The 65,977-nt window shown below is 31.6% G+C and overlaps 6 protein-coding genes, 3 long non-coding RNA genes and 1 pseudogene across 26 annotated transcripts; 6 read left to right on the top strand and 4 right to left on the bottom strand.

Annotated features, from left to right (window-relative positions):
- The first annotated feature begins 5,561 nt into the window (after positions 1-5,561).
- On the top strand, positions 5,562-9,984 carry LOC146905282 (homeobox-leucine zipper protein ROC8-like). Its single transcript, XM_085728503.1, has 4 exons — positions 5,562-5,686; positions 5,768-5,885; positions 6,700-6,888; positions 9,676-9,984. The coding sequence occupies exons 1-4, from the start codon at positions 5,586-5,588 to the stop codon at positions 9,982-9,984; spliced, it is 717 nt and encodes a 238-aa protein (XP_085584629.1). The 5' UTR covers positions 5,562-5,585.
- Positions 9,985-10,618: 634 nt separating this feature from the next.
- On the bottom strand, positions 10,619-13,409 carry LOC146905281 (large ribosomal subunit protein eL8y). The gene is made up of 6 exons (XM_085728286.1): positions 13,355-13,409; positions 12,998-13,253; positions 11,487-11,656; positions 11,258-11,386; positions 11,082-11,174; positions 10,619-10,978 (listed from the first exon to the last, which is right to left on the bottom strand). Exons 1-6 carry the CDS (start codon positions 13,355-13,357, stop codon positions 10,847-10,849), a joined length of 783 nt encoding a protein of 260 aa, XP_085584412.1. The 5' UTR covers positions 13,358-13,409; the 3' UTR covers positions 10,619-10,846.
- Positions 13,410-17,395: 3,986 nt separating this feature from the next.
- On the top strand, positions 17,396-19,248 carry LOC146905280 (uncharacterized). 2 transcript variants are annotated; one of them, XR_015018495.1, is made up of 2 exons: positions 17,396-18,252; positions 19,017-19,248. It is a non-coding gene; the product is annotated as an uncharacterized LOC146905280 (long non-coding RNA). The 2 variants fall into 2 exon arrangements; XR_015018494.1 differs by having other exon boundaries at positions 17,396-18,904.
- Positions 17,763-20,724, bottom strand: LOC146905279 (uncharacterized). Its single transcript, XR_015018496.1, has 2 exons — positions 19,614-20,724; positions 17,763-19,483 (listed from the first exon to the last, which is right to left on the bottom strand). It is a non-coding gene; the product is annotated as an uncharacterized LOC146905279 (long non-coding RNA).
- A 595-nt stretch (positions 20,725-21,319) lies between these two features.
- Positions 21,320-22,040, bottom strand: LOC146905278 (zinc finger BED domain-containing protein RICESLEEPER 1-like; annotated as a pseudogene).
- Positions 22,041-28,648: 6,608 nt separating this feature from the next.
- On the top strand, positions 28,649-29,333 carry LOC146905277 (uncharacterized). The gene is made up of 2 exons (XM_085728502.1): positions 28,649-28,680; positions 28,712-29,333. The coding sequence occupies exons 1-2, from the start codon at positions 28,649-28,651 to the stop codon at positions 29,331-29,333; spliced, it is 654 nt and encodes a 217-aa protein (XP_085584628.1).
- Positions 29,334-31,400: 2,067 nt separating this feature from the next.
- On the top strand, positions 31,401-40,783 carry LOC146905276 (actin-related protein 2). 2 transcript variants are annotated; one of them, XM_085727732.1, is made up of 15 exons: positions 31,401-31,513; positions 31,746-31,856; positions 34,162-34,296; positions 34,410-34,481; positions 34,563-34,641; positions 34,959-35,008; positions 36,191-36,294; positions 36,399-36,467; positions 36,548-36,611; positions 37,373-37,441; positions 37,660-37,743; positions 38,152-38,210; positions 39,165-39,231; positions 39,807-39,890; positions 40,346-40,783. In XM_085727732.1, exons 1-15 carry the CDS (start codon positions 31,472-31,474, stop codon positions 40,424-40,426), a joined length of 1,170 nt encoding a protein of 389 aa, XP_085583858.1. In that variant the 5' UTR covers positions 31,401-31,471; the 3' UTR covers positions 40,427-40,783. The 2 variants fall into 2 exon arrangements, with proteins under 2 accessions (XP_085583858.1, XP_085583859.1); XM_085727733.1 differs by having other exon boundaries at positions 34,146-34,296.
- A 2,841-nt stretch (positions 40,784-43,624) lies between these two features.
- Positions 43,625-46,249, top strand: LOC146905275 (omega-hydroxypalmitate O-feruloyl transferase-like). Its single transcript, XM_085727731.1, has 3 exons — positions 43,625-43,701; positions 43,835-44,309; positions 45,258-46,249. The coding sequence occupies exons 2-3, from the start codon at positions 43,860-43,862 to the stop codon at positions 46,119-46,121; spliced, it is 1,314 nt and encodes a 437-aa protein (XP_085583857.1). The 5' UTR covers positions 43,625-43,701; positions 43,835-43,859; the 3' UTR covers positions 46,122-46,249.
- An 11,581-nt stretch (positions 46,250-57,830) lies between these two features.
- Positions 57,831-63,158, top strand: LOC146905273 (uncharacterized). Of its 16 annotated transcripts, none has more exons than XR_015019848.1 (9): positions 57,831-58,035; positions 58,136-58,216; positions 58,935-59,005; positions 59,427-59,572; positions 60,688-60,804; positions 60,896-60,998; positions 61,110-61,179; positions 61,905-62,025; positions 62,621-63,158. XR_015019848.1 is itself a non-coding variant. In XM_085727728.1 (6 exons), the coding sequence occupies exons 4-6, from the start codon at positions 60,888-60,890 to the stop codon at positions 62,719-62,721; spliced, it is 294 nt and encodes a 97-aa protein (XP_085583854.1). In that variant the 5' UTR covers positions 57,831-58,035; positions 58,136-58,216; positions 58,935-59,005; positions 59,427-60,887; the 3' UTR covers positions 62,722-63,158. The 16 variants fall into 16 exon arrangements, 7 of the variants coding, with proteins under 7 accessions (XP_085583854.1, XP_085583856.1, XP_085583850.1 ...); XR_015019846.1 differs by having other exon boundaries at positions 58,136-58,226; XR_015019851.1 differs by having other exon boundaries at positions 58,136-58,239.
- Positions 61,904-62,621, bottom strand: LOC146905274 (uncharacterized). The gene is made up of 2 exons (XR_015019854.1): positions 62,461-62,621; positions 61,904-62,068 (listed from the first exon to the last, which is right to left on the bottom strand). It is a non-coding gene; the product is annotated as an uncharacterized LOC146905274 (long non-coding RNA).
- Positions 63,159-65,977: the final 2,819 nt, after the last annotated feature.

Here is a 65,977-nt window from a genome sequence, read left to right as displayed (position 1 = left end):
GCATTCCTAAGACGACACGTGAGGGAGTCAACTCACATCAACAGCTAATCCTGGTTATCTGCACATTACCCACGTCGAAGCAACATTCAAATAGAAGGGGGGAGATTCACATTCAATAATAATAAGCATATTATCCATCAACAGAATTTAACAACATAAACAACAACAATTAACAAGGTTAATGCTTCACATAATTCTTCAATAATAACTCATTAATGATATTGACAACTTGACAACACGGCAACAACATCGACAACTCAACTTCAACGACAAATGCAACGACAACTTCATCAACTTGACAACATAATATGCATGTGGTACCAATCAGGGCATCAAGCCCCCAACTTATAGAGCATAGGCTCTCAACGTGGTATGAATGATTAAACATTCATCAGGGTATCAAGCCCTCAACTTTATGTATTCAACAGGGCATCAAGCCCCCAACTTTATATATGAATGACTATGCATTCAACAGGGCATCAAACCCCCAACTTTATATATGAATGGCTATGCATTCAACAGGGCATAAAGCCCCCAACTTTATATGATTATGCATGGACTCAGCAACAAATGCAACAATAACCAACAACTTCAACGACATCGACAACAACTTACAACTTTAACGACATTGACGACAACAACAACGACTTCGCATCATAATATCATAATTCATCAATTACGAACATCATCATGTAACATCATATTCATCAACATATATAATCATATAATAATTCATCAATCAAAGATATTCACGTCAAACCAAGTCAGATTCAGCACAATTCAATCTTAATCACTCACATAAGCATAAACATAAGCCTCCTATAAACTATCAAGCATTAGTTCAAAGTTCCACTAAGGTTCACTTGAGAAAATCCTAAGTTCGTCTCATAATTACCTAATTCAATATAAAGCAACACAAGAACTCATTAGACCCTTTAAACAAAGTTATTTCTTTCATAAAAAACACCCCTAGATGATTAGGATAAAGTTCCTACACTTAGGAATAGGTTTGGAAACAATTTGGTTGAAGAAAAATGCATTTTAAAAGTTTCTGGTCAAACAAAATCGTAGCCCGATTTTTCCCCATCGTAGTACAATTTTTCCAGTGTCGAAACACCCCAAAACCTGGTCAAAATCGTAGTACGATGCCGAAAATCATAGTACGATGGCTGCCTGGCAGACAACATCAAATTTTCCAATTTTCACATTTTCGCGCGTAAAATCCAAACCGTTAACCCGTCTTCAATGTCGTTTTCGCCTACACGTTCCTGACACTTAGCCCTATCATAATCTACAGAAAAATTCAAGTTTAAACCACCCCAAAATCGTTTTCCAGAACCTCACATAGTCACTTATTTGCAAAAACGCTTAACATCGATATTTAACACGAAAAACCCGAATTTCATCTACCCAAATCCCAAATACTGATTGGAACATTGCACTATGAATAACCTATGATCTGAACACCAACTGTATGCAAATTCAACGGGTTTTCTAATCTATTAACAACCTATTACAATTCTCAAACCCTAATTCACAAATTCACAAATTCACAACAAAACATGTCAAACCCAGTTTCAGAATTATACCACTTAGAATTAGAGAAGGTTAATACCACCCTTACCTTAGATTGATTAATTGCAAGGATCTACAGACTTCTCTTCTCTGACTCTTCTCTTCTCTTGGTTTCTCCCTTTTCTCCCAAAAACACAGGTTGCACGTATTCTAATTTTCTAACTCTGACTCTCCTCTTTATATAATTCCCTAACCTACTTATTTTCCCTTATTTCCAATTCTGCCCCCCAAAGTCTCATAATTCTAATTAATTATATTCTTCCACTAAATAATAAAATAGGGGCTACTAATAAATATCAATACACAACAAAATATCACTCATCAAATAAATCAATTAAATTATAAAAAGACTCTAAACTCAATCAAATAAATAAATATAAAATAGGGCGTTGCATTGGCTGCAATGGCGCGGGTGTTGGCTCAAGCCAACGAGCAGGCTGCGAATGGTCATCACGATCATGGTGAAGGTGAGGAACGGAGGCTAGATCGTTTCATGAGAAAAAATCTACCAACATTCAAAGGGATGTTTACCCCGGATGGAGCCCAAACCTGGATGCAAGGCGCAGAGATGATCTTCCGTGCTATGGTGACCAGCGACGACTAGAAAGTTAGATTGACTACACATATGCTTGCAGAAGAAGCTGAGTACTAGTGGGCAGGTGCTAAGAGGAGGCTTGAGGCTACTGGAGAAGTAGTGTCTTGGGGGAAATTCAAGAGTGAGTTTATGAGGAAGTACTTTCCGGAAGATTTAAGGAACAAGAAAGAGGTGGAGAGAATGTTGAGAATGTTGGAGATGTAGCGTATCAGATTGTGTTACTGTCGTCGTTGTCGAATCTTCACAATGTGTTTCATATATCTCAGTTACGGAAGTATTTGTATGATGCGTCTCACATGATTCAAGTGGAATGTTTGGAATTGGTTTCTAGAAAAACATTCTGGTCACACATGTTCCTTCTATGAGTGGGATCATGAATCCATTTTGTGTTGCCACCGATAGTGTCTTGTGGCGGATTTGTCTATGGGTTGGTTGACTGAGGGCTCTGCTCATAGTCTTCCTCTTGTTCGGCTGTTGTTTAGTGTTCTGTTAGGAGTTTTGTGTTTCTGTTGCGGTTTTAGTCTTTGCTCTTGATTTTCTGGGGAAAGTTTTGTTGGATTTTGTTATCGCTTAACCTTAGTACTTCTTGTACTCAAATTTAAATATATGTTTGGACTCTTGTAAAAAAAATTCTCCTTTATATTCTTAATATATAATATATATTTGTCCTTCGAAAAAAATGCAATATATTCAAGGTTTCAAATCAAAAGTACACCAAAATCATTTCTTAATGGCCACATTAATGGACAAAGAATTAAGGCTAAATACAAATACATCATTAAAGTATAATAATCCAGAAATAAGTTTCATAATTCCATATGATATCTTAAATTTCCATAAATATTAAGAGTTAAGAGTTGTGAAGACAAAAAAAAAATTATATTCTTTTGTATTGTTTTTTGAGTATCTCTTATACTCCAAATTCCAATAATATATTCCTTTGCTTATCTTTTTTCTTTTTGGGGAAATATTCCTCTGCTTATCAAAAACAAAAAAATAAAGGAAATATATAAAAAAAAATTGTGTTGTGCCTATCATTATTCTACTTATATCTTTAAACAATTTTGTTTTTAAGAATGCTATATTTTTTGTTATTGAAAAATAAGAATTTTTATCATTTATTTAAATAAGAATTTTTATTATATTTGTTATATTGTTCAAAAAAGATAAACAAAGTGTTTTTTTTTTGTACTGTAAAGATAAACAAAGTTTATTACTATTTAAAAGTCACAAACATCTATACATATAATTTTTAAATTTTGTAAAAAAAAATATTATAAAAATATTACTTATAATTTTCAAACGTTAGCACATTATATAAAATAAAATAAAAAGCAGACAAACGTGCACTAAAAACTAGAAAACTTATAATGAATACTAACATATTATGAAATTGCAAATATTTACTAAATAGGAAATAATTTGTATTCTTTTTTTTTTACAAAAGAAATAATGTGTTTTCATTCTGCTAGGACAGTTCTACATCAAACATGCCTTTTTTTTGTGGTGGTCGGGGTTTGAACTTCGTACCTTGCATATATTATTAATTGTTCATATCAACTGAGCTAAGTTCACGAGGACATCATACACGCCCTTTAATTACAATAATAATGACGGATTTTAATTTTTTTTATAGTTTATTAAAATAATTTATGTTAATTTGACAAAAAAATAATAATAATTTATCATAGGCTTTTTTTTTAGGGAATTTGTCATAGGCTTAAATACACTTTTGATCCTCCTATTTGAACATGAACCCTAATTTCTTCAATCTCCATCTACTTTTCCTTTCTCATTTTCGTTTGTGTCAAACGAGAATGAAAGCTACTTCACTTATTGTCATGTACTAACATGAACCCTAATTTTGTTTTGTTAATGACATAGAAACTTAATTACACACATTGTCACGTACTAACATCACCGCCACCTCATTAATGACAATCACAAATCACTAAAATTGGTGGGGATCAAAAAAAACCCAAAAAAAGTAAAATATGGGGATTAAAATAGTGGTTTTGAAATTAAGGGGATTATAATTTTGATTAAGTCAAAATAGAGGGATCAAAAGTGCATTTAAACTTTTATATTAATTACACACACATATGATTTTATACTGTTCGTAAAAGATAAACAAAGTTTGTTATTATTTAAAGGGTTAAATATGTTTTTAGTCTTTACATTTTGCGCCACTTTGAAGAATAGTCTCTACATTTCATTAAATGTTTTTAAAATCCTCACATTTTATCCCTGTTATCAAAATTAGTATATGCTGATAATTGTCTAACGGAATGCTGATGTGTCAGTTAGTGGGTCCCAATTATTTTAAGGTTAAATATGATTTTGGTCCCTACATTTTGCATGACTTTGAAAAATCGTCCTTTCATTTTAATAAATGTTTTTAAAATCCCTAAAATAATAAGGACTATTCTTCAAAGTCACGCAAAATGTAGCAACCAAAAACATATTTCCCTAAAATAATTGGGACCCACTAACTGCCACATCAGCATTCCGTTAGAAAATTAACAGCAGAGACCAATTTTGATAACGGAGATAAAATATGAGAATTTTAAAAACATTTAATGAAATGCAAAGACTATTCTTCAAAGGGGCGCAAAATGTAAGAACTAAAAATATATTTAACCCTTATTCAAAACTCACAAACATCTATACATTTATCCCTAAAAAAAAAACAAAACATCTATACATATAATTTAAATCAAATCGAAATTTTGTAAAAAAATAAAAACATTGTCTATAATTTTTATAATAAATACAACATATTATAAATAGGAAATATATAAACTAAACAGGAATTAATTTGTATTCTTTCTTTTTCCTATAAAAGAAATAACGTGTATTCCATTAGGCAGAAACATAAAAATGAGTAGGACTATTTATCAGAGTTCTACATCAGACACACTCTTTTTTTTTTGTCAGGTAGGCTAGTGGCTGGAACTCACACATTTTTAATGTGGAGAAGTGGGGTGTCCGGGTTCGAACCTCAACCCCTGCATATAATATGCATTTGTCCTTACCAACTGAGTTAAGCTCACGGCGACTGACACACCCTTTAATTACAATAATATTGACGGATTTTAAAAACATTTATAGTTTATAAAATAATATATCTTAATTATATATATATGATCTTATTCTTCCATATATAACATGTTAGCAAAAATAGAAGATTTTCCATAACTCACTCACCTCGAAAATCATGCCACTATCTCTTATTGTCCACGTTTATTTATTTATCATTTTGCTTCTAAAAATTAAAATCATAGCCATTTCTACCCCAAAAAATGAAATCGTAACCATTGCCATATAGCTATATATAGTAGCCCTAAGCCCTAATAGCAAAAAAAAAAAAAACAGAACTCGTTGAAGGTGAAAAAGTTTTGATCAAGAGAGACTTATGGAGCATCACAGTGAAGGAAGTGTTTCTTCTAATACAGATTGTATGAGGATCAAACGTTACAACCGTCACACTCCTCGTCAGATTCAAAGGCTTGAAGCGTAAGAGTCTTCAGATCTTTTCTCTTTGCAGCACCCTTTATTAATTTTTGTTTTATATGGTCTTTTTATTTTATTTTTCAGGCTGTTTAAAGATTGTTCACATCCTTGTGAACAACATAGGTTGCAGTTAAGCAGGGAATTAGCCTTGTCTCCTAGACAGATTGATGTTTGGTTTCAGAATAAAAGGGCTCAGATGAAGGTATTTATGTTATAAATTTTAGATGATTTGGATCCTATAACTCAAGTGGGTGTAGACTTTGTGTGTTTCTATGAAACAAGGACACTTCTCGAATTAGGCGTGTCACGCGTGTCCGACACTAACACCACACCACCGGCACATATGATTATTACACTGAATTATATGGTTTTCTTAAATTTTTAGTGGTGTCGGTGTGTCCGTGTAATGTCTGTGTCTGTACCCGTGCTTCATAGGAATTAACGACTATTTTGCAAGATTTTATACAATTTTGTGTCGGTTTTAGATTTCGATTGATCAAAATTCTCGCAAAGTGGTGTAGTGGTTCACCCAAAAAATTTAAATATTTCAATTATATGTCTATTTTGCGAGACTTTGAACAATTTTTCAACGGCTATAGTTTTCCACGGTTTCAAAAGTGACATACGTGATTTTTGTGATGCTAGCGGAGACTTGTAGAACTTCGAATTTGCACGGATTTCAAAATCTCCCGCATATTGTCTCTCAACTGAAAATTCTCTCTCGGTTAATAGTTGTAACGTACTAAAAAAAATCATAAATATGTGCTCTTTTTTTTAAGGAATAATAAATAAGTACATAAATATGTACTTACTTAAGTATCCACTCTAATTTTTAGTCAACCTCCGTCATTTCAACTTCGTACGTAATGTTTATTACAACTTTAATTTGTGTTTATATATTATAATTAATTTTAGTGGCCCATCTGAACTTTTTTTTTCTGGCTCCGCCACTACATGAGATTGTTATATGTGTTATTTTACAACGATTCTTTGTGGTTTTGGTTTGAACAAAGCAGACACGAGAAGAAAGAGGTGATAACTCTAAACTCATAGAAGAGAATGATAAAATAAGATCTGAGAATATAGCTATGAGGGAAGCCCTTAAAAATGTTATCTGCAGCACTTGTGGTGGTCCTCCAATCAATGTTGATTGTGATTTTGATGAACAAAAGTTGATCATTGAAAATGCTCAACTCAAAGAAGAGGTACGTAAATCATTAACCAAATACCCACTTATGCAAAATATTTGTGTTTATTCATTCTTATTTACATGCAGAATTTTAATGGTTAAATATAGTTTTGAATCTTATAATAATATTATGAAGTCTCAATAAAAGCAAAATAAAGACTAAAATTCAACAAAATGTATTTAAGGACTAACTTCAAAGATTGTGAACTAATTTGATAGGTCTAAAAAAAATTAGTTAAAAATTGTGGTTACAATGTAAACCTTTATATCGTGGTAAAATATAGGAAAATGTGATTGATGCTGTTGAAATTGTAGTTGCATTGTTGTTGCGGAGATCTCAACTTAAAATTATTTTATAATGTGATCGATTGTGGTGCAGACCGCAATTTAAAACCATGCTTACATGTTTTGTATTTTGGATTTATGAACTCTATTATGTGGTAAATTGAAATGGTGGTTTTTGAACTTTTGTAGCTTCTTAGAGTGTCTAGCATTGCAGCCAGATTTAGTGGCAGATCAATATCATACCTTCAACCCGTTACTTGGGACGAAACCAGAAAAACCAAACGAAAATTCTATAGTGATGAGACGGCGAGAGCACACCGTGGCGGCATCTAGATGAAGTTTGTGTTTTGTTAATAGTTTGCTTCGGTTCAAAACAGTTCAGGTCAGTTTAAAACGGTTCGGTTATGGTTCAATAACCGTTATTAAATTATTGACTCGGTTCGCGAATTACTTAAATGGTTCGGTTAATTTCAGTTTGGTTCGGTTTTTAGTTCTTTTTGCCCACTGCCCCACCCCTAGCCATAATGCTTTTATTTTAGGAGAATGTTAACCAGTGCCCCTGGGGCATTGGTTAAGCATCTAAAAGAGGTAAGAATTTATTAAAAAGTGATGTAATAATTAGTTAGTCAAAAGTAACAGTTTATATTTTCAAGACATTTTTTCCTTGCTATTTTTTATTCAACTTAATTATTTTTATGCACGTTAACAGTTTATGTATTTTTTTATCTGATGTTACAGCTAGACGATGTAATAGATCGGAACCTTCCAATTTGATCTAACGGTGAAGCTCATAAAGTTGATATCTAATCTGGACCTTTCAATCTCATATGTATGGTTGTGATTGATTGCAGTGTTAAATTGTGTTTTTTAACAGCGCCAAATCGATAGCTAGCATGTTAATATATTAAGAAATGGCCCGATAATAGTTTTTCTTATAAAATAATACAAGTGAGGTGTAACAAAATATTTATTTATACGCAGATTTTGATTAATCAACGTGGGGAAGTTAATTTATCAAAAGGTATAGTAATTAAACGAAGTGCGTTCGGAACAAAAATATTTACATTGTAGTATAAGATTTTATAATATATCCAGGGCCCCCTCAAAAAAAAATATATCAAGGGGGCCAAGCTACTTTCTTTGTATAACCTTTTTTAAACCGGTATCTTCCGCACGTGCAAATTAATTACTCGAACATTGTGAAATTATGTTGATGTTATCATGAATGCTTCGACTTTGGTTGAAATGTTTATGGATCCTGTAAGAACTTCTTATTCTTTTATAGTGTTATTTTAGATTTGAATTCACAAATTAAATTTAGTTAACTTAATTAAGCAAATTTAATGATTGATTTTGTAGAACAAGTGAATGGAGCTATTTCCAACTATTGTGACAATGACAAAGACTATTGAAGTTATATCTTCTCGAACAAAGATGGTCTTAGTGGTTCTTTGCAATTGGTACGATTAATTTTTTCGTCGTTCGACTAGACTAACACTTATTTTATATGTATTTTTGTATGGTGTTTCTATACGATGTCACTTAGATTCTAATTTTTCAACATGCATGCCAATTTCTCTTGCACATTGAATTAATTTTCATTCAATATTTATTTTTTTAGATGTATGAAGAGTTGCACTTAGATTGATTATATCATTCATTCCTTCATGCGTATCAGTAATTTTTCTTCTCCCTTTCTTCGAGGTTGTTGTTCTAGTTTTCATTCCTTCATCTACCTTCCTTATAATTCGTTCCGGTTTCTATATCTCTCTCACCATTCTTATTCTTCTTCTGGATTGCAATCTAATATCTTGAATTTTTGTTTGGGATTTTGTGTTGAAATTTTTTTATGTCAATTTCAATCTAATTTCTTATAATTACTTGACTTTTTTTTGGGATTTAGGGTTTGAAAAAAATTTATATTTCAATATGTTGTGTTCATCTCCAATCAATTAGGATTTGAAAAGGCGCAAATTAAACCAGAACTGGAAAAGTGGGGGGTTTATACTATAATAATGTTTAAATCTAAATAAATATAATCTAGAATTTGAGTGGATATTGCAAATAATGTTGATGGCGTTTATAAGAAAAAATGGAATTCAGTTTCCATATTTTCCTGCCAGGGAGAAGTGGGGGGTTTTGCGTCCAAAAAAATTCAATTGGAGGGCCGAGGTTTCCATTCCGACGACCCTCTTTGTGGGGAGAAGAGTGGGGGCACCAGAAAAGATGGTTAAGGTTAAGGGGTGAGAGGAAGGAGGAACGGTTGTAGCAAGGAGTCGAGAACGATGAAGACTAAAAGGAAAAAACCCAGAAGACAGAACTGGAAATTAAAAGGAGTGAAACAAATGCCACAGCACTCTTTAAGTTAGGTTTTGATCTTAACCATTCCTTTTAATCCCATGGCCACTATTTATTCTTATCATTCTCACATATAACTACAATTCTCATATGACATGCCCTATATGTGTGTGTGTTTGCATGAATTCCGATCATATTTAATTCTCTTGTCTTGATCTAGAACAAGTGTGGTTATCCGACAAAAATAACTAAGTGTGACTATTGGAATTTTTCTTTGAATGAGATTATTGTGAGAAAGAGTACTAGACAGCCTAATGGTGTGGTGATATGCGCAGCTACTACCATTCTGACTCTCAATGTAAAGATTAACGTACATTCTCCCAAGTCTCCAATCATCAAAGAAATGATTTGGCATCCTCCTATCATTAACTGGACGAAAGTTGACACTTCTGGTGTTGTGGTTAAAAATCCTTTAGAGGCAGATTGTGGAGGCTTCTTCAGGAACTCACATGGCTTGCTCAGAATGTGACTACTGATTCAGCTTTTAAAGCAGAAATACATGCTACTGGCTATTCAAATTGCAAAGTAGAGAAATTGGCAAAATGTTTGGCTTGAAACACTGGTGCTTATGATGGCTTTCAAAAACTCATGATTCCTTGGACAATAAGGAACGGATGGTGGATAAATTTTGGCTTACAGGTGACCAAGAGTTTCATAGTAACTCGCATTACCTTATAAGTTACAGGACAAATTGTGCAAATTTGTTTTTAAAATAATGAGCATCACATCACATTACCTTAAAACAAGAGAACAGTTTACAATTGACCCCTCACAACAGAATTACAATTGATAACTTCACATTATCCAAAGTTAACCATATTCATAAACAGTCATTCAACCTTGGACCAAAAACACCTTTAATAACAATAACTACAAAAAAAAGACCGTTACTTTGGTTAAAAAACATACACTGTTCAGAAAAAAGTGTAATGGAAATGTGTTGATGACAACTATGAATATCTACAGACGATAACCTCTTAGTATGTTGATAAAAATCGGAAACATGATTGAAATAAAATAAGGAACGATTTTATACTAAATCAGCAAATGAAGGTTAATTGAAAATGTTAAAACAAACATGTAAGCATGAATAAATCAGTAAATTAGAAAGATGAAAGAGTACTTCATAACGCAAACATGTTCCATTTTTAAGTCTAAAACAACTACTGAAATAAATCAGCAAAAGTGCAGGTATTGAAACCATTGATTGTGAATTACAAGCTAACAGAATAAAAGGAAAATCGCACATTTTACTTGTTTAAAACCTCCACCAAAAATATAGGACAATAACAACCTCAAAGTTCTAAAAATAACCAAAGCAAATGGAATTTCTAGGTCATTCTCTGAGCAGCTTCCTTGGCAATGAGTCTTTCTTTGGCCTTTGTTTTCGCTTGAGATTTGGAACCCATAATACCACCACCCCACTTTTTCCTGTTTTCCTCAAATTTGTCGTTAAAGTTTGCCTGAAAAATAGAAGGTAAAAAACGAACAGAAAAGGTTAATTTTATTGAACTATCGGAGTATGTAAAACAAAAAATGAACAATCAAATCTCAAGTTTGAACTACCTTGATGGCTTCTAGGATTCTGCTGAATTCCATTTTGTCTTCATTCTTGACGGTTGTCAAGCACAAAACGGAAGCAGTTTTCTTGTGAACAATCTGCAAAATACACATCAACTAAATTAGTCACAAATTATAAATTCACAGGTGAAAATTCTATGGAACTATGTGACAATACTTACTGATCCCAAACGTGCTTTGCCCTTGACAATGCAGTAGGGAATTTCCATCTTTCTGCACAAAGCTGGAAGCCAGACAACGAGCTCAATTGGGTCGACATCGTGAGCAATCACGACCAGCTGTGCCTTGTTCTGAAAAAGCCACAAGTTACAGTTAGTAATAAATCACTAGAGTAAGACGTACGAGTATGAGAGTATGGATACTTGTTCATATAAACAAAAGGCACAGTACCTGCTCAATAAGATAGGTAACATGGTTGAGTCCATATTTCACATTAATAGGCTTCTTTGTCTCGACTGTTTTGCCCTCAGATTCGGCTTGGGCCCTTTTCAAGAGACGTTCCTTCTTTTCAGCTTTGTCCTCAGGCCTGTACTTGAGGAGCATCTTGAAAAGGTTTGTTGCTGCATATGACATTAAAACAAATCGATGAGCACAAACTACAAGCAGTTGCTATTCACAACCAATAATCATGATTTCAATAATCCAAAAATCACAAAACAATGGTCATAGTCGAAACAATACAACAATCACAAAACAATCCATACAGAACCTTCAATAGTCATAGTCAAAACAACATACCAATCAAAAACAAAAGACGGGCATCACAAATACGATAGTCTTCGGATCATGTAACAGAACACAGATCATGAACCAACATGTTCCAAAACAATTTAAACTAACATCTCTAAATCTTCCTACCATTACTCCAAAGTCCAAACTATCATATACTATTTCCATGCAATCGATAAAATAAACAAATTAGAGCTATTACACCAAACTATCACATACTATCCAAGCAATAGACAAAATAAACAAATTAGAGCTAAACACAATAAAGAGTTTATAATTAGAGCTATTACATCAAACTATCACATACTATCCAAGCAATAGACAAAATAAACAAATTAGAGCTAAACACAATAAAGAGTTTATAATTAGAGCTATTACATCAAACTATCACATACTATCCAAGCAATAGACAAAATAAACAAATTAGAGCTAAACACAATAAAGAGTCAAATACAATATCAAACAGTCTTGAAAGCCCTTATCTTAAAAAAGAACAAAATGAAACTTGAACTCTGTGTAAAAAACCCAGAACAAAGAAATGAAACTTCAACAATATCTTAGAAACAAAAACAACAAATTGAAACTTCAACATGTTGACTATTATTATACCCAAATTTTAACAACCACCCAATTAAACCATTTCACATTAACACGAAATCAAAACTAAATTTAAAATCATAGTTACACTTTCAGCAAGCCCATATCAATTAAATTAAATCAATTAAATTAAAATCTCTCAAGCTTCTCCCATTACACATATCAAATACCATTTCCAAGCACTCAACATAATAAACAAACTACAGCTAAACACAATCAAAATAAAAATTAACATACAAACATCAAGTCATACAATATCAAAAACTCAGACAGCACTACCTTATTTTAAACAATTATAACCCAATTAATCTATAACAATAGCAACAAAATATTAAACTAAAATATGTCTAATATGAATAAACCTAAATTTTATTGATCAAACATTGAAACATTTCACAGAAACACCAAACTAAAACCAATTAATCAACAACATAAAAATGAAACATCAATATGCCAATTAAACACAAATTTTAATAACAACCCATTAAAGCATAACACATAAACACCAAATTAAAACCAAATCTAAAATCATAATCACCATTTTATAATCAAATGAGCTAATTAAGAATAATTACCGAGATTTTTATCGAGTGTCTTAGTGAACTGGTTAAGAGCAGGTGGAACCTTCAACCTCTGCTTAAGGATCCTCTTCTTCCTCTGAATCTGCACCGTCTTAGGCCATTTCACAAACCTTGTCAAATCTCTCTTTGGTGGCAAAGCACCACCGATCCCAAATTGCTTTGGCCTCTTCTCAAAAAGTGGGTTCACCACTTTCAGTGCTGTATTCTTCTTCGCTGCTGCAACTGGTGCTTTTCCACCGCGCTTTGGTGCCTGTAAAAATTAACATAATCGCGTTTCAGAATAAGCTATAAGCTAAAATTATGAAGATCTATGTTCAGAGAGAGAGAGAGAGAGAGAGAGATTAGGGTTACCATTGTTGTTGATGTTGTTTGATGAAAGAGGCGGAAGAAGGAGAGAATGTGCAATGGAGAAACCCTAGTGGTGTTTGTGAGGTGAACTTAAAAGGGTTATGAAAATGTGGGCTTTTCAATCATGGGTCGGGTTTGGGCTTTTGAACCTAAAGTTGTTCGGCCCAGTTCATCAAAATACCTGCTTTCTTACACGCGGTTTATACTTCGGCAATTTTTATATCAGAGAAATGGTATTTGTACAATCATTTTGTAATAATTTTTTGAACTTTCTCTCATACTTTCATTGTGTTTTTTTTTTGTATCAATAATTACATTTCTTTATATATTTTAGTGGACAATTGTTTGAATTGTGTCTGTGGCCATGTAAATAAGTATTCTCGTTATTTTGATTTTGTCTGATATGTATAAATAAAATGTTTTTTACCGTGTACAGGTATTTTTTTTACTATTTGATCAATAGGTCACATCATTTTTCATTTAATTTAATGGTGAAATTTATTGATTCAATGATGAAAACTAGTCTTTGTATGATGCAATATTTGTCTCACTTATGCATCCAAGAATTGGCCTATTATTATTATTATTATTATTATTATTATTATTATTATTATTATTATTATTATTATTATTATTATTATTATTATTATTATTATTATTATTATTATTATTATTATTATTATTATTATGGTTGAATATGGTTTTGATTCCTATAAATATGTCAACTTTTTGTTTTAGTTCCTCTAAAAAATTTCTTCAACTTTTAGTCCATAAATTTTTTCCATCTTCACTTTTGGTCCCTCTTTTAAAGTAAACTTATATGTAGAATTCATATTTTTGAATAAAATTTTGAAAAAAAATTCATACTATTATAATAATCTCTCCCAAAAAAATTTAAATTTTTTTAACAAAACATGAATTTAATATAAATTTTTATATTCTTTATGGTTAAAATTTCATATTTAATTTATGCGTTGTTAAAAATTCTAATTGTTTTTGGGAATTTTTTTACAATTTTCTACACATTTCTACACAATTTCATTAAAAAAAATGTTAAAATTTCATATTTAATTTATGCGTTGTTAAAAATTCTAATTGTTTTTGGGAATTTTTTTACAATTTTCTACACATTTCTACACAATTTCATTAAAAAAAATACAAGTAGTGATTGAAAATTTTATGGGGACTAAAAGTTGAAGGAAAATTTTAGAGGGACTAAAACGAAAAGTTATAGGGACCAAAAACATATTTAACCCTTATTGTTGTTGTTGTTGTTGTGTATACAAAAATATATATTACTTGTTATTTTTTTTGGTCATGCTAATGTCCTTGTGGTATTTGTGAATATATGTGTGTGTGTGTGTGTGTAACCAATACAAGTTTCAAGCTAGTTTTACTGTATTTGGTTACTTAATTAGTGCCTCCTAGGTAGGGGTGGACATCGGTCGGATAGGGTCGGTTTCGGTTCCAAAAGCTCAATCCATAGAAGCCCATGAATTGAATAACAAAGCTCAATTTCGACCTAAAGTTACTTTGGTTAACTCATATTTCGGATGATCGGTTAATCGGAATAAGTGGGTGGTTAAATTCGGTTTGTGCTACAAGTTGGTCATTTGATTTTTTTACAAATGATTTTGATCATAAAACAAATTTTGTATCGTAAACATAATTCACCATAATTTAATAAGGCGATCATTGAGTCATTGAACATAATTCACAATAATTTAATAAGCCATTTAGGCTATTCAACATTAAGTTGATGAGTGTCTCTAAGCCATTCAACTTTCAAGATCAACGAAATATACATTTATTCATCAAAAAAAATATACATACATTTACATTACAACCCCATACATAATAAGATACATATAAATGCTTTGTGCTTCAACTCAAGTTTTTGATCAATGACAGTTATAAGGAAGGGCAATTAAGATATGTGATCCTCGCAGTATCATCTCCTACATGAGATCCACTTTCTTCTACTAGGCACCCTTCTATTATGTTAGGAAATGTAGCTGCTGCATATTGTTGTCACTTGATACTGAAACAAAACAATATGGAAACACAATAATTAAAAAAAGTATAATCATAGGATCCAAGATTTAACAAAATAGTAGTCAAATTAACCCTGTATTGCATAAGCAAAAGAGCATAAGATGCCTTAGTAGTCAAATTAACCCTCTATTGCATAAGCATAAGAGCATAAGATGCCTTCAAAAGAGTATGAACTCTAATCTGTTTGCAATTTGATGGCCTGAAAAATAAGCACATTAGAAAAAAGATCAATTCCTACATAAGTTGGAAGATAAACAACATATATTCTTATAAATTAACTTTACCCTAGGCAAGAGATATATATACAAGTTGCAGTAACACAGCAACACAACAGTAGGAGTGCCTTGAAGTTGAAAGGATGACCAAAGATGATTATATGATGATGTGTCTCTTGTCAAAAAGAAGCACAAAGCAATTAAAATTGAAAAAGAAATGAAATTAGTCTTTAATTTTGAGACTAATCCAGAAACAAATCCCAATTAATCAAATAAATTACTCACCAAAAAAATTCTAGTCATTCTTCATTAATGACTCCAAAAAAGTGTGGTATCTATACGAATAAATCAACAACAATTTATCAAAACTCTCAAGTAACACAGTCTAAACATACATGATTATAACATATTATTATTAAAAGAAGTACATATAGTTTTGTGGTAATTAGTCACAACTTATTCGCTGTGACTGAGAAGATGATTCAGCTGCATCATTCACATTGTTCTTAGCTCCAACAACACTTTTGCCTTTTTCAAATTCTATGATAAATGAAACAAAATAAATTAATGTTGTAAATTCAAACAAAAAATATAAACTGATCAAGTACGCAAATGTTATACCTGAAACAATGTTGACAGATAATTCAAACTCTTCTTCTAAAGAGAGCTCTTTGACTGGAGGAAAGGTGGGCTTCACCCAATTCTATGTACATATCAATGCTTCAGCCATTTCAGGGTTCAGAGAACTTCTGTAAGTGTCAAGAACCCTGCCCCTAGTGTTGAATACACTCTCTGAAGCAACTGTAGAAACCGATGAAGCCAATACATCTCTCACCATGGTTGACAAATGTAAGACCCGTAATTTAGCTACAACTAAATCCAGGGCTTGTATTTTGTTCCAATGCTTTCTTTGTTAATAAATGAGTTTATGAAATGTTTTGACATTGTCGAAATTTCAAAATTATGTTTTCTATCCATTTTGAGAAAATGTGTCTGATGGACTTGTCTAAATTTTTAAAAGATCAAGAGCGTCAAGAAAATTTAAACAAGAGTTTTATACATCCCCCTTAATATAAGAAAATCATATGTTGTGGAAAACCCTTCCATGCCCTTGTCCCTTTTTAATGCCAAAGTATCAAATTTTGGGGTAAATCTGGTAATTTGCTGCAAGATAATGTGGAAAACCCACTTATGCCCTAATCCCTTCTTCTTAGCTTCTGCCACGTCATCAACACAAGGGTAGACTTGATATTTTGCAACTAAACTCAACTTTCCCACTTTTATCAAAATTTCAAATTTCAAATTTCAAATTTTATTCATTCACTTTATATTCCCTCTCTTACATTCTTTCTACAAAAAAACACTTCATTCCTCTCATCTCTCCTTCTCATTTTCTCTGTCTCTTTCTCAATGGTGAGCAAATGCTGGAAATAGTGAGCAGCTTACAAATAGCGAGCAAATTCAGTAACATTATCAAAATAACAAATTGTCTTCAAGGTATACAAAATATATTTATGTTCTTCTATTCTACTATGTCTACTTACAAATAATATATACTTGATAATTGCAAATACAACAGAATCAAATAATGTTTCTTTCTCTGTTACTAACAGCAAAGAAAAAGAAAACAATTACCATTGAGAAGTAAAAATGAGAATACCACAACAGCAAAAAAACTATGTTACCAATTTCTTTGCAGGAAAAATCAATTTCCAATGATCAACAAAGATCATTCACAAATTATGGCATCAAGGTACCACTAACATTTTTTATTTACTAACATTTTTTTATTTACTAAAAGTTTTTATTCACTAACATTTTTTATTTACTAACATTCACAAATTAGCTCATCAAGGTACCACTAACATTTTTTATTTACTAACATTTTTTAATTTACTAACATTTTTTTATTTACTAAAAGTTTTTATTCACTAACATTTTTTATTTACTAACAATTTTTTTATCAATAACCTGTTCGAACCTTATGTTGCTAAAATAAATTATGATTATGCAAACAATAACCTGTTCGAAGTTTATGTTGCTAACAATAAAAGTTATAAATTTTAATTAACAAAATAGTTTCTTTTTATATGATTATGCAAAAAAAGGAACTTTTACTAATCAAAGTTCACATAGAAGGATTACTAAAAGGCTACCATTGATATCTATAAAAGAAAAAACAGTTTCACTAATCAACAAAAAATATGCTTACATCTGTTGAAAATACAACAAAATCACATCTAACTTCATCTTTTGATTGTTGTTGTTGGTTTTGCTGCATGTATGATAGCAAGAGATGTAAACTCTGATTTGAAGTTGTTGTTGTTGTTGCATGTTTGAAAGAAGTCTGCGATTTGGTGGGATGAAAAAGATCAAAAAGAGGGCTTACATGATGAAGTATCAGATCTGCTGCTAAAGAAAATGAATGAGACCAAAGTATCAGATCTACGGTGTCAACCATGAGGATTTCGAAAAAATAATCAGAAGAAGAAAGTAAATGATGATATCATTAGATTGGTAGTGTTGTAATGGACATCCAAAGTCATATGTTGGTGGACGCGCGGCCACCGAAAATAGAAGGAGAAGGAGCGGCGGCTAGAGTTTGTTTAAGGGAAGAGAGAGCTTTCTCTGGTAAGTGAAGAAAAAGAGAGAGAAAAATAAAATGAAATGTTTGTAGATGTGGTGTGAGTTGAAGGCATAAAAAATAATAATAAATAAATAAATATGTGGGTGTGGAGTCTCCACGTCTGAGAGTAGTGTTAACTAATTGTTTGCTTAACAGACTAAAATAATGGCACAAAAAGATGCTTAACAATTGTGCTATGTGCCAACAATAAACAATTCTTCATGGGAAACAGGTTCAGCATGCGCAATAACAGTGTTATGGACATCACTATAACTAAAATATTAATATTAGTATATTCACACTCATCTACATGGGCAAAATTATTGTTATCACCATCACTAATATTTAAATATTATTATTAACCCCTATAACATTATAAATCTTTTATGCCATAACAATTTTTATCTTACTTTAATTGGTCAAATACTACCAACATTCTCTCTGACACTATCCCTCTTAAAATAGTACCATACCCACATTGTACACCATATAACTTATTGCTTTTGCATTTACACATACCATTGCATTGCCCATACCCTTCGTACAATAGCTAAAAGGATTTAAGTTACCTTTTCTAACCACTTCTCTCATCCATTGAGCTCTTTAGGCCATCCTAATTTTGTTTCTAGATCTGCATTTACAATTTACTTAGATAATGTAAAACCTTCTTTTAAGTCCTTACACTTTGCTACATAATTTTTATTGGCTTCTTATGTATTATCTATCCTACAAGATTTTTATAACACTTTTTTTTCTTATTTGTTCTCAGAGCAATCCCAATGGCAAGACCAGTTCAATTTATCGGTGATATTAACCCAAAGAAGGATTTCTGGAAGCTGACTGTGAGGGTGAAAGACAAATGGGTTGTTGTTAAGGATGGGAGGGAGCACTTGGAGATGGTTATCGTTGATGCCAAGGTTTTATGTGTATCTTTAGCTGTTGTAATATTAATTATTTCAACATAGATGAAAAGCTTTTGATCAGCAAGTGCTGCTTAAATATGATTACATGTGTATCTCTTTACTTACCTTGAACGTAAGAAAAAGTCCATAACAAATAAAAAGATCTACGGTAAATCGCAGACTGCTTAAATCGCAGACTGCTTAAGCATTTATTTATAAAGTTCAAATAAAAAGTCCATAACAAATAAATGAAATATCATAACTTTCTTTTACCAGAAAACCCAGAATAAATGCTCAGCTGTTAATATTAAACCGAAATTCGAAATTGCCTTCTCTGCATAAAATTAAACTTCTGATCAGAAATAAAAGAAATAGGCAGAATGATGAAGAAAAATGAAGTGAATGATATGGAAGAAGGGAAAGTAAGAGAGGTGAAAAGTAACATAAGATGTAAAGAATTTGACCTTGATTAATACATCAACCCATTTGTAGACCATAACACTGGTGGCTTCAGATTCCGTCGCGGTGGTCGCCGGCGAAGGTATTTCGATTCATGATTTTCTTTGTTTGGTTCTGTAGAGGACATGACGGAGACTCTTTTAATGGTGATGGTTTTTCAAAACATTGTCTATGTTGGTTGAGATCTAGCCGGGAAAGTGGTGATTGAGATGTTTACAAATTTTTTGATCTGGAAATAAATTTAATAGAATGATAGATGAGAAAAAATAGATGAAGATTGTGAGGGTTACTTGTGCATAGTCGGCCAGAATGGACTAAGGAAGCTGTGAACATGAACAATGTTGTTACGGCGGCTAACTTTTGGTTGGGGAGGAGAGCTTCTCAAAATTATTTTGTTGAGGAGAGAGAAAGAAATTATCAAATGAGTATCTGTGAAATTAATTATGGCAGGTGTAAGGTAAGTTTTTTTTTTTTTTTTTTATAACAAAAGAATTGTATTTTTTTTTTTATTCAAAATAACAAAATAATTGATTCAACATCACGTCCAAAAATTCTGAATTATTTTTTGTAAGGTAAGTCTAATTAATTATTGTTGGTAGCTTTGACTCATAATCTTAAAAATGGCAAGTGTAAGGTAAGTCTAACAATTACAATGGCAGGTGTAAGGTAAGTCTATATTTTGTCACATTTTTTTTTCAATGTTTATTTTATACTCAAAAAATAAAAATTTTAAAATAATAATTATATACGGGACGAGTCGTCACTATACACGAGAGATGTTCTCATTGACAAAAAACTTAAAGTATTTGTAATTCACGGGTCATGTTGTCATTGATATAAATTTTAATAATTAATTTTAAAATAATTTTTGTACACTGGTCAAATCGTCACTATACATTAGACATGTTCTTATTGATAAAAAAAACATAAAGTAATTATATACTACATTACAGAAATAATAATATATTTTTTTGAAAAAAGAAATAATAATAATAATTTGTTTAATTTGTATACATTTCAACTGTTTACAAATATTTATTGTCAAGTATAAACTACACAAATTCGCCCACGACGAACCTGTACCCGTGCGGATGCACGGGTATATTACTAGTTGTTAGAATGGGAAGATAATCCTGTTATATTCTCAAAATTTTGGAAATGAGCTTTTTGTCGGAAAGTTATTTTGATTTCAAAATTATTATTTTGAATGGAAAATTGGTTGAGCAATTTTACTATGTGAGATCTGGAATTGATTATCATATGTTGTTTTCTACTCTGTGTGATTGAGTATGATGTTCATAATGTTTGTTAAGCATGAATATATTTTTGCGACTTGTGTTATGTGATATGTCAAGATTTTTTTTTCTTTAATCTTGAGCATTTTTGTGAGGTTGAGATTCGCGTAGAATCAAATATGTTTTCACCTGCAAATGAAATATTATTGGACCATTGGAGTCATTAATATTCATTCAGGGAATTTACTTGTCATTGGGATGACGTTTTGGAAATTTAGGAATATTATACCTGCGAGTTGAGAAAAGTTAAGATAAGAAAATATCAGAGAATGAATAGTGATTTTTGAGTAAAGAGGTAATTCTAAGATGATTGAGTCTGGTTAGAAGTTCATCAGAGTTAGGATAGAACTTTGTCAGCTACGTGTATCTTGAACCGTGAAAACCAGATCCAGTTTATTTATAAACCACTCCACCTACTATATATAGTAAGTTTGTGGTCCAAACCTCACAAAAACACAACTCTCTCTCTCTCTCTCTCTCTCTCTCTCTCTCTCTCTCTCTCTCTCTCTCTCGTATCTCAACTTATACCTTGGGTCTAAAACTACACCAACGTACAAGAGTTAGTTGATGTTTTCAATTTTACCCAAATACTGATCATACTTCACCTTCATGTCAATCCACACATCAGCCATAACTGTGTTCAAATCCATGCATGTCTCATTTAGTTCAATAACAGTAGAAGTTAATTGATGAAAAGCTGCATGTAGGGAGACTTGTTGTGAAGATAAAAACACCTTAGTAGCCTCGTAAAAAATCTTCAAGAAAGAAACAAAAGCACGAACATCATCCCAGTCAAGATTACTAGAAGGACCAAATTCCCTAAACCAACCTAAATAGCCATAATCTTCGCCTTCCAGCTTATCAAAAGCCTTTTGATATTTCTCAGCAGCCTCTAATGAGTTATACCTTGTATGAACATCTAGACACAAAAGCTTTTTGCAAGTAATTCTATAAAACTCTATGCACTCTTTGAACTTAACAAATATTTGAGGAGAAGAAATGACAAATCTAATAGCATTCCTAACATCAGCAATAAAGTCATGATGTTTTTTTTAAGCCATCGGTAACAACAAGGTTCAACACATGGGTGCAGCAGCGCAAATGAAAGAATTCACCCTCCCCAACTAAACCACCCATATTCTTATTTCTCTTCTATAAAATCCCCACAACTGCATCATTGGACACATTCCTAAGCATATAAATTAGGTTTATTTTTAATTAGAGAACAACTTGAATTAGGATTATCTCGAATGGAGCAAGTTCCTATTTAAATTAAATTAACATTTAAAAAACTAATTAGAAAGCAAAACTGATTAGAGAAGTATTTATTTTTTAGAATTAATGTCAACTTGTTTTTTTTAAAAAGGTAAACCATTCACATCAAGTTGGTAACAACAAATCGTCTTTAAAACCAAAACAAATTGAATCATACTCTAAATTCATAAAAAAAAAGTTACGGAAGGTTGGATTATAATTCAATTTTTAACTCTCATACATACATACATACATACATACATACATACAAAGCAAACACAATTTTAACTCACATTCATACCTACAAAGTCTAAAGATTTAAGCAAATTTAGACATTCTACTATATACATATTGTAAGCATGTCAAACATATGAATTGAAGTCACAAAAGGTAAATAATTAAATCATGTAGTGTTTGCAGAATCAAATTAAACCATAGTGAAAGACTGAAAATGATACATATGTTTGATTATTCAAACATATAGATAGAAAAATGGTTGAAGTAATAAACAATGTTGGAATTTAAGTAAATAAAACATAGAGTATTTGAACAAATTGATCATACCATACAAAGTCAGAAAATACAAGCAAATTTATACATATAATGTTAAGAAAGCAAGCTAATAGAACATATGCAAGCAAACATACATATTACAAGTTTAATGCCAAAGATTAGTTTATTACCATATAGCTTGTAAACGTGCTTATTACAATAAGAACTGAAACCACTTTAGGGTTTAAACAACTAAGCAACTCCAAGTCTCCAACACTGTAAGAAACATAAGTAGATGTACATCAAAAGCATTGTACAATAGATATTACAAATAAATATAACACTAATGGCATTTTATATAATTACTAACCTTTGGTCTTCAATGATTTTCGTTCACCAAGACAAGATACACAGAGAGTATTTATTATAACATGAAAAAAAAAACATAACATGTGTTAGTGTAAACTGTAATGGAAAAGCTTAAAAGTAAAACAGAAATAATAGAGTTAGAAGATAATCACATACCTTCTTATCTCTTCCTTTGTACCGTATGAATCTACTGAAATCCCTAAATCCAAACCAAATACCAAACATAATGAGATAAATTGAACGATAACAAGAGAGAACTAAATAGAGTGGATACATGACAAAAAAGAATGGATAAACAACGAGAAAGAAACGATTTAGAACAAAGTAGACCAGCAACGATGAACTTACCAGTGATGAGAGCACTTCGGCGGCTGCTAAGGTTTCTAAAATGAGATCTGTGATGAAATGAGGGAAGGCAAGTAGTATATATATGGTTTCTAAAATTAAAAGTTAAGAAGCCTTTTGGGCCTAAATACAAGTCCAACCAGACAAACCCAACAACTAACAAAAAAAACTATGAAAAACTATATATAATGGGCTCGGATCGATTACATGTATTTTTTGGCCAAAAACCAACATCCGGACTCGCCCAATACAATCCATAGCAACCCACTACAGTGACCCGAATGACTCGGAAACCGACCCACCTCCGCCCAAACCCTTTTTCTCTTTTGGTTTTTTGGGTTGCGGTCGGGTCGGGGCATTCTGTCCAGCCTTACTCCTAAGGGAAATTGTTAGCATTTTCTAAAGTTGAATCACTATATTATTTCTAGGTTAAAATATGATTTTAGTCCCTACAAATATGATTCGTTTTGGTTTTAGTTCCAGTAAAAAAAATGTAGAAAAAGGTCCTTAGTAAATATTTTGTTTTTTAAAATAGTGTCTGACTCCACTTTTGTGATAATTTGCATATGTGAGACATGATGACTGAACCCATTTTGAACACACTTTTGTGAATGCATATGCATATATTAAAAACTTGCTAACTCATCTTCCACAGTTACAAATTCATATGTTTCTTTTCAAATGTTTACTTGAGTATCTCCATCATGTGTTCTTCCCTCTTCCCTAGTCTTTTATAAATATACTTCATTCAATATTTTTGTGTTTGATTGAAAATTTATACAATTTATAGTTCTTCAACATTTCAACATGCTTGTCTTTTCTTCATCTGGTATGTAGTTTGATATTATCGTGTCTACAACTAGTGCATTAGAGAGTTTGAAATGTTAGGTTTTATTGTGATTCTTTTCCTTCTGTTTTGTTGTTTATTGTATCCGATGGTTGACTGTTTTTTCATATGTTTCCATTGTTACAAATTACTATGCTTTTACAAATTCATAGTTATTTTCACATGTCTCATTTTTTTCTTTTCATATTTTGACTAATATAGTGCATAATTAGGGCAAGTATAAAATTTTGATAAGTATACTATCGAGATAAAAATAGATTTTTTTCCAATAGTTAGAGCATAATTATCGGTGGATGGTATTGGCAATTTAAGTCAACACGTGGTCACTTCTGTCAGAGATGCATGACTAGCTGCATAATTTCTGGTGGTCTTTCTCGCACACAATGCCAAACTCAGCTACCGTGTCTTAGATCCATTTTTTCTCTTTCTCAAACAATTTTTGAAATAAATTAATTAAACAATAAATTAACATTGTAATTGTTAGTGTTGCACATATCTGTCAAAAAAATGTTACTATTGCATATTTACGAAGAGGACCGTTAGACTATTTAACATATTTTAACTCCCTTTTCATTTGTTTCTTTGTTACTTAATTTTTTCATTCACATTTTACCTTTTTAATTTTTTCTTCTATACATTTTATGTGCAAATAAACCCCAATCATCATGATTTTTGGTTCAATTTCATGCAAAACATTGGCAATTCTCCATGTATCTCAAGTCAACAATTTTTGTAATGTTAGACAAACTGCAAACACGTTGTACTTTAATTACTCCTTAAGATTTGTGCCAAGAGCTAAAACATCAAAAGATAAAAAATAGAGGGAGTATCTATTTATTTTTTTTATGAGGATGAAAGCAATAACATTTAAACCTCTCATCTACAAAAACACGAAGAACCAGTCCACTAATGTTAGACTACTTAGACCAACGTTTTCTCCATGTTAGCAACATAAAAGAGTACAAAATGGATAGACATATCCTAACTGCTCTAGTTGAAAGATGGAGACCCGAAACACACACGTTTCATTTTCCAACGGGTGAATGCACCATCATGTGGAAGATTTATTCATGTTACTTGGTCTAAATGTTAGAGGATATGTCGTTACATGTGTAAAATCAATTGAGCGGTCACTGTGTGGTGAATTGTTGGGATTAGAAATTCCATCGCCAAATAAAAAAAGAGGGTAAATATGTTATATCAATGTTACAGTTATCACAAAATCTTAATAAAGACGTCATTGCCGATACGTCGGATGAAATAAAAATACAAGCTACTAGCCGATATATTCTATGGCTTTTTTTTTTGGTAATAAAGCTAAGGTTACAGGAAAGAAAAAAAAAAAGGCAGAAACAGAAACAGAAACTAATTTCTCAGGAAAGCAGCTCCCATTGCATCATCCCTAAGCAAGCTGATTAGACCATGAGGAGGGGACTGATGTTCCATGAAATAAACAATAGACGAAGCTCCAAGCTTAGCTAAGAAATCCGCGCAGTGGTTGCCTTCTCTAAGAGTGTGAACGATAGTAAAATTACGAGTGGCTAATAAATCCTTGATGTCCTGAATTAGCACCGCATAGGCATGGTATTTTTGAAACAGTTCCTATGGCTAATCAGTGGTTTTTTATTTTCAAATTTATCTAGAAATAATGTACATAATTGTTGGTTGGCCATGATATTTGATTTTAATGAAACAAAACAATATAGATGGGGATTAGCCGTTTTGGCCTATCTTTATCGGGGAATGTGTGAAGCAACAAATCCTAAATTTGTAGGTTTAGCTGGCTGTAATTTTCTCCTGCAAGTCTAGGGATATTCAAGGTGGGATTATTTGGCTCCCAAAAACAGAAAAGAACTCAGTTTTCATTTGGAACAAAGTGAGGATATTGTTATTATGTTTTCAGTAGTATTTGTTCACATTATCCGTTTAAATATTCATTTTTAATAATAACTAGTTCATTTATATGATTGACCACATAAAACGCAAACAAGTAATTTATCTTTACTTTTTAATACTTTTTAAAAAAGAAATCAAATTCAATAAACTTACATATAGTTTTTTGTGTCAGTTTATATGGAGGCCCTACAAAAACTTGAACATGAACTCCTAGAGGAGTTTTGGGATTGGACTGCAACCAGATACCTTATATGTTTTGACAAGCTGGAATGACATGTCACCAATAGGGTCAAGACATAATTTGGTTTGCCACATGATCAACCACACCCCCCAAAGGACATGAGGAACCGCCACAAACTGGACAAAAGGTTCAAGTTTTGGTCTGATTTCCACCTATCAAACTATCCATCTGAGTGTGAGCATTGGTATAATCGGCGATTATATACTTTAGTCAGCCAATCTTCCACCGGAAAGCTCTGACCAAATCTAGATTATATGAAATGGTTTGCAACAATATGCAATCCACATTTGTTTATTACTGATTATGGTTGTCGCCGACAAACACAAGCTGAAACAGACCAATAATTAGATCCTGAACAAAAACCACAACAAGACCTAGAGCTTTGAGCAAATCAATTATCACACTTGGCATATGACCTATCTTTTTATGACTTCATATCAACTTTTAAGGGTCATTATACCCAACCAACTAACAACCAAACAACCGACACCACATCCCATTACATCCACCACGTATGAATTCCTTAAAACCCCTCAACAAAATATAATTCCACCACTTTCGCATACTACACCGCAATATGGTTACCAACCTCATGATGAAACTTCTTACATAAACACTTTAATGCAAAACTATGGATACCAAGATCAAAATCAGGCAGGGCCATCATACACCAATTACCCACCACTACCAACAAACTTTGAACCCATATTCATGTCGGCAAATGAATACGATTTTGCGCTTTCGCCAAACCTAGACGTATAGTTCAGTCGTCCACCATTAAGTCGTTTGTCATTGAACTCAAATGACAATACATTTTTGGATGAAATGTGGCCTAGAGGGAAGAAGACATGTCATCCTTTCAGATGACTTTAGGTCAAAGTAATCAATTTTCGTTAAAACAACATGACAACGATGAAGACCGAGATTCACAACAATTAATTGTCAAAAATCTCACCTTCTACTAACGCCTTAGCTGACACGAAGAAATCCCCCAAGAAAAATCGGTATACCATGGTGTGGAACATGAATAACACAAATAATTAAAGATGTATTTCCATTTTATGTAATTCACATATTTGATAAATAAATTGTTTTTCTAAATTATTTTTTTATTATAATTCTAAAAACAAAATAAAAATAGGAGGTGTACCCTACAAATGGGGCATAAAAAAAAAACTAGCAAGTACATCCTGCAAGTCAGATTTGCAGGGGCCCATGAACAACAAAAAATAAAACCAAACAGGCCCACCACGCAAAAGAAAACAACTTGGAAACATAGCCTCAAATGTGGTTTGCAGGAAACAAAAGGAAAAAGAAAAAGTAGGGTAGTTTTGCGTTTTATTTTCATGTAGAGTAGGAATGAAATTCTTTTTTCAATATAGGTCAGAGAAAAAAATTTCATTCAGCTGCAAATGATATTTATTACCAAGACGAACATGAAAAATTCACATTTGATAATGCATAGAGATTGCTGAAAGATGAACCCACGTGGAGCATATTTATCATCTTATAACCCACAGACACCAATAAGTGAATACAATCCACCATCACGTCCAATTGATCAAAAGGCAGCTTAAAGGAAGGAAAATGAAAAGATTGTGGAGATATCTACTCCCAAATTTGATGCTTTGAAAAATGACCAGAACAAAAAATTTGAATTAATGTCAGGGTTTGCACGTGATTTTGCACGTATTGAGAGTGAAAAATTGAGATAGAGATGGAAATGGTTCATACCAAGCTACATTAGACCGAGAATGATATGGAAATGATGAAGATCAATGATTTAACAATACTCTAAAAGGATACATCAAATATGAATCCAAAGTAACTACAAGATTATGAATTTTTGTGTGGCGTGATAAGAGATAAATATGGACTTAATTGATATTATTATTTATGTTAGACTAAATCGATTAGAGGGATATTATACTTATATTTTTTAGTATGTAACTAGCAATTTCTATGTATGTTGTACTTAATTATTATTTATGTTTTTATATTTTTAGTATATGAATTATCAAAAATGCTTCAAGAAATATGAGCAGCATATTGCAGTCAATGTGTAAGACATATTATAGTATACGCAAGAACTAAATAAAATGAAATATTGCAACCAATTAAAGTATAAACCATATTATAGTATTTGAGACGTGTATTGTATATAACCCCTATTACACTATTTAAAATCATGAATTTTAGTTGAACTAGCCGTTATTCAAACTAAATTTTAGTCAAATTAGCAGTTACAAACTAATCGTTACTCAAACTAGTCGTTATTCATATCCCTATAAATGTTATAATATGTATAACAAACTTCACAATCGTTTCCAACTTCATTCCCTTAAAAAAAACAATCTCAACTTCTCTCTTTATTCACATTCAATATCAAACTTCTCTTCATATGGATGCTTCCAATCCATCCCATATTGCAAAAATATTCATGGATTATATGAATGATAACATGGATGAAGACCTTGTGAGGCTTTACTTTGAAAGTAATCCGCAAGAAGAGTTTGTGAGCTCAAGTAGGTCCAGACGCCAAAGAAGAAACATAGAGAGGAATCATGAAAAAGGACATGAGTGGTTATTCAATGATTATTTTTTAGAAGCTCTGGTTTACACGAATGAGCAGTTTCGTCGAAGGTACCAAATGCGTACACATGTTTTCCTTCACATAGTTGAAGCTCTTAGTCAACATGATGAGTATTTTCAGCCGAGGGTTGACACAACGGGTAGATCAAGTATTTCACCCATACAAAAATGCACTGTTGTTATTCGTATGTTGGTAGATCAAACATATGCTGGCAGTTTGGATGACTATTTGAGAAATTGTGAAACCACGACACGAAAATGTGTTGATAAGTTTACAAGAGGAAAAACGTCTCAATGCCGTAAGGAGAGAAGAGAATATTGTTTGCCCAATATCAAGAAGGTGCACAAAATGATATCGAATGAGCATTTGATGTTCTTCAATCGCGATTTGTGATCATCATATTTGCTCAATCTTAGCTCCTTGATTCACTGAAGCGTATAATGGATACATGCATCATATTGCACAACATGATAATCAAAGATGAACGTACCACATATGGTGGCAACTTTGATTATTCTTATGATCATTTAGGCAATGTTCCAACTGCATTACCAACCAATTATAATAATTATTTTCAAGAATTTCTACGTAGAAGACATCATGTTTGTGATAAGCAAATTCATCGACACCTTCAACAAGACTTGATACAACTTATATGTGAATGTTTTGGGCATGAGAATAACCATAAAATATTATTTGAAACGTTCATTATATTTTGTGCCAATAGTTTATTTTAATGTCTATGAATTTTGTATTGTATTTTCTTATAACTTATTTGTGTCATGGAGTTTTTTTTTTTGACAAAGTATCATGTACTATGCTTTTTAATATTTTTATTTTTCTTTTAAATATATGTTGTTTTCTTTTTAATGCAGTATGATATAATTGCAGTAATTAGTTTGAATTATATATTTTATATATTAATGTCAAATATAAATTTAGAGTATATTGTGAATTTAGTGGAACCTATTTTAAAATTTTGAATGAGTGGTATGAATATTTAAAAAATATAATTGAAGAATTGTTTAAATAATTAAGCAATGAAGTAGTATAATATATTGGGTGAGGTCCATTTATACCACCCATATGGGTAACATGAATGTGGATGCTTTTAGGGTGTGTTTGGTTTAGAAGAGAAGTTGTGAAGAGAGAAGTTGATAAGAGAGAGTATCAAAAGAGAGAAAAAGATGAGAAATAAAGTAGATTTTATGAGTTGTTTGATACAAGAGAAAGATAAAAAAAAAAAATAGAAAAGAAAGAAGTGTGCATTATATCATAAATTTTGAAAATATTCTTGAGATAAAAAATCTCACATAAAAATGATTTAATTAATTCTATAATTTGATTTAATTATGAGTAGTTTGAATAATTAGAAATATAATTAAATTAATTGTTATATTACTTAATAAATACTTGACAATTTTTTTAATATAATAAAGGATTAATTAAGTTTTTAGTCCCTATAAATATTCACAATTTTGTTTTTAGTCCTTATAAAATAAAATCACACTTTTTAGTCCCTATAAAATTTTCCATCAGCATATTTAGTCCCTATAAAATTTTTCCATCAGCATTTTGGTCCTTGTCAAAAAATTCCATCAACATTTTTGGTCCCTAAAATGCTTAAGGGAAATGTCACAGAGACTGAAAAGTGTGATTTTATTTTGTAGGGACTAAAAACAAAACTGTAAATATTTATAGGGACTAAAAACTTAATTAACCCTATAATAAATAATAAATTGTTAATTAAAAGAAAAAAGGAAACCACAAGTAAAAAATATAGACTACTCATCTCTAATTTAATTTCTAATTTAGTTAATTAATGGATAACTCACAGCACACAACAACCCATTCAGTCGTTCCACTTCCTCATCTCCATTTACATATTAATTGAAAAATCCTACTATTCAATTTAGACTTAGTTTCTCGTGTTTTGTCAAAAAGAAAAAGAGAAAAAAAATACCTTCTCACATTCATATATTTTGATTTTTGTTTTTAGGAAGAAAGAAAAAACATAAATATTCCCAATGGAATCACCTTCACCGCAATACCTTTCTCCATCTACACAAACTCACCATTGGATTGGAACAACTGAGTTTGAATCTGATAAAAAAACTAGGCAGGAGACAAGGTCATAGTGAGAATAACATTCAAAAATTGCTTCTCTTCCCTCTTCTTCGCATGAGCGAAGAAAGAAAAAATAGATGGGACCCATAGTACTTGTATCTGTCACCCTAATTTCTATTTGCACCAAACCAGAGAAAAACCATTCTTCTCTCCTTATTCTCTCTACTCTATTTCTCTCTTTCCTATTTCATACCTACCAAACAGAGAATTAGTGTTTCATGTTTTTGCAGTATTAAACCTTAAAAAAAAAAGTTTTTGCAGTATTAAAAAATGAAACGACAAAGTAGTGAAGTCGTTTAATCAACTTCCACTGACTAGACATTCTAACAAAGGACCGTGTGCTTGCTGCTCACATCTCCGCGCGAACTCAAACTGAAACCCAATTCCACCGATCGCAGCTCATCATGGACAGCAAAAACGTCGTCGTTTGCGACAACGGAACCGGAGTACCTCTCTCTCTCTCTCTCTCTCTCTCTCTCTTCATTTCATTTTCATTTCAGAATCAAACTACATTTCAATGGATCCAATAAATCACTAATCTCAAATTAGCATAAAACTTTATACATTTCATTAATTGTGTCTTCCAATTCGATATTTAAGTTTCTGTTTCGTCTACTTCTAATACCGTTGTTTGGATTATTGAATTTATTTATTTTTTGTTTCTATTCAAAAATTCAGTATGTGAAGTGTGGTTTTGCCGGGGAGAACTTCCCAACTTCTGTTTTTCCTTGTGTGGTGGGGAGACCAATGCTCCGATACGAAGAATCGCTTACCGAGCAAGAGCTAAAGGTATTATGCCAAACATGACTTTGAAGATTTTTAAATTATGATATTGTATGTACTTTGTTTGATTTTTATTTATTTTTTGTTCGAACCTCGGATCATGCATATATTGTGCATTGTCCTTACCAACTAAGCTAAGCTCACGGGGACGTACTTTGTTTGATCTATGAGATCAAATGTGGTTGTTGTTAATTTGTTAATTGTTATTAGATCACTAGAGCCGGATGAAGACCTAGACAAACTATCTGAGAAATTATTAGTAAAGGTTTGGAAATTAATGAGTTGGACCAAAATATGGTTTATGATAGAACATTATCAAGTAATTTGATTCATGTAACCGACTCCACTTAGTGGGAAAAGCTATGAAGCAGGGACACGAACACCGGACACAACACAAACACTAACACACCGACACTGCTAAGTATTTGAGAAAATCACATAATTCAGTGTGTCGGACACCAGGACACGCCTTATCCGAGGAGTGTCCGTGCTTCTCAGGGGAAAAGGCTAGGTTGTTGTTGTTTGTATTATTATATGATTATCATATGTAAATTTTTTAATTAGTAGTGATTCTCCATTCTTAGTTGTTCAGAGTCGCACGTTAATTAGAGATATGACTGAGCTTTTACGTGCGTTTGATTCGCAAAACATTAAGTTCTGGAAAAAAGTACATGACAAGACAAAACTGTACCAGAGAGAGATGATATTTTCTATGTTGGAAAATAAAAAAGGTATTTTTGATAGTTTGTACCCTAGACAGAATTCCTATTTCTGTGCAGTCCCATCATGACTAGTTTCTAAATCAAACATGGCACAAAAAATGTTGTCTGTTCCTCTGTTTTTTAGCAAATCAAACGCACTCTGAGACTTGAGGTTTGCCTTGGCCGTGTTGAGTTCTCAGAACCCACTCACCTAAACTTTTGTTTACCGAAAAAAAAAGAGGTATGTCCAAGGTAGTGTTTATAAATTAGTTTTGTGGGATGAGTTAGACACTAAGAGGTTATTCTAGATTTATTATTGGGTCAAGATATCTGTTATTTCTCCCGCATTTCAAATGTCGGTTTTATGGGGTTTGCTTAAATCTCAATGCCAAATTCTAAGATAGTGTTGTTAAATAGCAGCTATAGTGTAGCGGCATTTGGACAAACTGCTATTGTTCAGCGATACACTATTAAGTACAAAATGTTGTCAAGTAGCTGCTATAGTGGCACTATAGCACTATTACTTGGCGTAATTTTAACAATCCTCTATTTTCTACTATTGACAAGAAATCTAGTTGATATTAGAGTCTATTTTAGATATGTTATTGGTCCAAATTTTTTCCATATGCATTTAGTGTTGTTAAAGGCCGTGGCTTTTTTTTGACAAACACCAAGACAGTTTGTGTAGGAATGCTCTTCATCAGCCGTATTGGTGTGACAAGAATGGTGGATTTTTGGGCTTCCACCATCGACAACACTGCCTGCATTTGGCCGTTCTCTAAATGTCCGGTCGTGGGCTTCAGAATGTATCCCCGTTATTCCACCCACATTAGTCCACAATTTAGAATTTCTGATGTCCATTTCTGAAAATAAGGGTGTGTTAAAAGTCACATATGTGACTGTTGTTGTTATCATGATTATCATGTGTTTTTAAATTATGATTTGTACTTTGTCTGATTTATGAGATGACACGTGGTTGTTGTTATTATTATGATTATCATATATGTTTTTAGTGATTCTCCATGCCTAGTTGTTGAGAGCCAAAAGTTGATTGGAGACACGACTAAGGTAGTGCTTATAAACCAGTTTTGTGGGATGAGTTAGACCGTAAGCCCAAATTCTAAAATGATAGTAAAGCTTATTCCGTATTTGTAATTGGGCTGAGATCTTTGTTATTTGTCCGCACTTCAAATGTCAGCTTTGTGGGGTTTAGTTAAATCCTAATCCCTAATTCTAGCTTACTTCAGATTTGTTATCGGGTCAAGATTTTTCGATCTGCATTTGTTCATGCTCTAAATGTTTCGTCATGGACGTGAGAGAGTGTATCCTTGTTACTCCACCCATATTAATCCACACTTTAGAATTCAGACATCCATTTCTGAATCTAAGCGGGTGTGTTGAGAGTTCCACACCAACTAGAGATATGTCCCATATAGTGTTTATAATGCTTGGGCAGTCTTCATCTTACAAGGCAGTTTTGTTGGATTGAGTCAGCCCAAGTCTAGTTATCATAATAATTTATATCCACTTTAATTTCCTGCTTTCAAAATGTTGCTTAGGTCTTCACGAGATTTATTTATTTAATTTTGAAAAGTTATGTTCCATTTTAGGATATTGTTGTTGGCGAAGGATGTGCAGACCTGCGGCATCAGCTTGATATATCTTATCCTGTGAACAATGGAATCGTTCAAAACTGGGATGACATGTGTCATGTGTGGGATCATGCATTTTACAATGAATTAAAAGTAACCTTCTGTTAGTCCTTTTTTTTTTTCTTTCTTTCTCTCTCTCTCATTGTTCTTTCAACTGTGACTATTTGATTTTGTACCTAACTCTGGTACATGCTTTTCCTTGGCAGATTAACCCTCAAGACTGTAAGATTCTACTCACTGATCCACCTCTTAACCCCTCAAAGAATCGCGAAAAAATGGTTTGCGTACCAAACATGTGCTCCCTTTTGCTAATTCTTAGTTGTTTTAAATACTATTGTTTACATGATTTGACCTTGTAGGTTGAGACAATGTTTGAGAAGTACAATTTTGCTGGAGTGTTTATCCAAATCCAAGCTGTTCTAACATTATATGCCCAAGGTGCTTATAGAGATGAGTGAAGGTTGATGTTTTTATTTTATTTTTATCTCATCCTAATTAGAGTTTACACCCATACTTACTGTTACTCATTCTTGGAAACAACTAACTCTAATTATTAACATATAGGTATTTATAAACCTTGGATATTTTATAATGTATTATAATTTTATTTTTGAGACCATATGTGGATACATCATATATCCTAATTTGCTATGCTTTGAAATAGGCTTTATTCACGCTTCCTTTATTATTAGGTCTCTTGGGAAACTTATATTTCCTTTATCTGTGCATTCATAACATTTCTTTGGTTGTCTCAGGTTTGCTGACTGGATTAGTTATTGACTCGGGCGATGGTGTCACTCATGTGGTAATTAATTAACATCTATGCTTCTTAATTATAATTCTGGTCACTACAATGGTGCTATTGCTAGGTCCTATCTCTTATATTTTTATATAACTACGTTGTCATGCTCTACAAACATTTGACAATTTCATAAATATTCTAAATAATATTGTATGTTAATCTTAAGAAATACTGGCCGACACAGAAATACAATATGTGCTGAGAAATTATATTGCAAAGTTGGTTATGGAGGAGTTGGATGGATGGATTAAAGCCTGTTGGGCGTCATCTAGTAAAACAGCCTATATGAGTTGGATGGATTAAAACCTGTTGCAAATCATTTCTAGATGAGTTGGATGTAACTTCGGACGGATCCCAAGTTGGATATGGATGAGTTGTTTTTCTAAACCTGTTGGGTGTCATGATGACACTGTCATCTGGTACACAGAAGGTATTCATACTACAACCACAAAGGGGGAAGCACCATGTGTAGGCCTAGAAAAACAAGATATTTTAGTTAGTTGACTCACACAAAGAAGACCTTTTTACTTACTCACACAACTCTGGATGTTATTGCAGTTAGTTCTTTCAGTTCAGTGCATGAAAATTGTCATCAGTTTGTTTAGCATTGTTCATAACTTCATTTTTATGGATTGCTTATTTTTTAATCATTAATATTTAATATACAATTTATAATGTCATTGTAGATGAATGTATGCATGTGTCCTCGTGAGCTTAGCTCAGTTGGTATGGACAATGCATAAAATATGCAAGGTCCAGGGTTCAAGCCCCGGCCACCACCAAAAAAAAAAAAAGATGAATGCATGCATGTGTCACTGTATCATATCATAACATATCCTTAACGGCTCCATGAAGTTTGGAGATATGCAAATCTGATATTTTGTAGATAATTTAAATCAATTCTTTAAAAGAAAAGTATTACTTTTCTGCATTGCTTTTGGTTGAACCAAATTTGAAATGGTGAAATGTTGTGATTCATCATTTCTATTTGTTGAAGCACAATTTATGAATATGGTATACTGACTGACAATCCGTTCACCAAATATATACTTGGTGCACAAGCATTATATAGATCCATGTTTTAAGGAAGCGACATGTGGCTAATAAGTTTAGTATCATGACAAATATTATTTAAAGTATTCATTCAGAAAATGTTAGTAATGAAAGTTTTGAACTTTGATCCAGGTTCCAGTTGTTGATGGCTATTCATTCCCTCATCTGACAAAACGAATGAATGTAGCTGGCCGACATATAACTTCCTATCTTGTTGATTTGCTTTCTAGGAGGGGGTGAGGGCTATTTTCTTATCGTTTCAGTTGTAATATCAGTATTATGTAAAGCTGACCCTTTTTATGCTTCAACTCTAACCAGAACACAATTTTCTTTCCTCAAGATATGCAGTGAATAAGAATTCTGATTTTGAGACTGTAAGGGAAATCAAAGAGAAGCTGTGCTATATAAGGTTGGAAACAAATCTCAATTCAAATATTGGTTTTGTGTGGTCTATAATGTGTTCTCAATAGCTCATCTATTTTCTTGCAGTTATGACTACAAGAGGGAATATCAGTTGGGGCTTGAGACCACAATCCTTGTTAAGAACTATACTGTAAGTTGATATCCTGAATTTCCATAACTCTGTACATGACCAGTTCTGCGTAAATGATTATTGATTTTAGTTGGAAATTCTGGTGGCTCAAGTTAATATGTTAATATTTGCCTAGCAAGTTTCTTTTCATATGCTTCTCAAAGCTTTTCTGTAACCAATTCATTGTTTTTGTGCCTTAATGCATGTCTGTAATATGTTGTATGCTTAGTATTTTTATTATTATCATTTTTATTGTTATGGTGAATTATTTTTTTAGTTCCCTAACTTAAGGTAACTGCCGATTTTAGTCGCTAAACTTTCAAAAGTAGTGTTACATCCTTCGATTTTTGAAATATGTTACAATTGGTTCTCATTGATATATTTTTGTCCCTACAATATAATTTTTTTTTTTTGGGTTTCAGACCCTGTAATATTTGATTTTCAATTAATCATTGTAAAATGAATATTGCATGGACTAAATTGGAAAAAGAAATTTATTAGAGGGACTAAGATAAAACAACTGGAACCAATTGTAGCACATTTCAAAACATTCGGTTGAAAAAGACACTTTTTAAACTTTAGGGATTAAAACTGTAATTACCCCAAATGAATGGAGGACTATTATTATTATTGTTGATATTATTATTATTATCCACTTCCATAGGTTTTTTTTTTTTTTGAATGGTCGCTTCCATAGGGTTCATGTATGTCGCAAGGTGGCTGTCATTCATATACTGTTTATGTTGATGATATCACTAACGGATTTGCACTCTCTAAATCAGCTTCCAGATGGAAGGGTTATTAAAGTGGGCACCGAAAGGTTCCAGGCCCCTGAAGCTCTTTTCACCCCGGTAGGTACTTGGTGTTCATTTCACTCCTGTTTTCTCTAAATCAGCTTTTCAAACCTATCAGAATGATTATAGTATAGAATGATTATGGTGAATTATCTTTTTTCAAACTAAACTTTTTAATTTTATTTTTTATGGTGTGCCATTGTTATTGTAGAAAAAATATAGCATGTATAATTTTCTGGCTTATGATTGCTTGGCGTTTTCCCCCGTTTTTGCAGGAACTTATAGATGTTGAAGGTGATGGAATGGCTGACATGGTATTTCGCTGCATTCAAGAAATGGATATTGACAACCGGATGATGGTATGATGCTCCATTTTAAATCTATATACTTCAATCTCATTATCTCAAGACATGGTATTTCACTTTGGACCATAATTTTCTTGAAAACTATTTTCTTGCTGCCTCAGTTTACCCTTTTTCACCTACTCGACCAAATAAATCCTGAAGCCGTGTTAGTTGTTGTATTTATAAAATGACCCCACCTGCTTTTAGATATTTGTAATGGTTTATGAATAATTACACTTTCATCTGCCGAATGAGTATCATTATATATAGTAGTCCTTAAATGGAAGAACTTACACTTGTGATTAAAACCACATCAGCTCTCGAGTATATAACTTGCTTACAACATTCCCCCTTCCTCTTCTACTGTATTTTGAAAATTTCATACAATTTATTCCACATTATGTCGGATCTTTTCTATTGCAGCTTTATCAACACATAGTTTTAAGTGGAGGGAGCACCATGTATCCTGGATTACCAAGCCGGTAATTGTTTATTTCTCCTTTACATTAGCTCTAATTGCCCTTAATTTTTTGTGTTCCTCAGTTTTTTAATATCATCAATATATGTGTTCACCGAACATGTATTGCATGACTCTGACCTCATTCATCAGTTTAATTTTCAGCTAAATCCATGGTTATGATATTTTAATTCTATATAGTAACAAGTTAAATGGCATGCATTGTCGGTGTAAATTAGTTTTACACTGACATCCAATAAGAACTCACTTCACTACTTTGCCACCTTCAAAATACATGCACAAAAGTGGGATGATGGGGCAAAACAACGGACTCTCATTATTGTTAGTGTAGAATTGGTTACACTGATAGTGCATGTCTTTTAAACTCACAGTAATAGTTAATGCTACATATTTGTGATCACCTATTGTCCAGTACTTAACATGCTCACTGTACCTCCATATTTTTCTTTGGCCAAAAGTGCCTTCTAAAACTCTATTACATGTTGGTTATTTGAAAACTAATGACTGCAGATTCCCTTTCATCTCAGCTAAATGATAAGTTTTTCTATACATATTGCAAGCAAGGTTAACTACCTAAGCATATACTACATCCGTCCCAAATTATAAGTCACTTTGGCAATTTCACACATATTAAGAAATGTAGTTAGTTTTGTATGGAAAAGAGAAAATGAGTTATTTTACAAAATTATCCTTCATTATTTGTATGGGAAAGAGAAATTAGAAGAATAGGAAGAAGAGAGTAATAAATAGCAAAGGGTATGATAAGAAAATAAACAATGTTTCATTGGTATCGTAAAGTGACTTAATAAACAATTTATCACGGAGGGAGTACCATTTTTTTAATATATTTTTATCCGTTGGACATGGTGTCTGGCTCTTCTAAAATTGTTACGGTTTTCTGTCTGTTTCCAAAATAAAGTTGGTCAGTCTGTTTTCTTTCTCTGCCCCCCATTTTCAGATTGGAAAAAGAAATACATGATCGTTATCTGGATGTTGTTTTGAAAGGCAACAAAGATGGATTGAAGGTAACCACTGTTCTTTTCCCTCTTTTTTCTGCATGTGTATCTGATAGAAACTGTTATCCATTGAAAGAATTTACGTAACAAAAACAGGTTTATTGATGAATTCTCTGGAGAAACTGTCTCAAACAGAGAATGATTACAAACAGTAACACACTATTACAGAGTGAAAACAATAGAAACTAAACTGGATAAACAGTAACACTGTTACCGAATGAAAATAATTGAAACTGAACTTGACAAACAGGACAAGGTTTCCTACCAAGTCGTTGAGAGCTCCTTGCTTCTCTCCCACCTAAATAATCACTAATAACACATGCACAATTGGCAAACATAATTAATCAATATAAAACGTCAGTTTTGGTAGTATCCTATGTCTATTGTTGACAATATTATTTTTCTTTATATATTTTATCATTTATTGAAAACAACTTATCAAGTGCTTATCTATTATGCCCTTATTGTATATTGTGTAATTGTTTAAGTCTTGTTTTATAGTCATTGAGAGAATGAGGGAAAATCTAAAATAAGCTTAATGTTCCTTTTAACTTGTTAACATTTTTCTTGTTATTGGTTATCAGAAATTACGATTGAGAATTGAGGATCCACCACGTAGGAAACACATGGTGTACCTTGGTGGCGCTGTGCTTGCAGGAATAATGAAGGTTTGAGTTAAATGCTGATTTTCCCTTTGTTGCTATCTATAGCTTATATTTTAGTAGCTTTGGATGTTATTGGATTTGACTCATCTAATGCGCAAGACTAAAACCGTTGTTAAAAAAAGTTGTTGGTTTAGATTTTAGCTACTTAGTGTGTGTTTGGTTTCCCGTTTGCAACACACAAAATCACGTTTGCACGTTTTTTGGATGCATTTTTGCATTGATTTTCAGAAGCTCCAAATACTAGCTTCTATGCTAACGTGGTTTTTTACCGTGATTTCCATCAAACTTCGTTTTGCAAACGTTGTGCCAAATAGATACTTAATAGTTTATGATATATCCGCATGTAATTACTCTCTAAACCACATTATTCACTTTAGAGTATTCAAATAATTTGGGTCTTTCCTAGTTTGAAAACAAGTGTCATCCAAGAAAATTTGTCTTTGCTGGTTAAAACACAGGATGCACCGGAGTTTTGGATTAACAGGGAAGATTATCTAGAAGAAGGAATTGCTTGCCTGAGTAGGTGTGGCCAAGCTTGACTTATCGAGTTCCAGTAATCACACTGAAAATAAGAGATTATTTTGTGAACACAATCACATCAGAGGTTGAGTGATGAATACTCAAAGCTATTGAAAGTTTGAATCTGCCTTCACCAGCTTGCATTAAACACTGTTGGCCTTGTATAGCTGAAGGCTAGTTGTGTAGTCTTGTTTCTTGATAGATGTGACAAAAGAATTCTTGTATCTTTCTACAAAAATTGTTGTAACTTTGTTAGCGAATAAAAAAATTTCATGTATGTCCATGTTACTTTGTAGAGAGTTTGTACTTACACTAAAGTTAATGGATTACACAATCCATTTGTTGAAAATATTGTTGCTTTGTTACTTTTTCTAAAATATGAGCCAAAACAAGTGTGAGGTAATACAAGGTTAGTTTAGCAAATCTTGTTTATCTAACTATAGTTGAGTACAACCTTGAATGAAGTTTCGTTGGGTTAATTAGCTGTCTTTTGCTAATGAGCAGTGTCAATTATATACCTAACCAAGTTACTTTGTATGGTGTAAAATATCTTATCTGTTACACAACGAATATTACTATTTTAAAATGAGAACCAATAAAAGGAAAAATGTATACAAGCTGGTATTCAAATATAACTCTCCAATGTGGAACTCCCAATTGAGAGGGATTTTGAAATTTGAAAACATCAGAGTTTTAACCTATACACATGATAAATGTTAAATTATTCTCATTGGTTGCTTTAAGATTGAAAGCTATTTTAGGTTAAAATTTTGTTGTTTATTTATTTTTTATTTTTTTGAGTAAATTTTTTTTGTTGTTTATTGAAGGGTTAATTATGTTTCTAGTCCCTATAAAATAACGACCTTGTAAGTTTAGTCCTTACTTAATTTTAATAGCATTTTTAGTCCTTAATTTTGTTTTTTTGCCCTGAGTATTAGTCCCTACTCAATTCAAATTTGTTTAATTTATGCTTAAACTCTTAAATTTTTGAACAATTTTTTGCAGACATATTTAGAACATTACTAAAAGTTCCTCCGCAAAAAATTATCGCAAAATTTGATTTCTACATCCAGATTTTATTACTTTTTATCTTTAACTTTTGTCGTTTTAAAAAATTCATATTTAATTCATTTCATATCTGAAAATTCTAAATTTTAGTAAACGAACCTTTCATAGTGTTCTAATCTTGTCTCAAAAAAATCGTTCAAAAATTTAAGAGTTTAAGGATAATTAATCAAACTTTGTTTTAGCAGGGACTAAAATTATAAGTAATTTTTTTTTTATAGGGACTAAAAATGCTATTAAAATTAAGTAAGGACTAAACTTACAAGGTCGCTATTTTATAGGGACTAGAAACATAATTAACCCTTTATTGAATGGCTGGTTATTAGGTGCATGGTTTAAAACTTGACACATGTAATTTTTTTGCCTTTAAGAGTGATCTTCATTTGTGTAGTATTATGAATTATGTATTATGATTTGTGTAGTATTATGATTATGATGATATGATATGATTATGATTATGATGTAATTTTTTTTCCCCTTAAGAGTGAGTTTCATTTGTGTAGTATTATGATATGATTATGATTCTAGGGATTATTATGCAGTAGGCAAACTAATTTAGGCTTACATACAGTACAAAGGGACGTGACTTTCTTCTTCAACAAACAGCAAATTCACCTTTTCAATAATATTTGAATACATGTAATTTTTTATAGAAGAATTGACAAAACATGAAGGCAAGAGGCATTATCTTGAATGAAGTACGTAGAGACATTTTTATTTATTTTTTATTTGACAATCGTTTCCAAATAACCTGATTAGTGTACAACTTATGGAACCAAACTTAATAAATTCAATACATTATTATTAGTTTATATTGTAGAATAAAAGTTATAATCAAATTTTATATTAATGCCTCAACTTTTAAAATACTAATCAACATAAAACATTCACTAATTTTGTCAAAAAAATAAAAATAAAACATTCACTAAACAATATAAATGAATTCGTTACTCAATCATGCAACTTTTCCTAACACTGCCAATAATAGTAGTGATGCAAGGAAGGAAGAGTTCTTATTTGTTGTCATCATCCATGAAGTGACAACTATTTATTTGATTTGATTTTTCCTTTGTTTCAATGAAGTAACAACTCTTGAAGAATATTAGGTTATCAAATGTTATGGTTACCAACCTCACCAAACAAGGCCATTTACACATATATGTTCTTGACTGAGTCTTCTTCTTTTGTCTATGGTCTCTTTACTAGTGGCCTAACCTCACCCATACATAATCCAAGTGTTCCCAAAGGGTAAGCAAGCCAAAAATAAAATTTCAACGAAAATCAATCACTCAAGCAATACTATTATTATTATTTTTTTGGGTGGTAGCAGAGGTTTAAACCCCGAAACTTGCATATATTATGTATTGTTCTTACCAACTGAGCTAAACTCACGAGAACAATACTATTATTATTTTAAATAAAGAAAAACTCACACTCAAATTACGAAAAAGAAAAGTATTGTGGAATTAAACATGCATCTCAACATATCAAACGTCCATATAACTTTTTACGATATGACCTGCACTTAAGACACACACATCAATATTATAAGAGTTGAATATGATATAAAACCAGTGAAATTTTTAGGTCATAATTTAATTGGTTCAATTAATTCAACTTCAACTTGAACGATAATTAGTAAATAAATAAAGGTATTAATAATTTAATTTGATTTATTTTAAAAAAAAACTCATTGAAGCTAATGTGATTCAATCCAGTTCTAAAGGACTACGATCCAACTTTGATTGAACCGATTACTCTAGTCCATTATGAAATGGATTACAATCTTCTCAATTGTGATTTTTTTTTGAGGGTTATGTGTATGATTTCACCGTTAAAATGCATTGGACTTTATCGTTAATAAAAATTATAAGTGTGGTCAATGTATTTTAATGGTGAAACCATCCACATAATTCTCTCGAGTTTTTTCTTTCGCAATTGAGATGATCCAAATATGTTCTTAAAACATTGTAATTGAATAAACTATTAATTTATTCCCAAAAACATCACTTGTAATCCAAGTATACCTTTTTCAAAAACTCCACGTTTTGTAGATTAAACCGTTGTCCAAAAAACAACTAACTCTCACCTCTTCACATTATATATTTTCTAACATATCTTTTATTTAAACACCTAAGATAGTACCATTCCATATCATACAATATATAACAACTACTCTTAAAGAGACATAGTCACATTTCCCATATCATATTTGTGTGAAGCAATTCAGGTATGATAATAAGAAACACATACACATGCATTCCATGTGACATTTTCAACATTGCATACACACACACACTATCCTTAATCTTCAAACATAACATTTTTTTCTAATGTTTATTTTTTGTTTGTTTGTAAAACAGGTGAATTAATCAAGAAGTGTTTGAGATGGAAAATTCTAATTATCAAAATGGCTTCAAACAAATTAATGTAAACCTAACAAGTGAACCAACACTTGTTCCACCATCTGAAGAAACAAAGAAAGGAATGTATTTCCTATCAAACCTTGATCAAAACATTGCTGTGATTGTAAGAACTGTTTATTGCTTCAAAAATGAAGAGAAGGGAAATGAGAATGCTTGTGAAGTGATTAAGGATGCATTGAAGAATGTTCTTGTTCATTATTACCCTCTTGCTGGTAGATTAAGTATAAGCTCAGAGGGTAAACTGATTGTGGATTGTACTGGAGAAGGTGCTCTTTTTGTTGAGGCTGAAGCTAATTGTTCAATGGAAGAAATTGGTGATATTACAAAACCTGATCCAAGGACTCTTGGTATGTTGGTTTATGATATTCCTGATGCTAAGCATATTCTTCAGATGCCTCCTTTGGTTGCTCAGGTATGTTTTGTGACTAGTCTTTTTTTGTAGTTGGATTTTTGGATTTGTTAGTTACTTGCTATGAAACACGGACACAAACATGGACACCGGACACGACACGGATAATAATTTCAGAAAATGACATGATTCAATGTATTCATAGGTGTCGTGTCGGTGTCCGGGACACCTCAAATATGAGGAGCGTCCGTGCTTCAGAGGTTACTTTTAATTTGGGTCCCTAAACTTTTAAATAATTTGGAATTTGGTTTCTAAATTTAGAGACTCAAATACAAAGTATTTAAAAGTTTAGAAGAGACATAATTATAAATGATTTAGAAGTTTAGAGACTTGTTTAATTTTTTTAGTTAAGGGATCTAATCAAGTGTATCTTTGATGAGCGGCGAGTTTGACTTTGTTGAAACTCTAAAGTATAGTTTTTGTCAAGTGTGATTATGACAATTTACTGTCAATCCAAACATGTACTAAATATTTTTGACAAATTCAGAAATTCAATTACAAACTTTTTAAATTCGTAGACCTATTTAAAATTTCTCAAATAGTTTTGCGACATAAATAATTAAACCTTTATTTTTTGTCACTGAAGTTCATGACCAAATGTCTAAGTTTAAAAGTATATAGACTAGATATATGTTAAGTATAGAGATTGTCACATCTAGCATTTCTCAAGCACTTGTAGGAATTTATGTATGATAAACATAAGGTAGTCATTTTGAATGTCTCACAAGCATCATAAAAGGTTCAATCATATAGCAACTCATCATTTTTCAAATACTTGTGATTTTGTGATATGATGCCGTTTCTATGTCAATAATCAAACAAGTCATAGTTAAAGTTTTATGTCACAGTCGCATCGCAATATTTTATATCGTGGAGAATTTTTTGAAATATAGTTGATGCGGCCACAACTACAGTTGGAACATGATCACTGAGTAAATTTTTACATTTCAGCTGACCAAGTTCAAATGTGGAGGTTTTTCTCTTGGACTATGCATGAATCACTGTATGTTTGATGGAATTGGAGCTATGGAGTTTGTAAACTCATGGGGAGAAGTAGCAAGAGGTTTACCACTTTCTGTGCCTCCTGTTCTCGATCGAAGCATACTAAAGGTCCGCAATCCCCCGAAGATAGAGCATTTGCACCAAGAATTTGCTGACATTGAAGACAAATCCAACACTAGTACCTTATATGAAGATGAAATGGTGTATCGATCATTCTGTTTCGATCCCGAGAAACTAAAAGAATTGAAGAAAAAAGCTTTAGAAGATGAAGGTGGTGTTCTTGAATCTTGCACAACATTTGAAGTGCTTTCAGCATTTGTTTGGATAGCTAGAACAAAAGCACTGAAAATGTTGCCAGAACAAGAAACAAAGCTTCTTTTTGCTGTTGATGGAAGGGCTAAATTTGAACCAAAACTTCCAAAAGGGTATTTTGGGAATGGAATTATACTAACAAATGCTGTTTGTAAAGCAGGTGAAATTACGAACAAGCCCTTTTCGTATACGGTGAAGGTTATTCAAGATGCAATCAAGATGGTCACTGATAGTTACATGAGATCGGCTATCGATTATTTTGAGGTAACAAGAGCTAGGCCATCTTTGGCTTGTACACTTTTGATCACTACTTGGTCTAGGCTTCCGTTTCATACCACCGATTTCGGTTGGGGAGAACCGGTTTTGTCTGGACCGGTTTCCTTGCCGGAGAAGGAAGTGATTTTGTTCCTTTCACATGGTCAAGAGAGGAGAAGCATTAATGTGCTTCTTGGTTTGCCTGCTCCTGTCATGAAGATCTTCCAAGATTTGATGAAGATATAGGATTCTATTATTATGTTTCATATGGTTGTGTTATTTTTTATTATATGGTTCTGTTGTCATTTCTTGAAAGAGAAATGAGTGATGTTTATGAATTTATTGGTAGTAAGCAATAACTATGGTCTTCTTTATATTGTTGATTGTTGATGAAATTAGTTTATATGGAAATACATTCTATAGTCATTTGTTTTTCTCTTTAATGGTATGATTTTTGGGAATAAGATTATGATAATTTAGAATTTCATCGGAGGGTAACTAAAACTTGGCTAATAATTGTTTTAAGCAGAGATGAACTCTACTATTTCTGACTGATTTGACCATTACTAATACAACATCTAGTCACTATTATAAGAAAAAAATTCACTTTTTAGATTCATTAAATAAATGATGCATGTGATCATTGTAATAGACCACATACATCATTTATCCAATGTACCTAAAAAATAGACTTTTGCTTATAATTGTGACCTGAGGGTATATTTATTAATGATATGAGTCAAATCACTCGATTAATACATAGTTTTTCTCCTGGTTTCATTTAAGTGACATTGAGTTTTTGTGACATTTATGACTTTATCTCTATCTCTCTTAACAAATTATTTTTTTGACAAACTCTCTTAACAAATTATTGTCTCTTATCAAAATAATTTAGTTCAATTATTCTGTATCGTTCTCTCTCATTATTTACATCAATGTCACCGAAGTGTTTTCCATTTTCCCTAGAAGTGGATCTTTAGGAAATTTGTTTAGGTGAGAAAATGCTACCTTAGGTAATATACAATTATAATCCCTCTGGTTCTATTTATAAGAAAAATTTGACTTTTTAGATTTATTGAGTAATTGATGTATCTTTTCTAGAATATAGACCAAATATATTATGTATGCAATGAATTAAAAAAGTCAAATATTTCTTATAAATAGGACCGAAAAAATAGGTTATTCTGTTCAACGAAACGGGGAAATCAGCAATTTTTTTTTTTTTTTATATGCAACACCTATCAAAACATCTTGAATTGAAAATTTATTCAAAAGTTGTTTTCAGTTGTATGGTGTAGTCAAATTATTTACTTTTCTCATCATAAAAAGATTTGTTTATAAAAGTGTGAGCACATAAAGCATTATTATTAATTAAGCATCAGATCACTTAGTTCAATATTTAAAGATAAATAATAGCAATTAGTTGTTAGATTAATATTTAAACCTATAACCTCTAACTTTTTATCCATTGCCTCAAACCAGTTAAGCTACCAAACTCAAATTTTGTGGTTCATTCTGAATCACATTAAAATTAAGGAATGAAAGTCCCTGCGAGCTTAACTCAATTGGTAGGGACATTGCATAATTTTTGCAGGGGTCGGGGTTCGAACCCCGGACACCCCACTTCTCCACATTTAATTGTGTGAGCTTCAGCTACTAGGCAACTAGAAAAAAAAAATTAAGGAATGAAAAGGAGAATTAAAATGCACGTTATACATGTAAAAAAGAATTAAAATTCACGTATCAAATATAAAAAAGTATATGTTATTATTCAAAAACTTCACATTCCTGTTTAAGAACAACAAATATGTTTCCCTAAAAAAAAAAAAAAAACAACAAATATGTTGGTCCATTTTAAGGAGTAACCTTGTAGTTGGCCAAAGTCCAACTAAATTCAGGTATGACTCATTTATAACATAGTATCTGTGTTAGGAATAACCTCATAATCGAAAGAAAATAAATAAATTGTTTACAATATTGAATAAAAAACAGAGGAGATCTCCTCTTACCATTGTTCTTAAAAGAGGAATACCAGTAATAACATCTAAAAAGTTGAACTAAAACAATATTTAACCGTATATATTTTGAACCTATATGAAGTTTTGATAAATTACAAAGTCCAAGCTAATGGATAAATTATTTTTTACCCTAAAATTGACATACCCAATTGAGAGATCTTTGGATGAAGATGCACATCTTAACAATATCATCATTATTAGTTGAATTAAGTCTTCCGAACAATTATTGAATTATTTTATCATATACAAATGTAATTATGTGGACACAAATCTTTATTTTATCATAGTTATTTATCAATTAAGAAACTTAATTATGTGCTCAAATATGAGTAGCTGTTGTGGGTAACCCGTTTCAACATAAATCACTCGATTAATATATTCTATATTTAGTTAAACATTTTGTGTTTTAGGGTGAGTCCATTTTTCCCGTGTTCCACTTGAGTGATATTAAGTTTTGGTGACTTTGTCTCTATTTCTCTCCTAATTAATCATCCTCTTTATCAAAATAATTTATTTCAATCATTCATGTATCATTCTCTCTCGTAGAAAATACACTAAAATCACCATTACAAAAAGGTTACTCAGTGATAATGAAGGACAATGCTTTGAAACTATTTGACAAAAATCAGAGGTTAGTCCTGAAGATTCCTCTTGCAAACAATATGTCATTTCAAGCAGATATGAAAGCTATAGAATTGAAGTGTTTGTCAGCAACTATAAGTAATGATGATAGTTGGTTCTAACACTATAGGTTTGACCATTTAAATTTCAGAAATCTTATTCAATTAGTTGATAAAGAATTGATTATGGAGTACCAAAGTTGAATATACTAGAGAAAGTATGTGATGTTTCCTTAACTGACAACCAACCAAGGAATGCATTCAGTTCACATACAACTCATAAACCAACCGATGTGGTGAATGTAATGTTGGATTAATTATTTAATTAATCAATTATGGATTGACAATAATCAATTATTATAAGTTGATGTCATAATATAAATTATGGTTTATTGTGTTAAACACTAATTATATGATGAATTTGAGTGATTGGGCTTTTGTTACTAAATGGACCGTGATGGGTTGGACCATTTAGATAAGCCCAATGAGAGGTCCCTGCCCTCAGCCGTTTAGCTATTTAAACGTCATCCCATTAGACGGTTAATTATTCTGAATATTGGTGAAAACCTAGAGCTAGACGGAATGAGGGTAGTTACCCCTCTCATAGTTGTCGACGTTGTCTACGGTTATCTTCATCAACCTAATTCAAAGGTACACAATCTCTTGTTCTTTCTATGTTATTGATGATATGCTATAATTTGTATCTAGTGATCTATGACTAAATACTATAACTTTCATCAATTGGTATCAGAGCCAATTTAGATACAGTTATGGCTATTCTAATTCTGATTAACAAATTGTGTTTGGTCTAAATCGTATGAATATATGTGTACTCACGTCCAATCATAATGTTTGTTGTTTGCTTGAATGGCATGAAACAAAATATGATATTTTTCTTTTATTCGTATGATGATTGATGATCAATTGATGTATTGCGCTTCATTCATTAAAATTGTGTTGTTTAATCAAAATACTGTGTTAATCCTGAATCCTGAAAACTGCTTTTCCCGAACGCGTATTTGGTTATCGCGAATGCCATTCTCGAAATTGTTTTGGGTCTACCCTTGGATAATTACTGCGATCACCTTTTTTTTTGGAAATTGTTTTCGTTCTTCCTAGTTCGGTTAACATCCCATTTTCGATCTATGATCTCTCTTAATGGATCAATGATTCTTCAAATTTTTTTGAGGTTTTCTCTTAATTTATCGATTCCGAACCAAACTTATATCAAACCGAAATTTGAATCAATCCTAATTTTTGGATTCTATGATGAACCCTAATTCCTTACATCTGTCGATTCAGTCGATAATTCTCAAAATTGATATATGTTTTATTTCCTTCTCCCAAATTCGATCAAATCTATATAAAATTCGATGAATTTCGTTGATTTTAGCGCTAGGATCAGTACGGGTCAAGTCGCGGGTCAAAACGACCCATTTCCCTGAAAGTGGGCGAAGAAGACCCGACGCGTCTTTACACGCGCGCGTGAAATTTAAACAAACAGATCCTTCACGCGTGGGAGCACGTGTAAAATGAAAAATATTTCAAAATTGTTATTTTATGCCAAATAATTATTATTATTATGTCTTCTGGTTATTTTGGTATAAATTTGGAATAGTTTGATGCATGTTGATATTTTATACGTTATTATTTGGGGATAATCAAATTATACTGTCACACTTGTTGTGTGAAAATTTTATGAACATTCCTTACTCTTGTATTCAAATTATACTGTCACACTTGTTGTGTGAAAATTTTATGAACATTCCTTACTCTTGTATGACACTTGAGAAACAATCTCACTCTTTAAAAAAATTGAGTTTGATGTGTCAATGAGGAATTTTACATCCCTAATTAACTAGTAAATATTATATTATATTATTTTGGGATATAAATATAATTTATCTTGTGCCCAAAATATTCAGAAGATTTGATTTATTTTATACCCTTAAAATTTGGGATTTAAATTACTTTTGAAATCTCTAATTTTTTTTTTATGTAAATTGATATGAGAATCATATGTTCTTTTAAATCATGCATTCTTTAGATTTGAGTCTAAAATATAACACTTATGTAAATTATTCTTTTAAAGTGTTAGAGTCTAAAATATAACACTTATGTAAATTATTCTTTTAAAGTGTTAGTATTGTGAAGAATCTTTAGACTCAGTCTTATATTCCTGTCTCAAATATCTTGTATAAACTAATATATTTTGAGAATTGTTGATATTGTATTTTTGATGCATGAATTTCAAAATTTTGTCAAATCTTGTAAGGATTAGATATCAATTAAATTGAGAATAGTTTATTTCAAATCATGTATTCTCAATATTTGAGCTTAAACTATTGTGAATTTTTAGAAGGTTCAATTTTATTAATTCTAATGCCAAATATATTGAATTTAATATATTCTTTAATTCATATTGTCTTAGCATAAAAATCCAAAGTTCACTAATTGATCATTCTTTTGGCGACATATTTGAACTTAGACACTTGTGCCTGATTCTTGTCACAAATTGATTTAAAGGGTCTTAATAATATTTTGTTTTCAAAAGGAGTATAGTAAGTTGTATATTATATATGTCATTTATATTAATTGAATCTAAAATTGACATATTTCTCTTTGATATACATTATGTTTTCTGCTATACTCTCTAATCTAGACCCTTAATTTATTACTCTAAATTTTGTGACAAACACCATTAACTATCTAATTATGTGTCTTGTCGCGATTAAATATTTGGATCACAATTATGTTGAACTATGAATGAGGCGTGGTTGCATTTTTTTTTTGTTGCTAAAATTCTAATGATGAATTAAAATTTGTAAGTCTCTTTGTTGTTTATCTGTTAACTATTATCAAAACAACTTATTAAGAATTGAGACAATTTTTGAAATATGTATCATCCTTACATCTGAATTCTTATATAAATCATATTGATTTATAATTAGAGTCTCACATATGTTTATTTACAATTGCTTATTCTCCATTGATGAATATTTTGAGATGACTATATTATAAGATATTCTCGTTAAGTCATCAACAGTCATTGGCTCTAAGTATAAGGATGAATGTCACACTCTTCGAGGTATGTTGTGATTTAATTATTTTATCCTCTTGTGACTTATTGCTTATTATTGCATATATGAAGAAATTTAGTCTTTCTTCTCTTTTGTTGAGCAATTATGATATCCTATATAGAAGTGAAATCCTTTTTCAGAATATTCTAAACAGAACTCTGTTGTTATATACTATTTTCTTACTATAATGCTCTATTTTGTATTTATGTTCTTTCTAATTTATAGTGGAAGTATTGAAAATTTTATTCTAAGAGTTCTATTCTGGATAAATTAGAAAACTATTTGACACACTTCTATTCCAAATAATAGCTTTTGTTATTATACTACTTCATATAAAAGAAATTCTAAAGTCATATTTATGATGTGCTATTTTAAAATACTGTTAAGCACATTTTTCTATCATTTGAATATGACCGAAGTTGAGTAAATTTAAGTATAATTGTTTATGCATGATATTATTGTATCATACTCTCTTAAGCATAAACATTATTTATTTGTATAATTGTAATCTCACCTATCGTGGGTACAATTATGCAAATTTTGTTAAATATATTAGCATTATATTGGTAACAGTCATACCCTATCGGTGTGTTGTTATTAATATAATTGTTATTATTCAATGTACCTAAAACGTTTATACTTATGTCAATTATAATACTCTATCAATGTTTAAATTTTGAGACATAAGAATTGTACATTGTGATGATATAGTTCTTACTTATTATTATCCTTAAGGTTCTTGAATGAGATTACAATAAGTAAGTTACCCTATTAAAGACATGTAGAAAATTGTATAAATTTTTGAAATCCAATATTATTACATTTTGAATTAAATTTCTACCTAAATGTGATTTTTTATATATATAAATATTTTGGATTGCTACTATCCCTTTGTTATGTGAGTGACGGACATACCCTATCGGTGTGACATTACTTAACATATCATTTTGTGATAGAGAAATAGTTGAATATTTTATTTAAAATATCTTTCAAACTTTTTAATTCAACTATCATTGTCTATTCTCTATCAAGTGGGAGAATCATTGCTATGTATTGTGTAACGTGATGGACATACCCTATCGGTATGACATTACTTAACATAATCATTCTTTTGTGGGTAAGATAGTTTAACTATCATTCTCCACCAAGTGGAGAAAATATCATTCTTCAACAAGTGAGAAAAATTATACATGTCAACTAACTATATCTCATAAACAAATATATTTATTTGTTTTCATAATTTTAGATATGAAATTTTTGTAGAGACTTATATTGAGGATATTAGTTATGTTATTGCTATTCTTTAATACTTATAGAAGCTTATGAACATTTTCTCTTATATCCTCAATGATAATAACATATAAGTCTCGTGTATTTCCGCTGCGTGTAACCTAATTGTTTCTCAAATTTGTGTAAGTATAATTGTAGCATTTGAGTTTTGAGTGAGTTATTAAAATTGTGAACAGAGTCTTATATCCTATTTTTAGAGACTCATCTCACTCATATGATGATAAATTTTTTATATAATCATCATACTCTGTCATATAACGGTTACTATGTTTATAAAATTCTGTGGAATTTTAATTGTGAAAAGGAGATCTTGTGTTATAAAATTCTTAAATGAAAATTTATGTTCTCCTTAATTCTAAATGCAGAATATGTGGTTAACTACGAAACCCAATTCTTGATAATATCTGCCATTGATAAAATATGTATTTATGGGGGTTTCATATTATTCTTGAGTTACCACTTGTGTTAATAATTCTGCTATGCTCATGTGCAAAATATGTGGTTGAGTTCATGAAACTCTATTGACTAAAATTATATAACCACTTATGTTGATAATCTTGCACTAGTAATTGAGTATCCCACTGTTGAATATTACATTATTATAATATTTTGTATCAGTGATCACTAATGAGAATCCCACTTACTCTTGTTTATATATATATGTGGGATCAGTGGGAGTGTGTACACAATATTATATATTATGAGCTCAAATGAGAAATCTCACTCTTGTTTATATATATATGTGAGATCAAGAGAAATGTGTACACAATATTATTGTTGTTATTGCCATATACTCTTGTGCACACTATAAAATATGGCATAACTTAAGAGACTTTAAACTTTAGTCTCATTCTATTATATTGAGATATATGTTAAAATTCTTTTTTTATCTCAATAAGCATCATAATTGGATGCTTAAGTCAATTTTGTTGGAATATGCACAATAACCTCGTAGCATGCAAATATATATTGTGCTTCTGTTTTACCAACATTCCACATTTTATGAGGTCATAAATAGTAAGTACAATGTATAATATCAATACTCCTATCGAGTATGATATTGTGTTTTTGTGGTACTTATAATTTGAGATAATCATAAATGTTCTTTTGTTATTGACATTCTAGTGGCCACATTAATCCACATCTTTTTTTAAACTAAGTGTCTATGTTAATCCAATTTGGGGATTATTGAATTTCCTATTTTGCTTTTATGGATTTTCATAGTCACATTTTTTATAAAACTTGGATTAATTGAATGTCGTAGAACATTTATTGATTTTGACTATATGTAATTACACTCTCTTAATAGGCTATCCCTATAAGTAATTACTATTCGTGTACCTATGTGGATATATGACTTCTGTAATATTGAAAACTCATTGGCAGAACCACTAACCACAGACTTATATATATGAGTATTGTAACTCATAATGATTTGATTAAGTCTATGTTATTTTGGGTTAGTGGGAGTTTTATAGCATTTTTAAAATGCTTGGGCTATTCTTTAGTGACATATTCTTTTTAATTCAAACGTGTCACTATAGATTCATCATTTGTTAGAAAAGTGGGTATTTGATCTGTATGATTTGTTTTCCCTATCAGATTCAATTTCTACAGCATTAAAGCTTACTTCTCTTTTGAATGATTAGTGCTTTGACCATACATGTAATTTTAAATTTTAAATTCTTTATGACAAATGAAATTTTTTATTTAGTAATTGAGTATTGTCATCCAAGTGGGAGATTGTTGGATTAATTATTTAATTAATCAATTATGGATTGACAATAATCAATTATTATAAGTTGATGTCATAATATAAATTATGGTTTATTGTGTTAAACACTAATTATATGATGAATTTGAGTGATTGGGCTTTTGTTACTAAATGGACCGTGATGGGTTGGACCATTTAGATAAGCCCAATGAGAGGTCCCTGCCCTCAGCCGTTTAGCTATTTAAACGTCATCCCATTAGACGGTTAATTATTCTGAATATTGGTGAAAACCTAGAGCTAGACGGAATGAGGGTAGTTACCCCTCTCATAGTTGTCGACGTTGTCTACGGTTATCCTCATCAACCTAATTCAAAGGTACACAATCTCTTGTTCTTTCTATGTTATTGATGATATGCTATAATTTGTATCTAGTGATCTATGACTAAATACTATAACTTTCATCATGTAATTCACTTAGATATATGTGGTCCTCTAGAAGTTCCTTCAAAAGGTGGGAATAAGTACTTTGTCACATTTTTGGATGAATTTAGCAGGAAGATTTGGTTATTTACTAGTGACCTAACCCGTGCGTCGCACGGTTTAAAATTCTCATTTGGTTGACTATAAATTAATCTCATCACCGCACCATCCAACCATTAATTCTTCAGATATTAATATTCACACAACAAAAATAATCTAAAACTAAAGTACTGTCTCCGAAAATAAAATATTGACTCACACAAACAAATGTAAACAGGAATTGACTCCGAATATCATATGTTAGACACAAAAACAAAAAACAAATGAAATAACAGGAATTTTGGAATAGAAATACAAATTACAAACATCATACAAAAAAAAGACATCCAAAACCTACGTTCAACATAGAATAAACATTCAGCTAAAAACATTACATGCTTTAACACAACTAAAAACAAAACAAAAAAAATCATTTTTTTAGTGTAAAAAATAATGTCATTTAGGTTCAAAGATTAGCTACAACTACTAAATTAATTGGGTTCAAGTGATTAATGAGTTCAACCAAATGATGAATTGTTCGGAGGAACCTGAGTTTGATTCTTGGATGAAATAATTCTTGGCCAAACTATACTTATCTCACGATCGAACTCCAAATTACCAGTATGCATGCCAATGAGGCAAGGTGGGGACATATTTTACCTCCCCCGTCCCCGTCCCCATCCCCAATTCCCATATATTTACCTATCACCGTACTCATACCCAACGGGGATGAGAAATTGAATCTCGTCCCCGTTTCCGACGGGTTCGGGTATCTTATCCCTGTACCCAAAGCGAATGATTTTTTTAATACAAAAAGAAGTTTTCTCTAGCCTCTAAGCAGGTGCGGTTCTAAGGCCCGGCGAGCCCGGACACTCGCCCGGGCTCCGGCCCAAATTTTTTGCAATTTCTTATGTAAATCCCCTTGAATTTCTTATATAAACCCCTATAAATTGGGAAATTTCTTTAAATTTTTTATTATTTGCTTGCAATTTCTTATGTAAACCCCTATAAATGTATTGCAAATTTTTTTTCGCCCGGGCTTTATAAAAATCCTGGCTCCGCCACTGCCTCTAGGGCAATGTTGTACTGCAGAAAAGAGAGACCGAGGGTGTGACATGTGGAAAAGGAAGATCAAAAACTCAAGTGAGTCCAGACACACTGACATTTTTATTGATTGAGTGAAATGGTTTAGGATTTGAGTTTTTATTTATATAAAAAAGAGTAATATAGTAATTTTTAACATCCGAAGGACGGGTTTGGGTATGGGTTCCGGGTGAGTATATATATCCATGTAACATGTCCCGTACCTATGTTTTGGAATCAAGGAAAAGCCAAACCCAATCAAAGCGGGAAAACTCGTCCAATCGGAGTGTGTTTACGCGGGTACCCACAAGTATGTGTTTTGGTGCCATGCCTAATTACCAGGATCCATTCTCCTAAAAACCAGATGGTTAACACACAAAAAAAGGCCACGTCAAATAATAGTTGGGAGGTTAAGTATCAAGCCATATCTCAATTCAACATAACTTTTGGCGTATTACAACATATATTAAAAATACGATAATACAAATAGCTATAATTAAAGAGTCAGGATTCACACAAGGTTTAAGTAAAAAGACTTATACTAAAGCTCAATCAAATTGTATCTTCCATTTATTTTATCAAATAGAGAGGATCTTAACCCAATTAATTGAGCCTCATCACTATTTTTTTAAACTATTATAATCAACTTTAATTCATGGTTCTTGATTTTGTGTCTACCTTTTAAACTTTTAACTATAATGTAAGGTGTTTTGTCTTGTAAAAAAAGTAAGGTGTTATGATTTACTATTTGCAAGACTAAAACCGAAGCCCCGATACGGATACGGGTGCAGGTACGATACGATACGGGTACGCGGATACACTAATTTTTTTAAATTTAGGGAACAATACGATTAAGATACGTTAACAAAAATCTATAGTAAAACTTATATGTATGTAAAATACTTGAAGAAAATTAACACCGATTACTCTTCATTATTGCATTATTATAAAAGTTGCAATTTTTTAAATATAATACATGTGATTAAAATAATTTTTTTTAAAGTTTTCTTATAAACCATGTTACATTTTCACATGTTGGGATATCGAGAGAAACATCTTTTAAAGAACTCAACACAAATTTTATCTAATGTTGATTAACTGAATCACATCTCTCGCTAAATTCATCCATAAGGAGTATAATTTTAAGTGTTTCATCGAGAAACAATTATATTGATGCATATCTAAAATTGAATCATACACATCTATAATGAATTTTTACAACATTGTCTCACTTCTTTATCCTTCATCTTTTCCTAGGATACGTATTGTGAAGTATCTTAGAAGTATCTTTGTGTATTTATGGAGTATCACATAAATATCCGATAAAATATTTATTAAAAATTAAAATAATTAATTCTGATACTTCGTGGGTACGTATCCACGAGTATCCGTGGAGTATCGGTATACGATACATCCGATACGGGTACATCTCTGTTTTGGAGTATTCGGACTTTATAGACTAAAAATGGTACCAAAAAAATTAAAAAGAAAGAAAAAATAATGTTTTTTTGAGTAAAAAGAAAAAATAATGTTTATTTTTCAACATTCACCCATTTCTCCCCAACGTGTATACATTCCTCTCTCACTTTGCTAATTTCTAATAAAAATGTAAATCACCTAAGTTGTTTTTTGTCTGAAAAAGAATTCACTTCATTTTCTAGTTTATGGAAATGAAAAGGAAAAACATAAACTCACTCCTCTTCTCCCTGCTTCAAACCCTAGCCGCCCATAATCTCTGTGGTCTCCCCTTTGTCGCTCTAAAGTCATTGCTAACATTTTTATTTCACGGCCTGGGCACCGTCACCGGTGATCACCGTGCTGGAAGTTTCCGCCGCCGTGAGTATTTAATTTTCCGATCACATTATTTCATATTACTCTTCCTCTATATCGATCTTCTCTTCCTAAATATTGATGATACATTTTTCTAATGTTTCAGTCCATTACCGTCGCTGGAGCTCAAAGACACCGGCAACCACCTTACGTGTTCATCTGATTGCACTACTGCATGTAGAGATCTGTAAGAAAAAGTAATAGTTTAAGGTGTTGGCAGTAAATATAAAGTCTGTTGTTTGAGATCTTGTGGTTCTTTTCACTGTTTTTGCAGATCTTCTTTTTTTTTTTTTTGACGGGATCTACCCTTGATGCATGTTAAATTTGTCTATAACATAATCTCATTTTTTTGTCAAAAAATAAAGTCTCATCTTCATTTATATGTAGTTTTTTATTTCAGCTTAAAAAATTAGTCACTCATTTTTTGCCATTTCTTTTATTGTAAATTTCGTTTTAACAAAGTCTCAACTCCATTTCATCTTTTAGTAATGTATATTTTGTTTGAAAAAAAAATAGTCTTTTTTCTTTCTATTATATGATTTTTGAGAAATAAAAATGCGACAACCTCTATTTTTGTGATTTAACATTTTTGGTATTTTTAAAGATATAAAATACTAAGTCTGGCTATAATACAGTTTATTGATCTTCCCAAAATGTTTCTAATTGCATGTTATTGAAATGGATTATTCGATTTTGACCCCATAGCCAATTGGCTTTGCTGTGGTGCACTTGACTGCTCTCCCAATCACTGAAACGGGTTTCAACTCTTCTAGGAGTCTTGACTCTTGATATATATGCATCGTTCTATTTGTGTAGGATTTTATACTTTTTAGTGTGCTTCCTTTGTCTTCGCATTGATTATTGTAATTTTTTGTGCATTCACCTTACACTTTATTTGTCTGCAGAAAATATTCAAAAGGAGTTGGAATCGGCACATAGAAGTCCATTGCAATGCCTTGGTACATGCTTAAGAAAGGTCTAGCTCCTCAATTTGTTTCAAGTACTTATATCTGTAGTATTAATTAGAGTTGATGGTGTCTTTGGTTAGGTGATGTTGTTAACATCGCTTTTATCCTATTGTTTATGCTTTTTTTTTTTGCAGTAATGATATTTTTAACAATGCTAACATGTTTTTCATTTTCGAAGCTAAGCTGAACTCCAGAGTACTCAATCTTCTATGACTATTGAGTATATAGTATTAACGACACAGATATAAACACGATCACAAGCTAAAATTTCCAACTGTGCAACAACTAACAATAATCCTAACAACAAATTCAAACTTACAGTCATATATGGCATATATCAAATTCAACCTTACAGTCATATATGGCACATATGTATTCGTATTAAGCTTTTAATAACTTCTTAATTTTGCTTTATTGTCTATTTCACAGCCAAGATAATCAACAACATCATACATAACAAAACAATGCAGCTATCGATTTAGCATCGAGCAAGAATGAATGTTTGAAGGCAAAGTTTAACTACTGTGAAGAAAAAGTTGATGGGTTTACCTATAAGCTGAATGATAATGCATATGGTAAGGTTTTAATTTTGTTTAAAGTTGAAAATTGTGTTTTTTTTCTTTCTCTTTTTTGTTTTCATTTGAAAACCTGGTGTTTCAGGGTTCATTTATTTGATTTTATGTGCATTTTAGTGTCCATTTATTTGATTTCATGTTGAAAATTTTGGATATCATTTCTGTATTTTTACCCTCTTTCAGTTTTTAGGAATTTTTGGTACAATTGCTTTGAACCATTGTGTGAATTACTTCACTGTTGTAGATCTCCATACAAATTTGTTTTTCGAAGTTGTAATACTTTACATTTTATTTTGAAGTTTCGTTATTTGAGACAAAGAATAAATTATTTAACTTTTAATTTTAATCAATTTGTAGAATGAAAACAGGAATAGGTAAAAAAAATTGGATTAGTTGTTCTACACATGAACAGAAGTAGCAGCTGCAGCTCTCTATTTCTCTAGCTCTAGATAAAGAACAACATCCTTCACATGTAGTGTTCGTTTCCAACTATCTGAGCACTTTCTTGTGCGGTACTCATGTAGTAATAATTTTGTAAAAACAATACTTTTTATTTGGATTTTATGTAAAAAAACGAACAAACATGTTTTGAAGGCAGAGTCAAGTATTATAAGGTGGGAATATTGGGTCAAAGCTTCAGCTTGTATCTATATCTAGTGTAGTAATGGTAGGTGAGTGGTGTGGTGTTGGTCAATGATGCGATCTGTTTGTTCCCTGCTAGTCTTGGGGGTGGCGCTTACGCTCAGAATCGTTGATCTTTGTATTTAGTTCAAGGATAGTTCTTTATAATAAGTATCATTGGAGTAATGTTTTATTATAATTTTGGCTTTTCGAGAAGTATATGATATTCAGTTCTGCCAAATTTATCAAGATTTTCGTACTTAGTGTATGCTTTGTGCCATGATCCTTTTATATGAAGGATATTTTTTTTTGTTTCAATTTGCTTCCGTTATTATCTATTCTTGGGGTGGCATTTAAAAGTTCTTCCGTTATTATCTAATACTAATTTGACTGCCGATGCAAAAACTTGCCACCATTGCCCTGATAATTATTCTGTAGATATTTTTTTTTACTTCTCTAATGGTTATGAAAAATATCGTATTCTCAATTTTGAGGTTGTGACTGTTTTGGGTATGCTTAATGTAATTGGTTGCGAGCTGCACACAAGGAGGGATCTGGATTTGAGGGACCACGTACTTCTAAAACTCTCATTTTGACAACTCATACTTCAAGTGGGTCTATTTAAAACATTATCTCTCACCCATGCATCCCCTTTTTTCCAATTTTAAATTCTTTTTATTGAGTCGTTCATGCAATGATCAGGGAGTTGTTGAGTGGTGTGAAGGAAGGCCTTCTTCAGTTTCTAAGTGATACTGCACTTGTGACTGACCTTGTATCCCACCTTCTGGTTGAGAAATATGTTGCGGTATGTGTATTCCCACAATCTTTTCTATGATATATTTGTCATTGAGAAATTATTATTTCTGATGATATGTTAATCTAATGATTCTCATTTGTCAATGATTGCACGATGAAGATTTCTTTGCTGATTATGTTGAGGCTCATCAAAAGCTCTCTGAGCTAGGGCAACCTTCATCTTGTTTTTGGTAGGATTGCACATGTGGAGGAATTAAGTTAAATATACAATAGAAAGGAAAAAAGATGAAATAATGTCTTTCATTTATGAGTATGATTGGGTTATTCAACATGCAATATATAATATAAAGGACAAAAGGTGAAATTATTATTATCAGTAAGAAAAAGTAATGATATCAAATTTTAGTTTGTTACTGGCTTCCTACATGACCATCAAGGCTATTCAAAGTGTCATATTTAGTTAAAACCCTATAGTCCTAAAGTCCTAATTTTTGATGGAGAGATTACGAAGAATTGCAGAGTGTTCAATTTGTATTAATATGTTTTAAGCATTGCAAAACATGAAATAAGTGGAAGATTAGGAGTGTGTTTTCCTTCTGATAGTGCAGCTATGTTACTGTTGCTAACTTGATATGAATACATTGATTTCTTCCCCTTTGAAATTGTTAGTTTATGAGATATGATTTTGAATTTACTTTGATTGGTCATTTGGTGTTCTACAATAATCTCTGTAAATTTGCACCCACTCTCTGTAAATTTTGCAAATTTATGAGATTTAGAATCTATATTTCTACAATAATCATCAATCGTGATTCTAATAAAACATCAATTACGAAAAACCTGTCATTTGTAGTGGGCACTGATAAGTGAGAAATTGGTGATTAAAAGAAAATTTGAGTTACTTGCTTACTTGCATTGAAACCAATCTTTTTGTTTCCGTTCTTGTGTTCTTCAGTTATGTCTTCATGTTGCTGTTTGTTTCTTTGAAATCAAGGAGGATTGCCTTAGAATGTTTTACACAAATGTGGAAGACTGGTATCCGGCAAGGGCTTCATGCGCCTTCGTAAGTACCGATTGTAAGTATTTTGCCTTGAGCTTCAATTCTAAATGTTTCTGCACCTGATGAAATCATGTTTCAAGTTGGTTAACCTATCCTATGCATAAGTTGAAATTGAGATAGGAATGATTTTTTTTCATCATTTATAAATATGTTAGCTTTTGCCAAGTCTGTTATTAGCTTAATGCTTAACTACTGAATTGTTAGGATTTCTACAACACTCCTTTGTTTAGTCTATAAATAGAGCTTGATGTTCTTTCAATAAATTAATTAGAAACCGCAATTATCAAAATTAGAGCTTGAGGAAATGTATTTGGTTATGCCTGGCTCAAAGATTTAGTTATGTAATTAGTGGTAAACAAATTATCATCATTTGCTTTCATTATAAAGGATTGCATCTGCAAAAAGTTAATGAAAACCATAAAAGGATGAATATTAGAAATATAAGGAATACCTTTGTATGAATGAAAAGCAAAAAATGAAGAGGTTAAACACTAGTTTGCAGTAATACACAATTTCTCCCCCATTCCTTCATATTTGTTGTTTCTATTTCATCACCTTTCTCATGCAATAGCTTTTCTAATAATTTTATCCATCTTCAAATAATTCTGCAGGGAATACAAAAGAAAAGGAAACAAATGAGATGTCATTGGAGAATATAAGGAAAAAGTTCAATATGATTGAACCAGCAAAATCTGGACTTAAACATAAATAGGTGGGGAAGGATATGGGAAATTGAACGTGCAGTAGAATAATTAGATTGTGGACAAAATGAAGATTTTAATGGCAAAGCAAAATAGAGAGGTGGAAGGGATGCTTAACACTGCAACAAAGGCATCGAACATATGGAAAAATAAAATCAAATAAGACAAGACTTTGCCTTTATAGTGTATAAATTATTTTATTTATTTTTGCTTTATAGGGTGGCGCCTCTATAAGCTCTATTGTTTATATTATTGTTTGTGTAGCCTAATAGACTTTTTGTCTGTCTTAAATTAAATGGGCTTTTAAATATTAAAAAAATGCATTGAGGTTGTACTTCTAATCTAAGATACATCTCACCTGGGCAAAAAAAGGCAAATCGGCATTTAATACATCCTTCTATGAGATGTACTTTCTTAATTTTTTATTAAGCTCTATTATTTTAGGCAGGCTAATTTTTAACTGGGCCAGTCCCTACTAAAAATCTGAAGAAGTATTATATTCAGGTTTAATTGTAAGCTCTTGGTTAATGCTCAACAGTGTGAAATTTTTAAGAGTAAAGATAGGTGTTTTGATGATCAAAGCTAAACGTGAAGCCTTCAACATATTCATGACGTTAGTTAAAAGTCTTAGTAGAAAAGCAAAGTGAAAAATTTATTAAGATACTGGGAACTGATGGAAGTGGAAGGAATTTGAGAAGTTTTGCGAAGATAGTGAGTTCATGAGGTGACAACACCATACACTCCACAACACAATGGCTTAGGTGAAAGAAGGAATAAAACCTTACTTGAAATGACAAAGAGCATGTCAAAATTGAAGATTATGCTAAATTCTTTCCGGGAGAAGCTGTGAAGACTGCAACTTATATTCTAAATAGATGTCCCATAAAGAAAACTTGAGAAAATTTCGAAATAAGTACGGATGGATAGAAAATAGTATACAAAACACTTGAGAATGTTTGGTTCCTTGTGCTACAAAAATGTCCCTGATGCAAAGACAAAGAAACAAAAGTGAACCTATGATATTGGTTGGTTACCATGAGACAGGTTCTTATATGCTTTATAATCATATGAATCATTCCATAATAGTTGGCAGAAATGTTATAGTTTGTGAATTAGAATCTTGTGATTGGAACCAGAAAGATAAATGTTCAAAGCTAGTCATCCCAGTGATATTTTGAAGAAGAACAAGCTAAGAAAGTTTATGAGATCCAGTAAGAACCTCCAATAGCAGCTACTCAAGACACAATGGTTAGTATGCCTGTTTTTATCAAAAAATAAAATATCAAATCCACCGAGACCACACTTAGTTTATTTAAGTTTGCAACGATAGATTTTCTGAACAAAATTTTATAAAATGATTTGGTTACGTGAATCAAAGTAAAACTGAATCAATATAGGTAAAGTTGTGCTGAGATTGAATTTCAATAACAATTTCTCATATGCTTCCTCTTATTTGATTGTATACTTTTTATACTTCAGATAACTTTCGATGCATCAGTGAAAAAATAAGCAATTAAGAACTACCCGTGATCTCTCAGGAGATAACACATATATATAATTTAAATCATGTCCCTTAGATAGCCAGGCATACTCGGCTCTAACTAAATCAAAAGATCAATTGCAGAGCACTACATTGTCGACAAAGCATTAAGAATAAATTTAAATTAAAATTATATCGAATACATAAATCATATACAACCAGCCAGACTAAGAGTACTACATAGATTCCTAGTTATTTACATCCAATCCAAATACTAAAGAGAGTTTAGTTAACACAAGCGAGTTGATTAGTGTTTAAGAAGCATCAACAAGCTTGTCTCCATGCTTCCTATCCCTCTAATGGCTTCTTCTTCTCTCTGCCTCCCATCTGTAACGCCCTATTTCTATTAAAGCGATAAAACACGCGAATATAACAAATATTCAAGAAATAGACGCTACGTCTCAACAAAATCCAAAGTCATCATGCATATATAAAATATCTCAACAGTCACAGCGGAATACAATTTATATATCTCCAACATATACATACCATGGTCAAAAATACATCATCATATAAAATTCTCCAAGTCCCAACAAGTGGACAAATCTCAACAAAACAAAACAAAATCCGACAATAAACATAAAGACACGACAATCCTAATCAGAGCCTAAACCTACGACTCCAACCGATAGCGGAGATAGCTCCTGCTATCCAAGCACTCACCAAAGCGACTACTCCTGCACAGCGTCTACCCATCCATACAGACATGTAGGCGGTCAAAACCACTGGAGGTTAGCTTCACATCAATCATAATCAATATAAATAACTAGACATATATATATATATATATATATATATATATATATATATATATATATATATATATATATATATATATATCATTTCAATTCTTCACTTAATAACATGAATAATTAACCTCCACATATTCATTCACATAACATTTCCGAATAACACAAATATATGTATTCATCACACATACATCAACCACACCTTCATCACATTCATCATTAAATGCAACATTCAAGACTCATGCTATAATGAGATGCACCTAACTCGACACATATATGCATGTGGTACCAAATCTCCTCAAGGTCGTCACCCATGATGCAACAAAAACATCATTATCAACGGCTATAGTCAATGGCAATATGGATATAACATCCGACACGACATATGATGCATGAACATATGACTCAATCCACTATGCATATGTTCACAACAATTCAACGGCTATATTCAACGGCTATAATCAACGGCTATCATCAACATTCAACTTTATCATAAAGTTCAACAACTCCACTCAATACAACACATGATAACAAACATCATATTCTTCACCTAACAATCATTCAAACATCTTCTTACAATCATATTAAACTATCCATAGAGGATTTATAAAGCATTCGGCTCATAAAACCATTTTCATCAAAGTTCGTCTCTAACTTCACCATTTTAAAATAATTGAAGCTTTTGAACCAAAACCAAGTAAACAAGATTCAATGCCTCAACTAAGTATACCTCTAGACCACATATAAGTGCAGTAGAGCATACAATTACGTTTCACCGGCTAAACACGACGAAATCATGAAATTCCCAAAGTTTGTCTCTCTTTGTCATTTTTATAAAAGAATCCCATTTTCAAAGCAAAACATGTCAAGACTTGATGAAACCAATCACAACCATTTTTAGAAATCATATAAACATTATACAACCTTAACCCTACTTCAATTTCACGAGAAAAACGAGTTTCCGAAAAATTGACGTTT

The sequence above is a fragment of the Medicago sativa genome, chromosome 7 (assembly GCF_051527215.1).
Source record: "Medicago sativa cultivar Bolivia chromosome 7, Bolivia_mono, whole genome shotgun sequence".
Lineage (NCBI taxonomy): Eukaryota > Viridiplantae > Streptophyta > Magnoliopsida > Fabales > Fabaceae > Medicago > Medicago sativa.
The sequence above is the reverse complement of the archived record's forward strand: the minus strand, read 5'-3'. Positions and strand labels throughout refer to the sequence as shown.

Bases quoted from the DNA above. Each gene is read 5' to 3' on its own strand.
- LOC146905273 (XM_085727724.1), top strand. From the start codon at position 60,888: ATGATCAGGGAGTTGTTGAGTGGTGTGAAGGAAGGCCTTCTTCAGTTT. The intron at 60,999-61,904 runs GTATGTGTATTC...TGTGTTCTTCAG, and splicing joins TGGTTGAGAAATATGTTGCG to TTATGTCTTCATGTTGCTGT. The intron at 62,026-62,620 runs GTAAGTATTTTG...ATAATTCTGCAG, and splicing joins CGCCTTCGTAAGTACCGATT to GGAATACAAAAGAAAAGGAA.
- LOC146905281 (XM_085728286.1), bottom strand. The intron at 11,657-12,997 runs GTAATTATTCTT...TGTCATATGCAG, and splicing joins GACACTCGATAAAAATCTCG to CAACAAACCTTTTCAAGATG. The intron at 11,175-11,257 runs GTAAGTATTGTC...TGTATTTTGCAG, and splicing joins GCAAAGCACGTTTGGGATCA to ATTGTTCACAAGAAAACTGC.
- LOC146905275 (XM_085727731.1), top strand. From the start codon at position 43,860: ATGGAAAATTCTAATTATCAAAATGGCTTCAAACAAATTAATGTAAAC. The intron at 44,310-45,257 runs GTATGTTTTGTG...TTTACATTTCAG, and splicing joins TGCCTCCTTTGGTTGCTCAG to CTGACCAAGTTCAAATGTGG.
- LOC146905282 (XM_085728503.1), top strand. From the start codon at position 5,586: ATGGAGCATCACAGTGAAGGAAGTGTTTCTTCTAATACAGATTGTATG. The intron at 5,687-5,767 runs GTAAGAGTCTTC...TTTATTTTTCAG, and splicing joins CAGATTCAAAGGCTTGAAGC to GCTGTTTAAAGATTGTTCAC. The intron at 6,889-9,675 runs GTACGTAAATCA...GTCTTGATCTAG, and splicing joins ATGCTCAACTCAAAGAAGAG to AACAAGTGTGGTTATCCGAC.
- LOC146905277 (XM_085728502.1), top strand. From the start codon at position 28,649: ATGTATAACAAACTTCACAATCGTTTCCAACT. The intron at 28,681-28,711 runs TCATTCCCTTAA...AATCTCAACTTC, and splicing joins CTTCACAATCGTTTCCAACT to TCTCTTTATTCACATTCAAT.
- LOC146905276 (XM_085727732.1), top strand. From the start codon at position 31,472: ATGGACAGCAAAAACGTCGTCGTTTGCGACAACGGAACCGGA. The intron at 31,514-31,745 runs GTACCTCTCTCT...TCAAAAATTCAG, and splicing joins TTTGCGACAACGGAACCGGA to TATGTGAAGTGTGGTTTTGC. The intron at 37,744-38,151 runs GTATGATGCTCC...TTTCTATTGCAG, and splicing joins ATATTGACAACCGGATGATG to CTTTATCAACACATAGTTTT.